General features: G+C 37.4%; 1 protein-coding gene and 1 long non-coding RNA gene across 2 annotated transcripts; one reads left to right on the forward strand and one right to left on the reverse strand.

Annotated features, from left to right (window-relative positions):
* Positions 1–24,129: 24,129 nt before the first annotated feature.
* LOC110775992 (uncharacterized) lies at positions 24,130–27,919 on the reverse strand. Its single transcript, XR_008933031.1, has 7 exons — positions 27,778–27,919; positions 27,583–27,679; positions 27,421–27,489; positions 26,793–26,878; positions 25,754–25,949; positions 25,557–25,637; positions 24,130–24,414 (listed from the first exon to the last, which is right to left on the reverse strand). It is a non-coding gene; the product is annotated as an uncharacterized lncRNA (long non-coding RNA).
* A 39,016-nt stretch (positions 27,920–66,935) lies between these two features.
* Positions 66,936–67,625, forward strand: LOC110787724 (uncharacterized). Its single transcript, XM_021992371.1, has one exon. The coding sequence runs from the start codon at positions 66,936–66,938 to the stop codon at positions 67,623–67,625; it is 690 nt and encodes a 229-aa protein (XP_021848063.1).
* The last annotated feature ends 4,464 nt before the right edge of the window (positions 67,626–72,089 follow it).

A 72,089-nucleotide genomic window follows, 5' to 3' on the forward strand; every position in this document is an offset into this window, starting at 1 on the left:
AGTTGGGGGGTACAATACGTATCCACGTATCCAAATAGGCTTACCGACCAAGAATATAGCCATACAAATTAGTCGAATTTCGAATTTCATATTTTACGCGACTTATGGCAAAAAAAAACGGCAGATGAAAATAATGATAATACTTCACTCATTTGACCGATTAAGTAATATGTTTCCACCTTAGGGCATATCTATCGAAATCCGGCATACTAGAACTTATTCTAAAGCTAGAATTACGCGCGACCTGATTCTGACAAGATACGTAGGCAATCCTTACCAAGGATTCAGTCCAATAAAAGAAACAAATATTCTTTGTGCAAAAAGTGTTGAACATATAAAATACATAAAAAAGAGGAGAAACAAAAATAAATGAAAATGAAAAATAAAAATACGCCTTTATTGAGAAATAATAAGAAGGAAAACAAAGTGCTAGGAATAAAAACAAACACAACTGAAATAAATAGAGGGCACCTACACCCTAGCAAGAACTACACTACTCTAGTTCTTCCGGATCATCAAATAAAGTCTTGTAGAGGGCAATATTCGCAGGATCCACCCCCACAGTCTTCTGCGCTGCCCCAATGTCAATCTCCATAAGAACCGGCTCCTGGACACTAACTTCCAAAGATGCCAAGGCTTCAGAAACATTCTCAGTTATAGCCCGCTCAGCCTCGAGAGCACAGGCAATGGTGGGAGAAGGATTATTATCATCAACTAGACTAGCCACTGTTTCTACAGGCGGCTGAGCCTTCCTAACCCATACATTATTCCGGCGACGATCTCCGCGAGAGCTTGCATTTCTTTTAACAACAGCAGGCCCCTTCATGTTAGGCATCTTTTTAGGCCTGAAACTGGAACGGGGAGGAACTTCCTTTCGCTTTCGATCAGGACGAGCTTTCACAGTCTTAATACTATAGGTACGAGGTTTGGCAGAATCGGGACCCTCATACTTAACACGAATACGAGGTATCAAAAGCTCAACCGACTCCCCATTTCGAGCCTCGGTCCTCACATCTTTATCATCGGAGCTCATCCACAACTTGTAGTTTTCAGAAAGACCCACAAAGCCATTTGTAGCCACGGCCCAACGCGGGAGACCATCATAATACTTAGCCCACGCTAGGACCCGTGTTTGTGTACCGTATCAGAAAAGGGGATAGTCTGCCTTAAACCATATTGACGCATGACTCGGTAAGGGAAAATATAAATGGGACGAGATAGCCCCAGCAAAGAAACATAAATCGATACATCAGAACCCCCTGTCATAGTAGTCAAACCCCACCATGGTACCACCCACTTAATAGAACAAATGCCATAAGTAAAAAAGGAGGTCCATTCGGCCTCGTCCTGGCCTTGGTGCAAGTATTTTCGGTTACCCAAGGCTATAGGGCGATAATGTTTAGGATCGGCAGGAGCTTCCAAAAGTCTAAGCCGTTCCGCAAGCCAAATCTGCGAAAACAAGTACAATCGAATCAAAAGAATGTAAAAAAAAAACGGTCCCTGGGGCGCAGTTTCAACGCCCAGGATCAGGCGCCGAAAACTCCAGCGCCCAGCCTTGGGCGCTGAAACTCAGCCCCAGGCAAAAAAATATATGCAAAAGTGGCGTATGCGTGCGCAAAGGAGAAAATTGCTTACCTGCAGTAATAGGGGGCTTCCCTTAAAATGTTCAGATTTGGCATCCTTCTTCAGCTCATCCGCACTCAGCAAAGTCTCGGCAACAACCAACGGCATGATAGAATAGCAACTTTCCATCTGGCTAATCAAGGGGATCAACCTTATGTCACCGAACTCACCATTTTTATTCGATAGCAAATAGTGATTCAACAAGCAAAATACAAGGGCTCGAATATTCAATTTCTGTTCGGTCATATTCTTACTAGGCCTAAAGTGATGTTTTACAAGTTTTGCCAAGTTAACCTTATCATCTACAACAATTTCAGCAAACATGTTATCATCTAGTCCTAGGAAAGCCCTTATGGTTGTTTTACCCTCTTCAATAGTGCCAGGGGTAACAGGAGTAGCATTAGTAAGATAACCAAGGATTGCAGCAAATTCATCGGGCAAAGGACATATTTCGTTGCCCCGAAAGGCAAAAACATGATGATCAAAGTCCCAAAAGCTTAGGGCAGCATGCAGAAAGTTATAATCAATATTAATTTGTTGTAAGCCTAAAAGTGCCTCTAAGTGGTATTCTTTTAACAAAGCTTTTTCTGTGGGAGTAAGGGCCCGTAGCCAACGCCTAACAGTCCGTTGGAGTGAGAAAGTAGGGATCGACATGGCAAAAGCAATGAGTAATTAAAACACAGCAATAGGAGAGAAAGAATTTGAGAGTGGTGGAAAATAGGGACGTATCTAGCCCCTATATATAGCTGAACGCACCCAATGAAATCCTGATCCCATTCGGAAACGTGTTAGGAAATCCGAAAGTCAAATATCACCAGGAAAAGACTTTCAGCGCCCACGGCTGGGCGTCGAAATGTTTAACGCCTGGCCTTGGGCGCTAAAAATGCAGCCCAAGGCCCAGATTTCACAAAACGCGGAACAGGAAAGGACTTAAGACCGTGTTGCTAAACACGAGGCCCTTTTGCAAGTAGGATCAAGCCCAAAGCACCTTTAGCTCCCAAATAAGCAAATATAAACATTAAAAGTTGGTCGAAACTTAGACTCGTCTCAGAAAATTCTTATGTACACTTTTCAAAAAAACAAGTTAAATATCATGGTCATTCTACGAAACACCAAAAATGTGTATCGTTAAGTCGTTCGTTTTCCAAATAAAAAATGTTTGTCTGTCAAAGGATTAATCCGGGCCAAGCTAAAACCGGATGTCGCCTGAAAACTAAAGTCGCACTCCACGGCTTCGCTAAAGTAGCACACTACTATAAAAGGTCGCTTGCACATACGAGCATGACCCCAAACATGATTACAAGATGCGAAAAACGACCGACGAGCCCCAGTGCTTGGGGGCTCGCGAAAAAATAGACTCCAACAAGGAGCGCACGATCAAAATCACATTCCCGGACTACGCCATACACCATATCATGTTTGGATATCTCAAAAAAAACAACAGGTTCGACCTCATCGAAAGGTCGTCATTGACACTTGTGCACGGTCCTCTGATCGAAGACCAAGTCGAGCCGTAAAGACTAGCTCAAAATCACGAAAGCAGACGGTCGCAAGACAAAGGTCCGTCTGAACACGTTGTCAGCCCACATTCAGGTTACAGCTAAATTCGAGCATCCCTCGAAAGAATTCGCTCTTGCAAGAATGAATAAAAAGAAATTCTCAAAAGAAATCACAAAGAACCAAAGAAATAGGAACTTGCCCATCTTCAGTCGGCAAGATCGCGTCACAAACCGCGCGAGTTCCCTAATCGAAAAAAACGAATTCAGGGACGTCCACCCTCAGCGGACAGGGCTCGCCCACCCTCAGCGGGCGGGGTCTGCGTCACTAGCCGCGCAGGTCCTCAGTTTTCGAAAAATAAAGTCTTCAAATTCAAAATAGGCTCGCCATCTTCAGCCGGCGGGGTCTACGTCACAAACCACGTAGGTCCTTATTTTCAAAAAAGCACAAACAAATTTCAAAATATATTCGTCCACTTCTATCGGACGGGGTGTCCACCCTTAGCGGACAGGTTCGCCATCTTTAGCCGGCGGGGTCTACGTCATAAGCCGCGTAGGTCCTTATTTTCAAAAAAAGCAAACAAACTTCAAAACAGATTCGTCCACTTCTATCGGACGGAGTGTCCACCCATAGAGGACAGGCTCGCCATCTTTGGCCGGCGGGGTCTGCATCACTAACCGTGCAGGTCCATAGTCGCTGCAGCGATAACCTTTTCTGGTTTTCCCTTTTCCAAAAATTAAAAGGATTGGTTTTCCGTTTTTTCCAAAAAAAAGAGCGATGTGCTGGATTTTCCTTCGTTTTACGTCCCATAAAAACAAGGGGGTTTTCTCGTTTAGCTAGCCCTGAAAATGAGAATCTTTAAAAACATTTTTACCTCGTGGTTGGGCTTGGCCAGGCTCAATTACACTTTATAGCTTTGATTTCGAAAACATCTGTAGCTACTCCCAATGACAAAGTGAGGGAGTTTCTACGCACCTTTAGATCCTTCCAATGACAAAGTGAGGAAGTTTCTATACTATCAGTTCACAAATCCCAATGACACGTGAGGGATATGTCGACACTTCAAGTGATGACCCTTAAGTCAAATGTTATCACTCGGGGGCTCGTGAGACCCTCGCAAAATAGGTCACATACACCATGGCTTGTGTGACGCACTCCGTCTAATACTTTGACCATCGTCTTATTCCAAGACTCTATCAAAGTGGGGGCTAACTGTAGACACCTACTTTTGTCCCCATTCCCGAAAGGGAAGGTTCGATGATGAAAGCATAAATCTCCACTTGACAACGCATCTCTAAAATAAATGAATCTCAATTCCCCTTTTCATTTCACCCGAAACCTGATATTTATAGAAAACTGCTATTTAGGGAAACCTGCTAAAAATAGTAACTGCCGTAAAGGGTAGCTTCTAAAAGTGGCAAGTCATAAAAGATAGAAACCTGTCAGAATTAGGTGTTGCACTCCAACATAAATCCTAAATGAGATAGAAAACTGCGAGAATCCTATTCCTAATATGATTCGGAAATAAGAGTTACGTATTAATTAAAATCCTAACGAGCCTAGAGTTCGTAACGGGCCCAGACGCATTCCGTCATGAAATTGATACGCACTAAAAGACTCAATTAAGTCTCAAACACTACGGATTTCAGGAGTCCGAGTCTGACAAAGAAAACAGCCCAAACATCAATTTCAACGCCCACCCCTGGGCGCTGAAATTGCTTGGATCATATTTTCAACGCCCAGATCTGGGCGCCGAAATCTTTGACGCCCAGCCCTGGGCGCTGAAAATACTTGGGACGTGTTTTTTCCTAATTCCTCGTGGATTAGAGCTCTACAATTCTATCTTTCCACGAACTCTTTCTATAAATACAGCCCCAAATTCGACGTGAAAAAACACACAACACACAATTATATTCTGAGTATTGACTCCAACCCTTAGCCTAAGCCTCACGCTTCGAAATTGTTCACGCGTTCTGTCGCAATCGATCCATAAATTGAACATAACGTATCCTGTCCCATAATTGAGATTCGTTAAATAAAAAGGAGAAATAGCAAAGTCAAAGTGGTTAGTTTTCTGAGAACCGTGACGCACCTCTCAAGGGTGCGTCGTAATGTGTCCCTTTTCGATGACTTAACTGCTTTCCTCACCCTTTTTATGAACTGTTAAACTAACTAAATCTGATTGTTCTATCACGCCTAACAAATATAATAATTTCGGGAAATTGGATTATCATGCTAGGTCCCTTAATACTATTTAAATCAGATAATCGCGATCGATCTAGTATTATATGTTGCATATTGCTAAAATCAACTCAGATTAGTTTAATAGTTAACGCATGTCCCTTCAATTATTTATGCTGAGCTAGTAAGGATATCCTGCCTCCGGAGTTATCGACGAGCGAAGTACTCCTCTCGGTAGTTACAGTCCCCCGAACCCTCAATCTCTGCCTTGCCGGTGTATGTCGAGAGATCCCCACACCAGGGATCACAAGGGAACCTACGGCCGTCGTGGTCAAACATAATTGCACTCCCTTTATGTCACGATAACAGGGTTTTGTCAGTTTTTCTCATTGTCGTTAAAAACTGAATGGCGACTCCTATATTACTAGTCAATTGGGTGTAAACTCACAGGAAATCCAATTACACTTGATTGAATAAAAAGAATCGTCACACCCACGAGGGACGAGGTCACGCATTAGCCTCGTGCTTTTTCGACCCCCTCACAGGTAAACCTATCAATTTTGTCACGACATAAAAGGACTCCTTACTTATATCGTTGAGTTTCACCAAAACTAACATGTACTCACAATTATTTGTGTATCTTACCCCTTTTGGATCAATAAGTAACACCTCGCTGAGCGTAAAACTATTACTAGATTGATGTAAAGGTTATCCAAGTAAGTGTTATTTTGGCATGGCACCCTTTAACTCAATTTTTAAAGTTTGGAACTTAAGGCTCTTACTATGTTGGTTAGATTTTAAGTGAACTAAAATCCTTAATCATGCAACATAATCAAGCCATAATCTCATGCATAATTAAGACATATTTAAAGCAATAAATAACTTAAAGCATGCATAAGATATAAATGTGATCTAGTATGGCCCGACTTCATCTTGAAGCTTCAACTTCAAAGTCCGTCTTGAAAATGGATTGGAAACTCCGTCTTGAATTTCACCATGGGAGGCGCCATTTTCTTCAAATAGGATAAGCTATAATTAAACTAATTACAACTATTTGATGGTACGTAGACCATATTTAAAAGCAATAAAATTTGGTACTTTAGACCAATATTACATTCAAATTAATGGTAGGCAGACCATATTTTCTATCCTATTTGGGCCATACTAGTCACTTCATAACCTGCAAAACAGTACATATAAAATATATACCATTCACCCATTCATTATCATCAATGGCCCACATAGCTGGTTAGTAAAACACATGTTATGCATCACATAAATATTTGCAGCAATTAATCAAGGGCACCAATAATCTACCAATTATTCAGTCCTTATTAATTCTAATCAAGTTGTTTTAACCTTAAAGGATTGTAGACCTAATCAAGGGTTTATGACTAAAGGCTCCCACTTAAACCAATAACTTTATATGCTTTACTAATTTTAAACATAAAAATGTATTTCTAGTCTAACCGGAAACATACAAGTTTAATTAAAATTTAAAGCTCATATAAAATTATATTTGAATCCCTTTTTAATTTATTTTCAGTTTTTTTTTTTTTTTGATAAACAAATTAATTCATTGATAAAAAGTCATACGACATCTACATAAAAATTTAAATCTAACAAATACATAACAATCGAATCAAATAAAAGCTTCCTTTCACCATAGCTACGATCGTAATATATCAAACATTCTGTATACCCTCTTTTATATCGCTGAGATTTACAGCCTTCATTGACGAGGGGGTCTATAGATCTGTTGTAGCCGTGACAAATATGATTTTCGTTTGATTCGTCTGATTGTAGTCGAAAGATTGGCATCCTCTTCGATCCCGCATAAATCTTTACCAAAGGAATAACCTGAACTAAACTAAACACACAAAACTTAACTAGAAACAAACCCATCATAGGGGTACTTACTAAACTGAAACAATCAAACCCACTATAGGGGTACACTACACTGAAACTATGTAGTTTTATTGAAATCTTACGGAAAAATACAACAGAACTGAAAGAGAAGGGGCGGAAATAACCAAATTTCCGAAGAAAATTGGTTATTTCCGCCCTAGAAAACCCTAATTTTTGTAAACCCTAAAAAGAGAGAGAAAACAGGGAGAGAGGGGAGAAGCACTTGAGCTAATAATTTATTTTTAGTTGAATTAAATGAATTTAAATTAATTCAAGGTTTTAATTTTAGTAAAATAATTAGTATAAATTAAAATTTATAATAATTATAATAATCAAAATTAAATTCCGAGAAAACAATTTAAATTATTAATTTTAAAGTTAATTAAAATTATTTCCGAACTGAAAATCTAAAATTAAACCAAAACGTATCAATCGTCGCAAGACGAGGCACTTGGGCTTGCGCCCAAGCCCCATCGAGCTACGAGGCTGCTGCGCCCCGTACGACTGATCGCTGCACAAGGCACGAGCAACAGCGCCACACGCACACGCAGCCATCGCTGGCCACGCTGCGCGTAGCCCTTGTGCATCGTCGCGTCTGCTTGCTTGCTTGGGCGAGCCAGGCGCGCTGTGGCGCAGCACCATCGCTGCCCACACGCGTCTCGCTCGTCGCTTGTGCCTTGCGCCATCGCCCTCCCCCATCACAAAGCACACACGCCCAGGCGCTGGGCCTTGCGCGCGCGCCTAGCTTGTTGCTCGCTGCAATCGTACCGCACGGGCGACGAGCTCCCTTGCTCGTCGTCGCGTGCCTGCACTATACAACACCCCTTAAGGGTAACACGTAGCGTCCATTGCTTTGTGCGTGCAACATCTATGAGCGTTTTTCATAAAAAATTAAAAAAATTTATTCAAAATTAACGACAAATTAATAAATCATATTAATTTCATAATTTTAGGGCGAAAAATCGAAAATTTATTAATCAATTAATTTCCGATTAACATGGATTCAAATCTAGGTCATAAAAATTTAAAATTTATCACAAATTAACAATTTTTATGGTGGTTTTTAATCATGGATACTTAATTAAATCGTCAATTAATTATGAATATCAAATCAAATTCTAAATTATTCGAATTTCAACAAATTAATTACAATTACAAATTAAGTTGTATAATTAAAAAGCCTAGGCATTCAAATTTGTTAAACATATACAGTAGGTCAATCAAAAATTCAAGATTTAACAACAAGAATCGCAAATATTCAATTTAATATCTTAAAATTACAAACTTTTGCGTTCGAAAAACTAAAAACCTCCGAAAAGTCATAGTTAGGCTTCGAATTTGGGAATTCTGGGTTCGGCCGAAAAATAGTCTTTTGTCAAAATTTTAGAATGCCTTTTACATACGAAATTGACACAAAAATCACTCGATTTGGATGAGTAACGAAGAAACTGCCGAAAAACTGCGTACATATAATTAAATAAACGCAATTTGCAATTAATTAACAATTACGAAAATTAATCACCCCTTTTTAATTCTTTGCAAATTTGTAAAATTTAACCATGTTAAGCAATTTATAGATTATGCAAATAATAATAGGCTCTTGATACCACTGTTAGGTTATGATACATATGAAAAACATAAATCATGCGGAAAAACCTAAATGCCAGGATACATATTAATTGCACATAATCATATAGCATAATTTAGATGCATACACTTTGTAGCGTGCCCTCCCCAGCTGCGCCCGAACCGAACAAGAACAAGTCTTTAGGACTCCAAGTGTCGTCCCTCCGTAAATAGCCCACAGCACGTCCGGATCCGCCTTAAGATTGACCAACTAGAATCGCCCTTAAGGTACTATTATTTTCGGCTAATAGGGCAAGTAATATGGCTGATTTTTCTGCTTAAAAATCCTAGTTTTAAATACTTGAAACTTCGTATATAAATTTGTGACCCTAGGCTCATATTTATAGGATTATGGAAAAGGACTTAACCTATTAGAATACCAATTTCAATTGCTAACTGCTGTACCCGGGTACAGCCAGCTCTGGCTGTACCCCAAAACGACGCGCTCATATTGTTTGTTCATTCTTGTCGACTGTTTGTTCTTTTTTATTGTATTGTTTGTTCATTCTTATTGTATTGTTTGTTCTTTCTTGTTGTACTGTTTGTTCTTTCTTGTTGTATTGTTTGTTCTTTCATGTTGTTTTTTAAATTCATCATCAAATTTTCATAATTGTTGTATTTTTTGTTCTTTCTTCTGGAATTTTATGTTCTTTTTATATTGTTTGTTCTTTCTTGTTTATTTGTTTGTTTATAATAATCATATGGTTAATGTTCATAATTAAACTCTTCATTAATCTTTTATTCTTTCTTTTTGTATTGTTTGTTCTTTCTTGTTGTACTATTTGTTCTTTCTTGTTGTTTTTTAAATTCATTCATCAAACTTATTGTTGTATTGTTTGTTCTTTCATGTTGGCTTTAAAATTCATCATAAAATTGTTCATAATTGTTATATTGTTGGTTCTTTTTTCTGGTATTTTATGTTCTTTTTTATATTGTTTGTTCTTTTTTGTTGAATTATTTGTTCTTTCTTGTTTATTTGTTTGTTCATGATAATTATCTGCTTTATTGTTTGTTCTTTCTTGTTGTATTGTTTGTTCTTTCATGTTGGATTTAAAATTCATCATAAAATTGTTCATAATTGTTGTATTGTTTGTTCTTTTTCTGGAATTTTATGTTCTTTTTTATATTGTTTGTTCTTTTTTGTTGAATTATTTGTTCTTTTTTGTTTATTTGTTTGTTCACAATAAATATATGATTAATGTTCATAATGAAATTGTTCACTTCATTGGTCTTTTATGTTTTTACAAGCGCCTATATTGTTTATTTCCAAATAAATAAATAAATGTACATTTTCAAAATAGTAAAAGTTCATTCCAAATAAATAAATAAATGTTCATTTCCGAAATAGTAAATGTTCATTTTTGTAGTTTATTTCCAAATAAATAAATAAATATTTATTTCTAAAATAGTAAATGTTCATTCCAATAAATGAATAAATGTTCATTTCCGAAATAGTAAATGTTCATTTTTGTACTAGTATTTGTTCTTTCTTGTTGTATTGTTTGTTCTTTCATGTTGGCTTTAAAATTCATCATAAAATTGTTCATAATTGTTGTATTGTTTGTTCTTTTTTCTGGAATTTTTTGTTCTTTTTTATATTGTTTGTTCTTTTTTGTTGAATTATTTGTTCTTTCTTGTTTATTTGTTTGTTCACAATAAATATATGGTTAATGTTCATAATGAAATTGTTCACTTCATTGGTCTTTTATGTTTTTACAAGTGCCTATATTGTTTATTTCCAAATAAATAAATAAATGTTCATTTCCAAAATAATAAATGTTCATTCCAAATAAATAAATAAATGTTCATTTCCGAAATAGTAAATGCTCATTTTTGTAGTTTATTTCCAAATAAATAAATAAATGTTCATTTCCAAAATAGTAAATGTTCATTCCAAATAAATAAATAAATGTTCATTTCTGAAATAGTAAATGTTCATTTTTGTACCAGTATATTAATGTTCATTTTAAACAACACAAAACGACATCGTTTTGGATGGGGGTACAACCAGCTTTGGCTGTACCCGGGTATAGCCAAAAATTTGCGGGTCTGGGCCGCACCCGTCATCAAGAGAGAGAGTTCACTTAACAAGTCCAAAGGAGGTTCCACCTTAAAACCATATGGCAATAAGGGGAGTAGCCCCTTGGCCTTATTAAGTATTTAACTCTCTTCTCTTTTATCAATGTGGGACTCTCACACGTGATGTTTCATGGGTCAAACCTTAACACTTCCCCTCACGTGTGAGGTCCCTTTTCAATATTGGTCACATGTGATGTTTCATGGGTCAGAGTGTCTTTTATCGCTCCCCCTCACATGGATCCCGTTCAGTTGGCCCATAATACAATATAGTAAGGTCTCAGTTGTGGGTCAGGCTCTGATACCATGTCAAATTAACACAATGTCTCAAGTATTCTCATTAATCTAAATTGTATATATATTACACAGGAAGGCTACTTCGGTAACTCCGTATATCCTACAATATATTATATTAGCATAATACACTCCTTATATATCGTAACAGGTCTCAAGGGCATGATTTCAATATGACGGAGGAAGGAAGGCATGAAATAGTAGGGTTGTGAGGGGGTCGAAAAAGCGCGAGGCTAATGCGTGACCTTGTCCCTCGTGGGTGTGACGATTCTTTTTATTCAATCAAGTGTAATTGGATTTCCTGTGAGTGTACACCCAATTGACTAGTAATATAGGAGTCGCCATTCAGTTTTTAACGACAATGAGAAAAACTGACAAAACCCGGTTATCGTGACATAAAGGGAGTGCAATTATGTTTGACCACGACGGCCGTAGGTTCCCTTGTGATCCATGGTGTGGGGATCTCTCAATATACACCCGCAAGGTAGAGATTGAGGGTTCGGGGGACTGTAACTACCGAGAGGAGTAATTCGCTCGTCGATAACTCCAGAGGCAGGATATCCTTACTAGCTCAGCATAATTAATTGAAGGGACATGCGTTAACTATTAAACTAATCTGAGTTGATTTTAGCAATATGCAACATATAATACTAATTCGATCGTGATTATCTGATTTAAATAGCATTAAGGGACCTAGCATGATAATCCGATTTCCCAAAAATATTATATTTGTTAGGCGTGATAGAACATTCAAATTAGGTTAGTTTAACAGTTCATAAACAGGGCGAGGAAAGCAGTTAAATCATCGAAAAGGGACACATTACGACGCACCCTTGAGAGGTGCGTCACGGTTCTCAGAAAACTAACCACTTTGACTTTGCTATTTCTCCTTTTTATTTAACGAATCTCAATTATGGGACAGGATACGTTCTGTTCGATTTATGGATCGATTGCGACAGAACATGTGAACAGTTTCGCAGCGAGAGGCTTAGGCTAAGGGTTGGAGTCAATACTCAGAATATAATTATGTGTTGTTGTGTGTCCTTTCACGTCGAAACTAGGGGCCTATTTATAGGGAAGAGTTCGTGGAAAGATAGAATTGCAGAGTTCTAATCCACAAAGAATTAGGAAAAGAGACGTACCCAGGTATTTTCAGCGCCCAGGCCTGGGCGCCGAAGATTTCGGCGCCCAGAGCCAGGCGTTGAAAATAGGGTCTGGGCAGTTTTGTTTAGTCAGATACGGATTCCTAAAATCCGTAGAGTTTGAGATTAATTCGAGTCTTTTAGCGCGTATCAATTTTATGACGGAATGCGTCTGGGCCCGTTACGAACTCTAGGTTCGTTAGGATTTTAATTAATACGTGACTCCTATTTCCGAATCATATTAGAAATAGGATTCTCGCGCTTTTCTATCTCACTTAGGATTTATGTTGGAGTGCAACACCTAATTCTGACAGGTTTCTATCTTTTATGATTTGCCACTTTTAGAAGCTACCTTTTATGGCAGTTACTATTTTTAGCATGTTTCCATAAATAGCAGGTTTCGGGTGAAATGAAATGGGGAATCGAGATTTGTTTATTTTATAGGAGATGCGTTGTCAAGTGGAGTTTTTATGCTTTCATCATCGAACCTTTCCCTTGCGGGAATGGGGACAAAAGTAGGTGTCTACAGTTAGCCCCCACTTTGACTGAGTCTTGGAGTAAGACGATGGTCAAAGTTTTAGACGGAGCGCGTCACACAAGCCATGGTGTATGTGACCTGTTTTGCGAGGGTCTCACGAGCCCCCGAGTGATAACATTTGACTTAAGGGTCATCACTTGAAGTGTCGACATATCCCTCACGTGTCATTGGGATTTGTCAACTGATAGTATAGAAACTTCCTCACTTTGTCATTGGAAGGATCTAAAGGTGCGTAGAAACTCCCTCACTTTGTCATTGGGAGTAGCTACAGATGTTTTTCGAAATTAAAGCTGTAAAGTGTAATTGGGCCTGGCCAAGCCCAATCACGAGGTAAAACGTTTTTAAAGATTCTCATTTTCAGGGCTAGCTAAACGAGAAAACCCCCTTGTTTTTATAGGACGTAAAACGAAGGAAAATCAAGTGCATCGTTCTTTTTTGGAAAAACGGAAAACCAATCCTTTAATTTTTGGAAAAAGGGAAAACCAATCCTTTAATTTTTGGAAAAAGGGAAAACCAATCCTTTAATTTTTGGAAAAAGGGAACACCAATCCTTTAATTTTTGGAAAAAGGGAACACCAATCCTTTAATTTTTGGAAAAAGGGAAAACCGAAAAAAGTTATCGCTGCAGCGACTAAGGACCTGCGCGGTTAGTGACGCAGACCCCGCCCGCTGAAGGTGGGCGAGCCTGTCCGCTGAGGGTGGACGCCCCGTCCGATAGAAGTGGACGAATCTGTTTTGATGTTTTGAAAATAAGGACCTACGCGGTTTGTGACGTAGACCCCGCCGGCTGAAGATGGTGAACCTGTCCGCTGAGGGTGGACGCCCCATCCGGTAGAAGTGGAGAATCTGTTTTGAAATTTATTTTGCTTTTTTTTTTAAAATAAGGACCTACGTGGTTTGCGCCGTAGACCCCACCGGCTGAAGATGGTGAGCCTATTTTAAATTTGAAGACTTTATTTTTTGTCGAAAACTGAGGTCCTGCGCGGCTTAGTGACGCAGACCCCGCCCGCTGGGGGTGGGCGAGCCCATTTTGAATTTCTTATTTTGCCTATGTAGAAGGGCTTTTGTGATTACAACCTGTTGGTGGGTCGTAATATTTCCTGATTAGATGTGTCCTATAAGTGGGTCCACACTGTGTATATTTTTGTTTAACAATATATATTTTTTGAGATATCCAAACATGATATGGTGTGTGGCGCAGTCTGGGAATGTGATTTTGATTGCGCGCTCCTTGTTGGAGTCCATTTTTTGCGAGCCCCCAAGCGTTGGGGCTCGTCGGTTGTTTTTTGTATCTTGTAATCATGTTTGGAGTCACGCTCGTATGTGCGAGCGACCTCCTATAGTAGTGTGCTATTTTAGCGAAGCCGTGGAGTGCGACTTTAGTTTTCAGGAGACATCCGGTTTTGGCTTGGCCCGGATTATCCCTTTGACAGACAGACATTTTCTATTTGGAAAACTAATGACTTGACGACACATATTTTTGGTGTTTCGAAGAATGACCATGATATTTAACTTGCTTTTTTTTTTTGAAAAGTGTACATGAGTGTTTTCTGAGACGAGTCTAAGTTTCGACCAAGTTTTAATGTTATTATTTTTTGCTTATTTGGGAGCTAAAGGTGCTTTGGGCTTGATCTTACTTGCAATAGGGCCTCGTGTTTTAGTAACACGGTCTTAAGTCCTTTCCTATTCCGTGTTTTGTGAAATCTGGGCCTTGGGCTGCATTTTCAGCGCCCAAGCTCAGGCGTTAAACATTTCGGCGCCCAGGGGTGGGCGCTGAAAGTTCTTTCCTGGTAATATTTGATTTTCGAATTTCTAAACACGTTTCCGAATGGGATCAGGATGTTTATTGGGTGCGTTCAGCTATATATAGGGGCTGGATACGTCCTTATTTTCCATCACTCTCAAATTCTTTCTCTCTTTTTGCTGTGCTCTAATTATTTACTGCTTTTGCCATGTCGATCCCTACTTTCTCACTCCAACGAACTGTTAGGCGTTGGCTACGGGCCCTTACTCCCACAGAAAAAGCTTTGTTAAAAGAATACCACTTAGAGGCACTTTTAGGCTTACAACAAATTAATATTGATTATAATTTTCTACATGCTGCCCTAGACTTTTGGGACTCCGATCATCATGTTTTTGCTTTTCGGGGCAATGAAATATGTCCTTTGCCTGATGAATTTGCTGCGATCCTTGGTTATCCTACTAATGCTACTCCTGTTACCCCTGGCACTGTTGAAGAGGGTAAAACAACCATAAGGGCTTTCCTAGGGCTAGATGATAACATGTTTGTTGAGATTGTTGTAGATGATAAGGTTAATTTGGCAAAACTTTTAAGACATCACTTTAGGCCTAGTAAGAATATGACCGAACAAAAAATGAACATTCGAGCCCTTGTATTTTGCTTGCTGAATCATTACTTGCTGTCGAATAATAATGGTGAGTTCGGTGACATAAGGTTGATCCCCTTGATTAGCCAGATGGAAAGTTGCTATTCTATTATGCCGTTGGTTGTTGCTGAGACTTTGCTGAGTGCGGATGAACTGAAGAAGGGCGCCAAATCTGAATATTTTAAGGGGAGCCCCCTATTGCTGCAGGTAATCGGTCTTTTCCTTGCGCACATGTATTTTTTTTGCACATATTTCTTTCTGCCTGGGGCTGAGTTTCAGCGCCCAGGGCTGGGCGCTGGAATATTCGGCGCCTGGTCCTGGGCGTTGAAACTGCGCCCCAGGAACCTTTTTTTCTTTCTTTTCATTCTTTTGATTCGATCGTACCTGTTTTTGCAGATTTGGCTTGCGGAACGGCTTAGACTTTTGGAAGCTCCTGCCGATCCTAAACATTATCGCCCTATAGCTTTGGGTAACCGAAAATACTTGCACCAAGGCCAGGACGAGGCCGAATGGACCTCCTTTTTTACTTATGGCATTTGTTCTATTAAGTGGGTGGTACCATGGTGGGGTTTGACTACTATGACAGGGGGGTCTGATGTATCGGTTTATGTTTCTTTGTTGGGGCTATCTCGTCCCATTTATATTTTTCCTTACCGAGTCATGCGTCAATATGGTTTAAGGAAGACTATCCCCTTTTCTGATACGGTACCACCTAAGGTAGCGACCTTTTCACAAACACGGGTCTTAGCGTGGGCTAGGTATTATGATGGTCTCTCGCGTTGGGCCGTAGCTACAAATGGGTTTGTGGGTCTTTCTGAAAACTATAAGTTGTGGATGAGTTCCGATGACAAAGATGTGAGGACCGAGGCTCGTAATGGGGAGCCGGCTGAGCTTTTGATACCTCGTATTCGCGTTAAGTATGAGGGTCCTGATTCTGCCAGACCTCGTACCTATAGTTTTAAGACTGTGAAAGCTCGTCCTGATCGAAAGCGAAAGGAAGTTCCTCCCCATTCCAGTGTCAGGCCTAAAAAGATGCCTAACATGAAGGGGCCTGCTGTTGTTAAAAGAAATGCAAGCTCTCGCGGAGATCGTCGTCGGAACAATGTATGGGTTAGGAAGGCTCAGCCGCCTGTAGAAACAGTGGCTAGTCCAGTTGATGATAGTAATCCTTCTCCCACCATTGTTTGTGCCCTTGAGGCTGAGCGGGCTATAACTGAGAATGTTTCTGAAGCTTTGGCATCTTTGGAAGTTAGTGTCCAGGAGCCGGTTCTTATGGAGATTGATATTGGGGCAGCGCAGAAGACTATGGGGGTGGATCCTGCGAACATTGCTCTCTACAAGACTTTATTTGATGACCCGGAAGAACTAGAGTAGTGTAGTTCTTTGCTAGGGTGTAGGTGCCCTTTATTTATTTCAGTTGTGTTTGTTTTTATTCCTAGCACTTTGTTTTCCTTCTTATTATATTTTAATAAAGGCGTATTTTTAGTTTCCATTCGATTTTGTTTCTCCTTTTTTATATGTCTAACACTTCTTTACACAAAGAATATAATTTTTATTATTATTTGGACCGAATCCTTGGTAAGGATTGCCTACGTATCTTGTCAGAATCAGGTCGCGCGTAGTTCTAGCTTTAGAATAAGTTCTAGTATGCCGGATTTCGGTAGATATGTCCTGAAGTGGAAACATATTACTTAATTGGTCAAATGAGTGAAGTATTTGCCATTATTTTCATCTGCTGTTTTTTTTTTTTCATAGGTGTAAAATTCGACCAATTTGTATAGCTATATTTTTCGTAAACCTATTTGGATATGTACTGTACCCCCCAAGTGTTCGTTATTTTTCCGTTGTGTGCGGATAAAATGACGAGCACTTTTCGAAAAAGAAAACTTTGGGCAGGCAGAGAGTTTCAACGCCCAGGCTGGGGCGTCAGAAATTTCGGCGCCCAGCCCTGGGCGCTGAAAATGACTTGGGCGGTCAGTTTTTGACGCTTTGCTTCACATGTTTCTTGCGTTTATTTCTATTTCCTTTTTTTTTGTGCCTTGATATTTTGCTTTGTAGCTAAAGTTAATTTTGAGGCTATTTTGGAGGCTTTTTTGACTGTTAGCGTGAAACGCATTTTTGTCCAGATTACTTTTTTCTATTGGTGACTTAGAACAGTTTTGAAAATGGAGTTAGGGTGCGGAATTTATGAGGATCTTTGTGTAGGCTTTGGAGGTAGGTTGGTAGTGAAGGGTATGATGGAATCTATGTTTTATGAATCTGTTTTTTTGGTAACATTTGCATTGTTTTAAATTTTTGATTTCCTTTGATTTTAGGTTGCATGGATTGGTTCTGACACTGGTTGGCTTTTTAGGTTTTGGGGATATGAATGGGATAGTGTGGTTTATTTTGTGGGTTTCGGGAATTGATTCTCATGGCACTATTTCAAAACCGAGTGGGCTTTGTTTGTTGGGCCTATAGTGGGCCGCTTCTTTATATTTTTTTATTTTGCAAGTACATTTGGTGTTTATTTAGTGTTAGAATAAAATTTTCAGGAGAAATGTTACGCCTTTATTGATTCGGAAAGTAAGGAAAACACACTGAAATAAAACTGACCCATATTCTAAAGGGCCTTAGGACCATCTAAAGTCTCTATTATTTTTTCTATCAATCTAAAGAACTACTAGGCGCTTTTACTAATGGTGCTCTACGTGGCTCAAGCCTGGGGTTTAGTCTCATAAAACTTCGGTCCTTCACCGGTACTCATCTTGAATTCCATTCCTTTTGCGTTGACCCACTGATATGTCTTCACCATCCGTTCTCGACCTCTTCTAGTGTTGATGCAGGAGAGATTAACCGGGTTGGATCGAAACCTTCGTCTTGTAAAGCTAGGGTAGTCATCACAGTCTCGTCCTCCATAGGCCTCGATTCGTTAAACAATGTCCACAGAGCCTGGTTGTCCAATATTTCAGCTGTTTTAGTCTTGGTGAGGTGGGGTGCCTCATCCAAGGTGTGGCAGTCATGGAAAATTTCAAATCCGGGTTTTAGCAAGCCATCCTGAACGAAGGGTTCAGGGAAATCACAGCATGGGTGTTCTTCTCCTTCCCGAATGAACATCCCGTTAAGGGTCCTTTGATATGGGGGAAGGAGGGTGGTTTGTTTTGCTTTGTTATGGCGTAGCCTGGATAGGCGGTCAGCAATATCTTCCTCCGTTGGTTCATAACCTAAGCCAAAGGGAGTAGATTTGTCGAGAAAAGGATGGAATGTGCATTCCTTCTTCCTTATGCCCAATGGGGTTCCTGGAAAATAGCCTTGAGCTAACAGCATTCTAGGGATGACTCGGGATGCATGCGGGTCTAGGAATGCTGGATCATAATCTTCGATGAACTGGATTGTTTCTTCCATTTGAAACCCATAAAGGTCGTCTGCAGTTTCGGCCGTTCCAACCATAGTACAACTGACGTCGAGAGGAGGGGCGCGGATTTTTAGTATTACCCCGTTATGGTTAAGTTTAACCATTTGGTGCAAGGTAGAAGCCACACCTCCTAAGTCATGGAGCCAAGGTCGCCCCAAGAGGAGGTTGAAAGTGGGCTTGATGTCGATAATTTGAAACTCCGTGGTGCGTGCCACAGGCCCGGTTTGTATGGTGAGGTTAATTTTTCCCAATACAGGCCTTCGGGAGTTATCATAAGCTCGTACCCCTTGCGTGGAGGTTTGGAAATCATCGTTTCCTAGCCCCAAGCAATGGGCGGTTCGCAATGGGCAGACATTGACCGCCAAACCATTATCTACGAGCGCTAGGGGGATGTTTTGTCCTTTGCATCCAACCACTAGGTAAAGGGCTTTATTGTGAGCACCCCCCTCTTTGGGTAAGTCCTTTCAGTGAAAACTATGGCCTTTTCTCCGGCATCTCTCGTGACATGGCTAACCAATGAGTCAGGTGTGATATCTGTAGGTACTGAGATGAGGTCAAGTGAGCGAATAAGCTTTTCGCGATGTTCCTTTGAAGTACACATAAGATCCCAGATGGTAATCTCAGCCTTGGTTCTTTTTAGTTGTTTCAGGAGAGGATTTTCAATGACTTCCGCGGCGGTGGCGTGCCGCCCGTTCTCAGGAGTTTGCCTGACCGGGATGTCGTCCATAGGAGGTGGGTGAATATCCGGTTGGTATATCCTTCCGGATCGGGTGAGGTTGTCGACCTCGGGCTCCTGAGGGGTGGTGTCAATGAGAGCATACCCGGGCCAAGTTTCAGTGAAGAGGTCCTGGCCCGAGACTTGAGATAGGTAAATATCTTCAGCATCATCATTCCACACACCGCACACTTCCCTCTCGATTCGATCCATAGGGACCACAGCGAGTGGTGCACCTTGAAGTGTAATATACACCGTGGGGTAGAAATTCTCTGGTTGGTCGAGAGAGATGTGACAAGAGCCGAGTGGGCTCTTGTTATTGTTGGGTTTGCCAACGTTAGGGAGAGGTATTACTTCATCCTCTATCATGTCCTGGATTTTATGTTTTAGAGTCCAGCAGTTTTCAGTGTCATGCCCATTTCCTTGATGGAATTTGCAGTAAGTACCTTCGACCCAATATTTGTTTTTGACAGGAGGGTCATGGGTGGGGCCTATAGGTCTCAACTTTCCTTGGTTGGTTAGTCTTTCAAAGGCTTGTACCAAAGTTGACCCGAGTGGGGCAAACTTTCGGTCTCGGACCCATCTTACAGGGTATCTTCGGGCGGGAGCCTCTTCTACAGCATGGACCTCTTGGGCTTGGGATGTGTTACCCCGATTATAGGTGTTGGTCTTATATGTGGGTTTGCTCTGTATGGTTTTGGCGAGGTCGTCCTCGTTTTTTATTCCCACATCATAAACTCTTTTGAAAGTGTCGAGTCCCAGGTACCTAAGGTGTTGTCTGTAAGCCGGGTCCAGGTTGTCAATGAATTTTTGGACCAATTCTGTTTCGGGAGGCCTGTTGATTAGCTGGGCCGCCTGGTCCCTCCATCTAGCAAAGTAGGTTGTGAAACCCTCATTTTTCTTTTGGAAGAGAACTTCCAGCTCGCGCATGGTGACTTGGAAATCCATGTTCGGCGAGTACTGCTTGATGAAGACATTGACAAAGTCTTCCCAAGTGGGGAAGAGCTTAGGGTCCTGGTGATAGTACCATTTGAGCGGCACAGGTTCCAAGGACAAAGGAAAGGCAGGTAAGTACATGGACTTGTCCACGCCTTTCAAGTTCATGGTATTCACAAAGCTCAGTAGATGATCACGGGGGTTGTCCGTGGCCTTGAACTTTGGTAAGTCAGATGAACTGAACTTTTCTGGTAATTTGCCAGGAAAAGGTTCAGGCTCGAGGGAGAAGTATTTGCTCCCCATGGTTTGCTGTAGGACCATTTTTTCAATCCTCTTCTCGTTTTCGAGGTCATTTTTGGCTTGCGCAGCCGCTAAGGCTTCGTTTTCCATTTTCAGTTGGCCCATAAGTTGGGTCATTTGGACCATCTGGTCTCGCAAATCTTCGATGGACATGTTTGGAGGTGCGAATCGAGGTTGGGGAAGCGGAGATCCTTGAAATGAGGGGCGACGGACGGAGCTTGGAGTTACTAAATCTGGTGTTGGCGATGTATCTTCGAGACGCACTAGCCGTTGATTCCCTGATCGGCACCAAGTGGCAGGACCAGTCCTAGGCATAAGATAAGCTAAAGTTTAGGTTCCCAAAGTTTCAAGCATTACTTAGTCTAGACTTCGACTCTCTAAATTGGTTTTTCACTCTTTCTTTTGTCGGTACACTTTTTGGTTTTTTTTTTGATTTTGGTCATTCTTTGAATTTTCAAAACACTTGCCCGTGTGACATTCATAGTTGTTAGCATGTTCGGTTTTGGTGCCGAGCATTGCCGTCGTAGGAGGCCTAACAACGACACAAAGAGTTATTAATTTTCCACGAGTCGCTTTTGAAATCGAGTGCTTTTCTTACGCCCTCGTAGCAATTCTTTTGATGAACATTCTTTTGCGCTACGTATTTTCCTTTCGCTCGGGCACCGAAGCTGCTGCGCCTGACCATAAGGCCAAGCAGCAACTTCAGCGCCCAGCTAGGGGCGTGAGAAATTCTGGCGCCCAGCCAGGGGCGTTGAAAATTCGTCCCTGGCTGGTTCTCGTTTTCTGTTTTCTGTTTATGCGACTTCGATTTGCGTGCTTGCCTAATAACGTCCTTTACGCGTAACAGCGTTGGTGGGATTCGTTACAGGCCATCCCGAGCGTCGCTTATTTTGTGGCGATCATTCGGGTTTGCGGAACACGTGCTTCGGTATAACTCTTTGGCAAATTAGTGTATGAATGTTTGGGCAGTTTTTAAGGTCGTTGGTTTTCTAGGATAGTTTGTCACACACAATCACATATTTCGTTACACATAACTACATTACAAACATGGATTTGAAAATCAAATATGTCACGTAGTTTATGATAGGTTTCTATGGGTAGTTTATCTGCGCCTGGCTTGGTACCGCTTCTATCGTAGATCCAACACATGCCCCGGTCGAGGTAGTGTCTTCAACAGACGAATTTCGCTCAAGAGGCCAACCCGCAAGTGCAAGCCAAGGGGGCATGCAGGCGAGAGGGACCTAATGGGCGAGCGATTGGGTTCGGGATAGGTGTACTACCTGCACAAGTACCGAGTGGGAAACATGCGCGGCGTATGCACCCCCTATTGGCGAAAAAAGGTATCCTTAGTCTCAACTCCCGAGGGAGCCGAGATTCGTTATGATGTTCTGCCCGTTTACATTAATATGCTGATTTTCAGGTCGTCCCAACTTGATGGGGAAATAAACGCGGGGTAGGATCGTTTCACCCTTCGGCTATTTTGATTACCTACAAGCACGAGTATTTCCTTCACTATCCCCAGTTGAGTCGCCACTGTGAGGGGGTCGAAAAAGCGCAAGGCTAATGCGTGACCTTGTCCCTCGTGGGTGTGACGATTCTTTTTATTCAATCAAGTGTAATTGGATTTCCTGTGAGTGTACACCCAATTGACTAGTAATATAGGAGTCGCCATTCAGATTTTAACGACAATGAGAAAAACTGACAAAACCCGGTTATCGTGACATAAAGGGAGTGCAATTATGTTTGACCACGACGGCCGTAGGTTCCCTTGTGATCCCTGGTGTGGGGATCTCTCAATATACACCCGCAAGGTAGAGATTGAGGGTTCGGGGGACTGTAACTACCGAGAGGAGTAATTCGCTCGTCGATAACTCCAGAGGCAGGATATCCTTACTAGCTCAGCATAAATAATTGAAGGGACATGCGTTAACTATTAAACTAATCTGAGTTGATTTTAGCAATATGCAACATATAATACTAATTCGATCGTGATTATCTGATTTAAATAGCATTAAGGGACCTAGCATGATAATCCGATTTCCCAAAAATATTATATTTGTTAGGCGTGATAGAACATTCAAATTAGGTTAGTTTAACAGTTCTTAAAAAGGGCGAGGAAAGCAGTTAAATCATCGAAAAGGGACACATTACGACGCACCCTTGAGAGGTGCGTCACGGTTCTCAGAAAACTAACCACTTTGACTTTGCTATTTCTCCTTTTTATTTAACGAATCTCAATTATGGGACAGGATGCGTTCTGTTCGATTTATGGATCGATTGCGACAGAACGTGTGAACAGTTTCGCAGCGAGAGGCTTAGGCTAAGGGTTGGAGTCAATACTCAGAATATAATTATGTGTTGTTGTGTGTCCTTTCACGTCGAAACTAGGGGCCTATTTATAGGGAAGAGTTCGTGGAAAGATAGAATTGCAGAGTTCTAATCCACAAAGAATTAGGAAAAGAGACGTACCCAGGTATTTTCAGCGCCCAGGCCTGGGCGCCGAAGATTTCGGCGCCCAGAGCCAGGCGTTGAAAATAGGGTCTGGGCAGTTTTGTTTAGTCAGATTCGGATTCCTAAAATCCGTAGAGTTTGAGATTAATTCGAGTCTTTTAGCGCGTATCAATTTTATGACGGAATGCGTCTGGGGCCGTTACGAACTCTAGGTTCGTTAGGATTTTAATTAATACGTGACTCCTATTTCTGAATCATATTAGGAATAGGATTCTCGCGGTTTTCTATCTCACGTAGGATTTATGTTGGAGTGCAACACCTAATTCTGACAGGTTTCTATCTTTTATGATTTGCCACTTTTAGAAGCTACCTTTTATGGCAGTTACTATTTTTAGCAGGTTTCCATAAATAGCAGGTTTCGGATGAAATGAAATGGGGAATCGAGATTCGTTTATTTTATAGGAGATGCGTTGTCAAGTGGAGTTTTTATGCTTTCATCATCGAACCTTTCCCTTGCGGGAATGGGGACAAAAGTAGTGTCTACAAGGGTGCGTTTGACATTATTTATGGTTCAGATCATTCGTTCGGCTTTTCCAGTTTGAGGGGATGTGTGGGGACAAGAAAACCTAAATACCATCCCATATTTGACACAAGATAATTTGAAGGGATCATTGTCAAATTCCCGACCAACATCACTTGCAAAATTCCTGTCTTTACAACTATTTACTACCACTACGACAGAAATGGCTTTTAATAGCGCTTAATAATGCTTTTAACAGCGCTTCTTGAAGCCCTGTTGATGGCTCCGCTATTAAAAGTAAAATGTACCTTTAATAGCGCTTTTGAAAAGCGCTGTCATATATAATAGTAGGATAATTCAAATGTTTATTTCATAGCACATTATAAGCGCTATTAAAAAAATGCTATTAAAGATTTGGCGCCATCTTTTAAATTATTTTCTAATATCGGATGTATATGAAGCGCTATCAAAAGATATATATATATATATATTTATATATATATATAAAACATACTTGAAAAATATTTCATTTTTTCCCACAAATAACACCATATATTGAAGAATAGTAAATAGTTAAAAATTAATTTTCAAACCTCAATTAAAAGAATTTTTGCAATTGTCACCATAATAAAACCTATTACATAGATCTAAATTAAAATTCTAAACTCTAAACTACATAAAATACATTAATTAATAGTCTTATGTTTGTTGGTTCCTTGAACATAACCTAGCAATTATACAATTGTTGAACAACATGGCGCACCCATTCGGTTCTTACTTCGTCAATCTGCTCTTCATAACTTGGAAACTGACAATCTGAAATGTACTGCGAACCAATGGGGTATAAGAATTCATACATAATATAGAAGGGAAAAAATCCGAAAGAATTAATATTACCATAAACATTAAATATCATACATATGAAGAAGAAAATGAATTGTATTCCTCTAAAAGCTCATGGTCTGCAGATATCGGTCTGGAGTAGCATAAGCTAACCATAACAACTCAAAATACAGCTGCAAATTGCGACAGAACTCACCTGCTCTAATTGAAAAGAAAAGAGTCTACAAGAACACAACTCCCCCTTAGAAAATCTACTCTAATTGAAAAGATAGAGTTTATGAGAACACAACTGTTCTATTCTACTCTAACTTATTTTAATGGTTTGTTAGCTGAGAGGAAAAAAAAATCTACAGTTTACAATAATAATAATCTTTGGTTTTTATGGGAACCTGCAGATTAAACAACCTCAAGAGGGTATGACAGCAAGCAGATACTAAAATTCTGCAGTTTACACAACCTCAAGAGGCATGGAAGCAAACAGAAACAAAGCAGCACTATAGATTAGATGATGATGCTCATTAAAATTCAACACAAACGCCTCACATTAGACTCTAAAGCTATTATGGCTTAGTTCTCCTAATCTTTGTAAGTCTCTGAAAATATAGAGGATAGAAGGCTAGAAGCCCACAATCATGTCTAGCGACAAAACTTCTTCAAGAACAATAATAAAGTAGCACACTTGCATATGCTAAACTAAGCATATCGTAAGTATCAGGAAATGTAACTCAGTTCAGCTCATGGAGAAGCGTATAGTACACAAAGAAAGTCACAATTTTCATACAAGAACCTTGGACGCACATCTGTTTGTTCAATATCCAAAAAAGATACATAAAGATCTATCCCATGTACCATTTCATTGTAGGTATTGATGGCTGCCAAGTATTCCGGCAGACTCTAGTTCTAAATTCTGAAAAGTTCCAGAGAGGTAATTAAGACACTAGTTAATGAAAGGAGGGAGCAGAATTTTGATTTGTGTTAACCTTCCCTCACATCTTTCTTTTGGTTTGCAACAGTTAGTTACTAACTTAAACATCAGTTGTGTAGTGTAACTATAGTACTATTAGTTACTAACTCAACTTCCTATGCCATGAATTTAGCCCTTTTAAAGTAGTTTAGTTAGCTTACCAGGTTGCGCCTCTTAAAGGTCTTTATGCTCAGCTCGTCATCCTATTTGATTTTCCAGAAGGCCTCAATAGTATCCAGTGCCTGCACCATTTATAGGTAACTTTGCTGATTATCAACAATTCATCTTCATATTTGATTATGCATTCCTCACATATAATATTACAGACAACAGTTACAAAAGATCTCGTGCACTATACCTTAAGCCAAGCTGCAAGTTTGGGCCTCCCTTTTGTGATATTATACTTGTGCAAATCTTTAAATAAAGGATAGTATCTCCGTACAAATGGAGCATACACAACAGCAAAATAGCAGCAAATATATGTATATATATGTAAATAGCAGCAAGTTTGGGCCTCCCTTTTGTGATATTATACTTGTACAAAAAGTGACAATCTGAAAAGTAATGTGAAACATGTATAAGATATCCATGTATATATATGTATAGATATACAGTGTATATATATATATAAGGAAAAAATTAAAAACGAAAGAATTAGCGTTACCATAAGAACTAATCTTAAAAAATAAAATTAACGAAATTATAAGGAGCTATTGTCTTTTCCTGCTCTTTTACCAACTTAAATACGCTAAAGAAAAAAATAGGACATGGAACAGTTGACAGAAAAGGGAACTGAATGGATGCCTCATATACTAACCTGCCCGATGATCCACTAGGAAAAAAACTTCAACTAACTACCCTATTTCACCAGCAATGAATTCGTACAACTTTTCATATCGGTTTGATAGCCAATACAGTAAACCCATAAGATGTAAAATACTAGTCCTTCTGCAGCTCTTCTACTCCCACAAAGGAACCCAAGATCTTGGTTCATTGTACATTTATGTGTACTACTAGAAGTTCCATTAAATCAAAATGTCATTTTCTACCAGTTACAGATCAACCATAAAAACCGGTTAAGAGCAAGTTAAATATAACAATCCTGTCATGCAATGGTGTCAACTTGAGTGAAACTTCAGTTCAATTCTACACTAAAATGTAGACAAATTAAGGAAAAGTATGCTTCTCAGAACTTAGTAACTTACATTATAATTGTGTGTGGTCGGTATATTATCTTATTTTACTAATTAAATATCACAACTTTACCCAGAGGAATGGAAGTGACCAAATTTCTTGTTGTCGTGCCACATTAATCACACTTGAAAATGCAACTAGGCACAGCTGCACGATCTTAAGATATAACATCCAAATGATAGATTGTAATAAAGCTATCATACCTGTGCTTGTCTCTTAAATTTCTAGTGCAGAATCCTCCTTTTGCAGGTAATGCATGACCCATCGTTATGATATCAATTTTCTCAACCTGCAATCCATGTCAAAATAGGTGTTATATAGAGTTGAAAGAAACTATTAACATCTCAAAATCGGAGTACAACAAGAACTCAACAGTGTTCCAATATACCTCTTCCAAACTCTTATAGCACACAATGAGTTTCTCTCATCCATCAAAAGGAGAAACATGTATTTTTCCGTCAATTTAATAATTTTAGTTGACCAGAATTGTGCAAGCAAAAAAAAAAAGCAATATGAACTTTTTCTTTGAGACTGTATGAGCAAGAATGAAACTGCATTCTGTACGCTGTACATTCCATTCATTTTTATTTAATAAAAATAAGCAATAGAAATACTTTTACAAAAGTTCTTTGCTGGAGGTTTTTCTTCAACAGAGAAGTCCCCAAAACCTGGACTAATAGGGATTAACTATATCTATTTCTCCTAGTAACCCAGTAAACATGCTCTCACAATTCAAATCAGACATAAATTTTAAATTCAAATTAAACCCTCAATTAAGCCAGACTACAAAATTAGGCATAATCAATCAATATTGAACAAAGAAAAACAAACCTTGACAACTGCAGAGCTCAATGGACGCTTTGTAGGAGGCTAGTCCTTTAGATTCGTCCTATTATCAACCTAATTTCCATCAATTAGTTCAGAAAATGAATAGATTTGAAATGTTTGTGAGACAAAAGAAGAGACAGATATAGTATAAAGATCGAACAAAACCTTGTTAAAGTGGAGGATTAGGGCCGAAATTTCTTGGAGCGTTGCCTGTAAATCCTCCCCGACGAATACCTCTTGGATCTCTAATATGCTTTGTGATCTGCAGAAGCCACAATTCATAGCCCGAAACCACGCGTTGAGAGGAGAACATACGAAATTGAAGAAGAACATACGAAATTGAGAAGAGGAGAGAGAAACCACGCGTTGTCGGCATTGCAGAGGGTTGAAATCGTTGCTCGATCCGATTGTCAGTCTTGACTCTTGAGAAGTTAGAGTAGAGCAAAGGGTTTCGGGGAGAGCATAAAAAACGGAAGAATGAGAACCCAATTTTTTTAAAAGATAAATTCTAAGTTTTATTTATTTATTTTAATAGATTTTAATAGGGGTTTATTAGAAAACGCTATAATAAGTATCAGGTATGACAGCGCTTATTTTATAAGCGTTATAATATGTTGTATTTAATATCTTTAACAGCAAAAGAGATAAAAGCGCTATTAAAATAACGCTATAAAATGTCATTTCTGTAGTAGTGTACGGCCGACCAAGTCGATTAATGTACATTTCAATTCATTCGAGTAGATGATTGCCTATACCTTCAAATCTTCGATTAGTATAGCTTACCAAATAGGCCGTTAAAGTACATTTTATGTGGATAGACGATTATTTCCCTAGGGATTTAAGTATTTAACGTTGCTTTCGTGGGGAATAGTTGTAGGCTAAGCTGGTGGGTGCAACCGAATCTCTGTAGTAAACTTTAAATATTTTTTTTTTTTTTTTTTTGGCAAGCAAGTAATAATTTTATTGATCAACCAACTCAACCATTACAAACAGTCCCCTGAATGGTCCCAACAGACCAAACAGGCAACAGGACAACAAAAGGCTAGGAACACCAAGCCAAACAAGACCCTAGCTCCTCAAAGGCTAAAAAACCAATCCTTATCTCTATTACAAGTTTTCTGACTAAGCAAGTTTGTCACTCTACTCTTAACTTCAGTTTGGATGATTTTGACAGTGCTCTTAATCACTGGTACTTGAGCTCTCCAAACAGCTGAGTTCCTAGCTTTCCAGATGTGATAAACTAGGCCAGCTACAGCTGTGTACATAACTGTCTTCTGTACCTTGCTCTTGGCATATCTTTGAATATGTTTGAGGAGGATAGCAACAGAATTCCTGCTGTGTTGGAAACCCAGCCAACTCATAATCTGGTTCTTACAGTTGACACTGAAATGGCAATCAAAGAAGAGATGGTTTGCTGTTTCTGAATGTGTACCACAAAGGGGGCAAAGGTCATCAGACCCTACCATTAACTTATACAACCTGTCTTTTGTTTTCAGTCTATCAAGCATAGTAAGCCAAAGAATGAATCTGTGTTTTGGCACAGAAAGTCTGTTCCACACATATTGCTGCCAATGAACCTTATCAGTTTGATGACATAGAGTAGTGTAGGTTTCTTTGATAGAGTACTTAGATGTTCTCAGCCACTGGTGAGAATGCAAAAGAGTGTTGCAACTGTTCTTCACCAAGCAAACATACTTCACCACCCAGCTTGCTGCAGTAGGGGCAATGAAGTCATCCCAATTCTTATTTTTCACATAAACAGAATGAATCCATTTCACCCATAAATTGTCTTGTTTTCTAGAAATAGCCCATGCTAGTTTTCCCACTGCAGCTTGGTTCCACAGGAGCAGATTTCTGAATCCCAAACCACCCTGATTTTTTGGAAGACAAAGTTTATCCCATGCCACAGGGCCGGGTCTGGAATCATCATAGTTCCCATACCAAAGGAAGGATCTGCAAATGGAGTTGATTCTTTTCAGGACAGTTTTGGGGAAAATAAACATTTGTGACCAATAGACAGTCACACTCATAAGCACAGTATTAACCAATAGAGCTCTCCCAGCAAAGGAAAGATGTCTTGAACTCCAAGTTTTTATTTTGGAGGTCATTTTAACAATGAGAGAATCACAGTCACTAGCTTTCAACTTCAGAGGGGAGACAGGAACACCCAGATATTTGAATGGGAGAGAACCCATGCCAAAACCAGTCAACTCAGTAAAAGAGGGGAGTTGATGATCTGGAATTCCACAGCAGTACAGGGAAGACTTGTGAGGGTTAACCATGAGTCCAGTGGTGTTAGAAAACACACCAAACCCATCCATCATGAGTTGAACTGTTTCCTTTTCTCCTTTACAGAACATGAGGAGGTCATCAGCAAAGCATAAATGATTAAGTTTCATAGGTCTACACCTGGAATGAAACTTGAAAGAGGGGTGTTCACCTACTGTTTGCATAGCCCTTGAAAAGTACTCCATGCATAGGGTGAAGAGCAAGGGAGACAAGGGGTCCCCTTGTCTTAACCCTCTTCTAGGATGAATCAATGCAGAAGGGGTACCATTAATCAAGATGGAATACTGAGTGGTGGTGAGGCAAATCATAATGAGTTTAACAAAATGGCTAGGGAAACCAAGATCAAGCATAATCTCCTCAATGAAATCCCACTCAACAGTATCATAAGCCTTTTTAAGATCCAGCTTCATAAGACAGTTAGCCTGCTGTTGCCCTTTCCTATAGATCTTGACAATGTCTTGACACACAAGAACATTGTGAAGAATGGATCTGCCAGAAACAAATGCTCCTTGGTTATGGGAGATAATGTCAGGGAGAACTCCACCTAGCTTCCCACAAAGAAGCTTAGAAATGCATTTGTAAAGCACTGAACAACATGCTATGGGTCTAAAATCACCAACTGAAGAAGGGACACTGACTTTGGGGATCAAAGTGATGGAAGTCACATTAATCTCCTTCAACATTTTTCCAGTTCTGAAGAAATCATTAATGGCAGCATGCATATCATTCTTAATGAGATCCCAAGTGCATTTAAAAAAGTGACTATTGAACCCATCCAATCCTGGTGCCTTAGTGCTTGGGATATCATCTAACACTCTTTTAATATCCTCCATGGAGAAATTGCAATTCAACATATTAACATGATCCTCAGTCAGTCTTGGCCCTCTATCCATGATTGCCTTCTTGATAGGAGATCTAGTATCCATTCTTGCCTCAAATAAGTTTCTGTAAAAATCCATAAAGGCTTCCTGAACTTTTTCCACTGAATTCACCCATTCACCAGTGGAATTCTGAATAGAGTGGATGTTGTTGTGTTTTCTTCTCTGTCTGATACTCTGGTGGAAAGCTCTGCTATTCTCATCACCTTGTTGAAGCCAGTGAGCTTTAGAAATTTGGTGAAGGAAAGAAAGATGGTTCTCATTTGCAGTTCTGTATGCAGCAGCAATTGTTTTTTCTTCTGTTGCTAGAGTGAAATTGGTAGGGTCATTATGGAGCTTGTTTTGAATAGCAGCAAGTTGGTGTTGCAGTTGAGTTTTGGTTGCTTCAAGATTACTATAACCAGATTTATTCAGGACCCTTAGATCCTGTTTGATCCATTTGAGTTTCTGAGTGATTCTAAACATGTGGCATCCATAGACAAACCTGTGCCAGTGTCTTTCCACCAGTGGAAGAAAGTCAGGAGATGAAGTCCACATGTTATAAAACCTGAAGGGTTTCTTTGACTGATTGGTAGTGAAGGTATTCAATATCATAGGGCAATGATCATAGGTCCCTTCAGGCAGATACATTGCTTCAGCAGTAGCAAACATGTCATCCCAAACAGTATTGGACAACACTCTATCTATTCTGGAGAAAACCCTAGCCTCCCCTTCCTGCTTGTTATTCCAAGTGAAATGCACCACCATTTAATATTTCAATATCTAACTATTCCTATGTCTGTTTGCAACAACAACTCATTTTTTTATTTTTATTTTCTGTATTATTTTCTAAAAAAATCAAAGATGGTCGACGGATTCAATGTGATTAATTGATTAATTTCATAATATATGTCTATATTGGGAGTTCAAATAATTGTTATTTAAAAAAACAAAAGACAATGTCGAAAATTTCAAGCTAGATTTACAATTTTTATTTATTGGTTTCTCTTTTTTCCTCTGCATTAGAGATAGCGAATGAGGTGGGTTGGGTGGATCGTGGCTGGGTTTAGTGGGTCGTGGGTTGGGGATAGTTGACACTCGACTGTCTCAGTGAGAATCAAGGTAGGTTGGCCTAGGTCGTGAGTTATGTCTGGAAAAATGGACACATTATGTAATGGGTCGTGGGTTATGTGAGCGTGGTGGATTGTGCGGGTCGAGTAGGTCCAATAGATTTGATGGGTTAAGTCAGTGTGGGATGGGTTATAGGTCAGACCCAACCCACTGAACATCCACTGGCCATCTTTACTCCTAATCAGGGCCGACCCTAAGGGTAGGCCTGGGGTGCGGTGGCCTAGGGCCCGTGTCAAAAAGGGGCCCTAAAAAATTATTCAGCAGAATTTAATTAATGGGAGATTTACATCATTAATGTCGTATCATTTTCCGTAGCATTATTATTAATTAGGTTCATCTTCTCAGCTTTTCAAGAATCTTCCTACAAGCATTAACTGCTGGTATAATAATTACGGCAATGACAAATCCCAACACAACACGGTCAATAAAATGTCCCAAATTCCTTTTTTACCATTAAAAATCACATATTGTTCTCCTCTTTTAGGTGCTCTGTTTTGGGTTGTTGCTCTAATTGACCACCAGAAGTTGCCACCAATTAATCTATTATAACTCTCCAATCGTTGTCTGCGTTTTAAGTTCTTGTATTTTTTGAAATTTTACTGCTTCAAAACATTACTACAGAAGCCCGGTAGTATCGAAAAGAACCATTTTTTAAAAAAAAGTTTTGGTAAAAGTCTTAAGTTATAACAACTTTTTTTCCTGTAAAAATAAATACTTATACTTATTAGATGTAATTTAGTCTCTCATGTCTTACTTCAAAGATATATATTTATATGAATTTGTAGTTTTGTAATACTCCGTAGTCTTAGGGGGCCCTAATATAAAGTTTCGCCCAGGGCCCCGAAAATATCAGGACCGGGGCTGCTCCTAATCAACTCGATTTGATCTATTAATAAGCTCTGATAAGTAAGATGACACTAGACCGTGCATGTAAGCATCAACAAGGTACGTAAGTACTCCGTATGTTTTTTTTTTGGTGCAGTCGTCAGTGGCGGACCTAGTGCAGGGCCAGGGGGTGCACGTGTCCCCCGCTCCTCTAGGAAAAAAAAACTGTTTCAGTTTTAAAAAAAGAAAACCCGCGGGTTCAAAGTATAAATATTACAGTTCATAAAACATTATAAACATTCCTTTGCTCCAGTGGTTATTGGTATATGCATGTGATCTATCCTTAGAGTCTAAATTTGATCAGGGGTTCGACTCATCACAACAGAAATTTTTGCTTTTTCTTTTTGGGTCCCTTTCTGTGAGAATTTTAAAAAATTAATATAGGCTAATCAATAGCATACTGGTTTTGGAATTATTTTGTATATTTTTCAGTTTAGTATCAAATTTTGGTTGCTTTGGTTTTATTTTATTTCCATTTATTTTTTTCATTGATGTTTTTTTGTGCTTTTTTGAACTAAATCAAAGATATTATTAATATGTTGCTCTGAACTACAAAATAGTCAATTATTGATTTTTTAATTTGTTGCACCAAATTTAGGTTAAGTCTTGCTCCATAACTTTTTTATTTTTTAATTTTTTTTGGCAATTACCACATACGAAGTACATAAGTGGTTCTACTTTCTAGGTATCTAGATGAGGAACATTAATTATTCCTTTATAATATTGTATTTAATTTTTTTTACGTACCTTTGATGATATTATAACCTTTAAAGAAATAAGAGGATTATGTCAAAAATAAAATAAAATACAATGACGTGCTAATGTGTTATTAAAAAAAAAATCTCCACAAAGTATCGTTTGCTTTAACATTGTTTACCCTCTGAGAGTGAGGGATAGCTCAGTTGGTTACAGATTCCTTCCTGGTGATCATGAGATCGATTCTCACCCCCGCCATTGCGGCTCATTTGCACAATTTTTCTTTTTTTGATTTTTACTGTCTAGTTAGTTGATTGATGCCCTCTAATTGAAAATCCTGGATCCGCCACTGGCAGTCGTAAGTACTCCGTATGTAGGTAGCTTGTGAAAAGAAGCACAATTACGTAGGCGGTTGGATATGATGTTGTTTGTTTGATTCATTACCTCTTTAATTAAATACTAAAAACATGATTTAAAGATTAGGATAAAACTTTACTACCTGGAAACCACATTTGAATGAAATAAATACACAACAATAAATATGTAATGGGGTCCAAAAGTTTGCATGTATGACATTTTTATGTAAAATAAAAAATATCATATGCGCAAAGATAGCTTTTATCATAGATCTTTTACTACGTATCTGTTACTTTATATTAAAACAGACACCAGGAATGACACATGTCACTTCCTGGTGCAATTTTTTCTCGTCAAAAATCTATTTCCTAAAATATATCTACTTTGTTTATTTATTTTATTTTTCTATTTTGTTTTGGAAATGGTTAATGTATGGAAAAAATATTGGATTACAAAATATATGCCAATAATAGTACCTTTAGAAATATTTTAGTCAAATCGGTATGTCAATAATGTAGAACATTTTACTCAATATTTTAATTAAACTAGATTTGAAGCCCGTGCATTGCACGGGTTAATTTAATTATTTTTTTATGTTTTATTATTGCAGTCTAACTTTTTTTTATTGGCTTATTTGAAAGCCAATATTATAAGGTTTATATTTAGAAAATAACAAATTCAAATAATACGAATTCAAATAATACTGGATAATGCTTCTTTTTATATATTTAACAACAATAAGTACTCCTCATAACAGGATATAGATGACTTAAGTTAGACTACTAATTAAATAGTACAACTAAATTCTATCTTTATATTTTTTTTTTTTTTATGTTAATCTTTGAATTTATTTATTTATTTTTTTAGAGGGGAAGACCGGCATGGGTGATATTTATCTTTTGATGATAAAATTTTAACCACAAATACGTTTCGTGAAAATTTTATCCTATAATTTTGTAATTGGATGATATAAATTTTTTGATGTAAAAGATAAATATAAAATTTAGCATACCTTGCAAAATATTGTTTTAGAAAAGTAACATTTAATAATTTTATAGGATCCCATTAAAAAAAAAAGAATAGAATATTTTTTTTGAGTTCAAGGTTGAAACTCGGAAAATTTAAGTTAAGCCTTGATGTTAAACAACACTAAAAATTGTTTAATAATTAAAAGATTTACGCATATATACTAAATACTACGTAGTAAACACAAAGTATGATAATTTCATACGAATTTAAACCCTGCTTGTATGGAGAATTATCATACTAAATACTACGTAGTAAACCTAGAGTATGATAATTTCATATGAATTTAAACCCGGCTTGTATGAAGAATTATCATGTACATAATTAATTAATAAGGAGTGAGAAAAATTCTTAGTACTAAAATTTAAACTTGTTAAAAAAAGAGCTTAATTGGTGGCAGTAGGGCACGCATTCTTCTGGATGCACAACAAATATCACCTCCCGCTTTGAGTCTCTAGCCACGATTCCCAATCAACAACGAACACAATACCCTACACAATGAACAATGATCATTAACTATGTACAAAATGAACTTATATACTATGAACAAACAAATACATTCAAGTATTCAACAAAACATAAAATATAAAGAAAAAAAATAAAAAATAAATGGAGAAACCAAACAAAACATAGAGTTGGGGAAGTAGGATTGATACGTAACAAATTAACAATCAATAATTAATCTTCAATGATTTTATATATAGATCATAAAAATGTAAAACAATAAAAAATAAAAAATAAAATGTTTTATTGAAAGTTTATCAGTTATTTATTTGCAAATTTCTATCTTTTTGTTTTTTGTTTTTATCTTTTTGTTTATTTGCATATTTTAATCTTGTTTGTTGGATAATCAGATTTGTAAACCTATTATAAATTATCTAAAAGTTTTATGTTTATCTTTATTTAATATTTATTTTAAATTACACTTAATGACATGGCTATCTTATGTGGTTCTCTAAAATTTCTTCAAAAAACTTCTCTTTATATATGTGGTTCTCTAAAATTAGCTAAATGTGCGTTGCAAATGACTTTTCAGCACCATGCCTGAAAAGTTATTTGCGTCGCACATTAACTAAATGTGCGTTGCAAATGACTTTTCAGCACCATGCCTGAAAAGTTATTTGCGTCGCACATTAGCTAAATGTGCGACGCAAATGACTTTTAGGCGCAAAAGAAAAAGTCATTTGCCACGCACAATAGCTTAATGTGCGACGCAAATGACAATTTTAGCGCCAAAAAATTAAGTCATTTGCCTCGCACATTGAGCTAACGTGCGTTGCAAATGACTTGTTTTTTTAAAAAAAAATATTCGTTTTTTAATATTTTAGTTGGAAATTCCGACATGATCGTCTTTGAAATTAGACGCTTCATTCCCAATACCGGGAATACATTTATAATTAATACCTGTCACTAAAGTTTACAACGTAATTAACGTTCCCAATAAAAGGCAATTAAATTCGTCATAGATCGATCAACCAACATGTTACAACAAACATAAAATTATTACAACAAAGGTACGTAGCTAGCTAGAGATCAAGTTCATATTACAAATTAAGCTAAAAATTCGACATTGTTCATGAAGTAATCTGCCCAAAAATCTTTCACCTCATTAATCTCCTCCGGTGAATAAGGCAATGTTCTTGAAAAATCCTAAAAAAGTGTAAATAATTCAATTTATCAACGATTGATCAATATAATAGTTTTGTGTACTTCAATTTATTATATAAAGTACGTAGTTTATGAGAACATACCTTAGTAAAATCTTGACTATTACCATGATTCATTATTATGTCGTACATAAAACGCATGACGTAGTAGCCACAATCTAGTGATCCCGGTTGTTGAGCACACTAAATGCATTAAAATAAATAACACAAGTAAAATTTCTATCACATTGTATGTTATAATTTTGAAAAACTTATTTCTTAGGTAAATAATAAACTAATTATATATATATATACCTGTGCTGGAATCCATGTTAATTTAGTTCCCTTAGATTGTCCACCTAGTCTCTTGTAACTCCGAAAAGCACTACACATTCGATAAAATATGCAATTATATATACTTTGTTTACACATGTAAATGCAAAGAATATTTTACATGTAAGTGCAATTATATACTTTGTTTACACATGTAAATGCAATTATATACGTAGTAGTCACATTTAAGGCTAATTGGGTCGTTCAAGGTCATTTTTAGGCAAAAATGATGTTTTCGAACCCAACTTTGAACCAAAGAACCTAAGGAATGTTTTCAAACTTATTACACGTCTCATATGCATAGTTATAACTTTCTAATTCTCTTTACAATCTATTATTTCACATTTAAGGCTAATTGGGTCGTCCTAGGTCATTTTTAGGCAAAAATGATGTTTTCGAACCCAACTTTGAACCAAAGAACCTAAGGAATGTTTTCAAACTTATTACACGTCTCATATGCATAGTTATAACTTTCTAAGGCCCTTTACAATCTATTATTTCACATTTAAGGCTAATTGGGTCTTCTAGGTCATTTTTAGGCAAAAATGATGTTTTCGAACCCAACTTTGAACCAAAGAACCTAAGGAATGTTTTCAAACTTATTAAACGTCTCATATGCATAGTTATAACTTTCTAAGGCCCTTTACAATCTATTATTTCACATTTAAGGCTATTTGGGTTGTCCTAGGTCATTTTTAGGCAAAAATGATATTTTCGAACCCAACTTTGAACCAAAGAACCTAAGGAATGTTTTCAAACTTATTACACGTCTCATATGCATAGTTATAACTTTCTAAGGCCCTTTACAATCTATTATTTCACATTTAAGGCTATTTGGGTCGTCCTAGGTCATTTTTAGGCAAAAATGATGTTTTCGAACCCAACTTTGAACCAAAGAACCTAAGGAATGTTTTCAAACTTATTACACGTCTCATATGAATAGTTATAACTTTATAAGGCCCTTTACAATCTATTATTTCACATTTAAGGCTATTTGGGTCGTCCTAGGTCATTTTTAGGCAAAAATGATGTTTTCGAACCCAACTTTGAACCAAAGAACCTAAGGAATGTTTTCAAACTTATTACACGTCTCATATGCATAGTTATAACTTTATAAGGCCCTTTACAATCTATTATTTCACATTTAAGGCTATTTGGGTCGTCCTAGGTCATTTTTAGGCAAAAATGATGTTTTCGAACCCAACTTTGAACCAAAGAACCTAAGGAATGTTTTCAAACTTATTACACGTCTCATATGCATAGTTATAACTTTCTAAGGCCCTTTACAATCTATTATTTCACATTTAAGGCTATTTGGGTCGTCCTAGGTCATTTTTAGGCAAAAATGATGTTTTCGAACCCAACTTTGAACCAAAGAACCTAAGGAATGTTTTCAAACTTATTACACGGCTCATATGCATAGTTATAACTTTATAAGGCCCTTTACAATCTATTATTTCACATTTAAGGCTATTTGGGTCGTCCTAGGTCATTTTTAGGCAAAAATGATGTTTTCGAACCCAACTTTGAACCAAAGAACCTAAGGAATGTTTTCAAACTTATTACACGTCTCATATGCATAGTTATAACTTTCTAAGGCCCTTTACAATCTATTATTTCACATTTAAGGCTATTTGGGTCGTCCTAGGTCATTTTTAGGCAAAAATGATGTTTTCGATCCCAACTTTGAACCAAAGAACCTAAGGAATGTTTTCAAACTTATTACACGTCTCATATGCATAGTTATAACTTTCTAAGGCCCTTTACAATCTATTATTTCACATTTAAGGCTATTTGGGTCGTCCTAGGTCATTTTTAGGCAAAAATGATGTTTTCGAACCCAACTTTGAACCAAAGAACCTAAGGAATGTTTTCAAACTTATTACACGTCTCATATGCATAGTTATAACTTTCTAAGTCTCTTTACAATCTGTTATTTCACATTTAAGGCTAATTGGGTTGTTCTAGGTCATTTTTAGGCAAAAATGATGTTTTCGAACCCAACTTTGAACTAAAGAACCTTAGGCAAAAATTGAGGCAAAAATGGCATTTTCATATGCATACTTTACTTACTTGTTTAGTGGCTCCTTAATCATCAAATTTCTCTTCTTCTGTTGAGAATCAAATATGTAGACCTCACGTTTAGACAAGCAAAGAACTAAAAGCATCCAGTGACTCCTACATACAAACAATAAACGTATGTAGTTAGAAAAAAAAAAGTTAAATTTATAACAATCAATTAAAAACGAAGTTCAAAGTAATTTTCATACTTTTCGTAGTATGGACATAAGATGAATGTCCTAGAACTAAGTGCACTCATGGACCTCGTCATGTACAATAGAATTCGATCTGCATCGGACTTTAACATGGTGGCCGAGATCATATCCGGGCACATGAATCCAATACTATTGGGGTGACAATCATCGTGAAAACACAACTCACTCAAAGCCCTATAATATAGAGTGTAAGAACGTTAAGACAATCATAAAAATCAAATTTAGGGGCAAAATATGAATTTAGGTAACTCACGTAACAAAAACTTGTATTATTGATATATTGAGCCATGCTCCCGAGAGAAGTTGATCGGTGTCTTCAACAGTGACACTAATTTCAAAGTCCTTTTCCATATTGAATGTCCTTTTAGTGCAATGTACCTTAACGTGCTCCCCTTCTTTTAATCCCAACATCATAGTTTTCATCACATTGCACTTACCACTCAAATTTTGCACTTTATAATTTTCAAGGAAATAGGTTTTTGATTTAGTGTTGGACGCTTTTGTTCCACTTCCCCCAACCACTATCTCTTTCCCTTTGTTCCCTTTCCCTTTAGGCTCTTTACTTGTAGGCTTTTTACCTGAGGTATGATTTTCAAATAACGATATACATATTAGTGAGCATACATGGTATAATAGTTCTACTTCAAATTATCATGCATATGTTAGTTACCTCCTCATTCGTAAGCGACACCAAATGCTTTGGCCACTGAGTGAAGGTACCATGAGCTTGAGCAAGTTTCTTAATATATTGAGAAGGCACGGGGACGGGAGCTTCTTTGTACGCGGGCTCAAAATCATCAACGCTCACTTTCACGTTATCGGACGTGACGTCGTTGTGGTGATCAAGGAGCAACTCTGGACATATGGTACCATAGGCAACAAAGACTTTCTCCGAGCCTATGTTCAGGTATAGATGGCACGGGACAGGTTCCTTATTATTTATTTTGAACAATAACGCAAATACAATGTAACATGTTAGAAAAGTTCAATAGAATTAACTAGAAACAAATTACTTGAAAAACACAAATTATCATACCGTAATGTCGGCAAATGGATCTAAACCCCCGGAACGACAACTACTATGAACATTTGCGTCTATCCTCATATGGCTTGGTATTTGGACACCAAGTTCTTTAGCAAATGTGATAAATTTCTCCATGACCATGGCATCCATCTTGGAGTTCATCTCTTGTATTGTCTCATCTTTGACCCTTTTGGTCACTCTTGCTTCCATTTCCTCCATCTCCGCATCTCCATACCGTCGAAAGCTACACCGCTCTCCGGTCCCCCACACAGCTTTGATGCCTACTCCACCACCAAATGTTAGTGGTCTCCCTTCTTTAGTCTTACCAAGTGCACGAGATAAAACATCATCTCGTGCACTTTTGGGAACAAATTCCCCTTCATCTTGTTTCCTTTTCCATTCATCCTACATGAAATCAAATGGTTTTGAGAAAAGTTCAACACTTGGTTTCATATTTAAGAACATATATGAAATTAGAGGAATCACAACATTACGCAAAATTGTTAAATGAACTTACAATATTTTCTTTGACCTTTTGTGTGCCCTGATCCGGCAAGTAAGGATTTCCTTTCTCATCTGGTACCGATCTTGCAAGAAGCCATAAACATGTCCTACTCGGCAAACTTGAAGAAATTGTAGACGCAGGGGAACCTTCAGATGACGAAGAAACTGAGGGAATGTACCCTTTTCTCTGCCATTCACTTGTCATTTCAGCATATGATTTCTGTCCCATATGATGAGGATATATGTTGAAAGATTGACTTTGTCTTGCTTTCTCACTTATTTCCTAATTTTAGGGGGGTAAAAGAAATTATTACAACAAAATAAAACTTAGATTATAACAAGACTTTAAATAAGAATAATTTTTATACCTCAGCTTCTTCGGAGGTACGTATCTTCACAAATTCCTTCCATATATCCTTAGTTATATAACTATACAAATCATATGGCATCTTTTCATCTTTTGGCCTTTTTCTTGTACCCCGGATCCAACCAGTCGTCAATCTTGATTTGAATTCCCTCCAACGCTTATCACAACTCTTTAAGACAACTTCTTTCTTAGTTTCATCTGTGATATGAAATTCTCTCTAAATGAAAGAAAAAGAAAAGGAACAAGAAAGTCTTTTAGCACATGAAAAAGACACGTAGATATGTACAACTGAATTTCCAAAATAAAACCGGTTACCTTGACGTCTTCCCACAAAGTGTCTTTTATTCCTTGTGAAACATCTTCCCAGGTTCTGATCAATATTGAAACCTTTGCGCGACTTATCTCGCCAATGTGATTCTTGTAATCCGTTGCCCATTTCCCTGTGGGTCGGTCCAAGTGATCCCATTCAATTATTCTTGGAACCCCGGGCATGGATTTTATTCCTTTTGTAGGGCCTCTTGGCTTCTTTTTTTGCTTTTGGGGCACTTGATTTGGTGATTTGTTAGAAGGACCTGAATTTGCGTGTTGATCTTCATCCATGCCTGACGCTACTGCATTGGAAAATCATCAAAATTACATACCTTCAGAAGCAGGATTTTAAAATAAAAATAAAGAACTAACCAGTGCTATGCACTGATCTGCACAGCTCAGATCAGAACTGTGCAGATCAGTGCACAGAACTGATCAGAGCTGACCAGTTCTGTGCACTGATCTGCACAGCTCAGATCAGAACTGTGCAGATCAGTGCACAGAACTGATCAGAGCTGACCAGTTCTGTGCACTGATCTGCACAGCTCAGATCAGAACTGTGCAGATCAGTGCACAGAACTGATCAGAGCTGACCAGTTCTGTGCACTGATCTGCACAGCTCAGATCAGAACTGTGCAGATCAGTGCACAGAACTGGTCAGTTCTGATCAGTTCTGTGCACTGATCTGCACAGTTCTGATCTGAGCTTTGCAACATTTTGGAACAGATCGAAACCCATAAAAGACACCATCAATCATGCATGCTGTCATTATTTCGATTCTAACCCATAAAATGACGTTTTCCTAGGTCATTTTTAGGCAAAAATGACGTTTTCGAACCCAACTTTTAACCAAACAACCTAAGGAATGTTTTCAAACTTATTACATGTCTCATATGCATAGTTATAACTTTCTAAGCCTCGTACTAATCTATTATTCCACATTTAAGGGTAATTGGGTCGTTATAGTACATATTTAGGCAAAAATGACATTTTCGAACCCAACTTTTAACCAAACAACCTAAGGAATGTTTTCAAACTTATTACATGTCTCATATGCATAGTTATAACTTTCTAAGCCTCGTACTAATCTATTATTCCACATTTAAGGGTAATTGGGTCGTTATAGTACATATTTAGGCAAAAATGACGTTTTCGAACCCAACTTTTAACCAAACAACCTAAGGAATGTTTTCAAACTTATTACATGTCTCATATGCATAGTTATAACTTTCTAAGCCTCGTACTAATCTATTATTCCACATTTAAGGGTAATTGGGTCGTTATAGTACATATTTAGGCAAAAATGACATTTTCGAACCCAACTTTTAACCAAACAACCTAAGGAATGTTTTCAAACTTATTACATGTCTCATATGCATAGTTATAACTTTCTAAGCCTCGTACTAATCTATTATTCCACATTTAAGGGTAATTGGGTCGTTATAGTACATATTTAGGCAAAAATGACGTTTTCGAACCCAACTTTTAACCAAACAACCTAAGGAATGTTTTCAAACTTATTACATGTCTCATATGCATAGTTATAACTTTCTAAGCCTCGTACTAATCCATTATTCCACATTTAAGGGTAATTGGGTCGTTATAGTACATATTTAGGCAAAAATGACGTTTTCGAACCCAACTTTTAACCAAACAACCTAAGGAGTGTTTTCAAACTTATTACATGTCTCATATGCATAGTTATAACTTTCTAAGCCTCGTACTAATCTATTATTCCACATTTAAGGGTAATTGGGTCGTTATAGTACATATTTAGGCAAAAATGACGTTTTCGAACCCAACTTTTAACCAAACAACCTAAGGAATGTTTTCAAACTTATTACATGTCTCATATGCATAGTTATAACTTTCTAAGCCTCGTACTAATCTATTATTCCACATTTAAGGGTAATTGGGTCGTTATAGTACATATTTAGGCAAAAATGACATTTTCGAACCCAACTTTTAACCAAACAACCTAAGGAATGTTTTCAAACTTATTACATGTCTCATATGCATAGTTATAACTTTCTAAGCCTCATACTAATCTATTATTCCACATTTAAGGGTAATTGGGTCGTTATAGTACATATTTAGGCAAAAATGACGTTTTCGAACCCAACTTTTAACCAAACAACCTAAGGAATGTTTTCAAACTTATTACATGTCTCATATGCATAGTTATAACTTTCTAAGCCTCGTACTAATCTATTATTCCACATTTAAGGGTAATTGGGTCGTTATAGTACATATTTAGGCAAAAATGACGTTTTCGAACCCAACTTTTAACCAAACAACCTAAGGTATGTTTTCAAACTTATTACATGTCTCATATGCATAGTTATAACTTTCTAAGCCTCGTACTAATCTATTATTCCACATTTAAGGGTAATTGGGTCGTTATAGTACATATTTAGGCAAAAATGACGTTTTCGAACCCAACTTTTAACCAAACAACCTAAGGAATGTTTTCAAACTTATTACATGTCTCATATGCATAGTTATAACTTTCTAAGCCTCGTACTAATCTATTATTCCACATTTAAGGGTAATTGGGTCGTTATAGTACATATTTAGGCAAAAATGACGTTTTCGAACCCAACTTTTAACCAAACAACCTAAGGAATGTTTTCAAACTTATTACATGTCTCATATGCATAGTTATAACTTTCTAAGCCTCGTACTAATCTATTATTCCACATTTAAGGGTAATTGGGTCGTTATAGTACATATTTAGGCAAAAATGACGTTTTCGAACCCAACTTTTAACCAAACAACCTAAGGAATGTTTTCAAACTTATTACATGTCTCATATGCATAGTTATAACTTTCTAAGCCTCGTACTAATCTATTATTCCACATTTAAGGGTAATTGGGTCGTTATAGTACATATTTAGGCAAAAATGACGTTTTCGAACCCAACTTTTAACCAAACAACCTAAGGAATGTTTTCAAACTTATTTCATGTCTCATATGCATAGTTATAACTTTCAACGCCTCGTACTAATCTATTATTCCACATTTAAGGGTAATTGGGTCGTTATAGTACATATTTAGGCAAAAATGACATTTTCGAACCCAACTTTTAACCAAACAACCTAAGGAATGTTTTCAAACTTATTACATGTCTCATATGCATAGTTATAACTTTCTAAGCCTCGTACTAATCTATTATTCCACATTTAAGGTTAATTGGGTCGTTATAGTACATATTTAGGCAAAAATGACGTTTTCGAACCCAACTTTTAACCAAACAACCTAAGGAATGTTTTCAAACTTATTACATGTCTCATATGCATAGTTATAACTTTCTAAGCCTCGTACTAATCTATTATTCCACATTTAAGGTTAATTGGGTCGTTATAGTACATATTTAGGCAAAAATGACGTTTTCGAACCCAACTTTTAACCAAACAACATAAGGAATGTTTTCAAACTTATTACATGTCTCATATGCATAGTTATAACTTTCTAAGCCTCGTACTAATCTATTATTCCACATTTAAGGGTAATTGGGTCGTTATAGTACATATTTAGGCAAAAATGACATTTTCGAACCCAACTTTTAACCAAACAACCTAAGGAATGTTCTCAAACTTATTACATGTCTCATATGCATAGTTATAACTTTCTAAGCCTCGTACTAATCTATTATTCCACATTTAAGGGTAATTGGGTCGTTATAGTACATATTTAGGCAAAAATGACGTTTTCGAACCCAACTTTTAACCAAACAACCTAAGGAATGTTTTCAAACTTATTACATGTCTCATATGCATAGTTATAACTTTCTAAGCCTCGTACTAATCTATTATTCCACATTTAAGGGTAATTGGGTCGTTATAGTACATATTTAGGCAAAAATGACGTTTTCGAACCCAACTTTTAACCAAACAACCTAAGGAATGTTTTCAAACTTATTACATGTCTCATATGCATAGTTATAACTTTCTAAGCCTCGTACTAATCTATTATTCCACATTTAAGGGTAATTGGGTCGTTATAGTACATATTTAGGCAAAAATGACATTTTCGAACCCAACTTTTAACCAAACAACCTAAGGAATGTTTTCAAACTTATTACATGTCTCATATGCATAGTTATAACTTTCTAAGCCTCGTACTAATCTATTATTCCACATTTAAGGGTAATTGGGTCGTTATAGTACATACTTAGGCAAAAATGACGTTTTCGAACCCAACTTTTAACCAAACAACCTAAGGAATGTTTTCAAACTTATTACATGTCTCATATGCATAGTTATAACTTTCTAAGCCTCGTACTAATCTATTATTCCACATTTAAGGGTAATTGGGTCGTTATAGTACATATTTAGGCAAAAATAACGTTTTCGAACCCAACTTTTAACCAAACAACCTAAGGAATGTTTTCAAACTTATTACATGTCTCATATGCATAGTTATAACTTTCTAAGCCTCGTACTAATCTATTATTCCACATTTAAGGGTAATTGGGTCGTTATAGTACATATTTAGGCAAAAATGACGTTTTCGAACCCAACTTTTAACCAAACAACCTAAGGAATGTTTTCAAACTTATTACATGTCTCATATGCATAGTTATAACTTTCTAAGCCTCGTACTAATCTATTATTCCACATTTAAGGGTAATTGGGTCGTTATAGTACATATTTAGGCAAAAATGACGTTTTCGAACCCAACTTTTAACCAAACAACCTAAGGAATGTTTTCAAACTTATTACATGTCTCATATGCATAGTTATAACTTTCTAAGCCTCGTACTAATCTATTATTCCACATTTAAGGGTAATTGGGTCGTTATAGTACATATTTAGGCAAAAATGACATTTTCGAACCCAACTTTTAACCAAACAACCTAAGGAATGTTTTCAAACTTATTACATGTCTCATATGCATAGTTATAACTTTCTAAGCCTCGTACTAATCTATTATTCCACATTTAAGGTTAATTGGGTCGTTATAGTACATATTTAGGCAAAAATGACGTTTTCGAACCCAACTTTTAACCAAACAACCTAAGGAATGGTTTCAAACTTATTACATGTCTCATATGCATAGTTATAACTTTCTAAGCCTCGTACTAATCTATTATTTCACATTTAAGGTTAATTGGGTCGTTATAGTACATATTTAGGCAAAAATGACGTTTTCGAACCCAACTTTTAACCAAACAACCTAAGGAATGTTTTCAAACTTATTACATGTCTCATATGCATAGTTATAACTTTCTAAGCCTCGTACTAATCTATTATTCCACATTTAAGGGTATTTGGGTCGTTATAGTACATATTTAGGCAAAAATGACATTTTCGAACCCAACTTTTAACCAAACAACCTAAGGAATGTTCTCAAACTTATTACATGTCTCATATGCATAGTTATAACTTTCTAAGCCTCGTACTAATCTATTATTCCACATTTAAGGGTAATTGGGTCGTTATAGTACATATTTAGGCAAAAATGACGTTTTCGAACCCAACTTTTAACTAATCTACAAATTAACTTGTTAAAAAAATAGTTGCCAAAATAGTACCTATCTCACTATTTCTCTTTTTCAACATAAAATCCTTCATCATGATCTCGGCGTGTATAACTCATGTCAACATCGTCAATCATTTGAGGGATATGCCAGGAGGAAGGTGGAATCTCATTAAACTGCTCATCATACTCTTCTTCATCATCTACATCCTCAACGCCAAGTATTCTTCTTTTGCCTTCCAGAACAACTGACCAACTACGATCGGCAGGGTCAACCATGTAAAAGATTTATTTTGCCTGTGATGCTAATATGAAAGGATCTGCAAGATGCCCAACTCGACTAAAGTTTACAAGTGTCAGGTACCCATGTTCATCCTTTTTGACACCGCGACTAATATCAACCCACTTGCACCGAAATAGAGGAATCTTAAAATACTTATATTCCAACTCTAATATTTCTTCAATGACTCCATAGTAAGAGTTCGTCTTATCTACAAGTGTTCTATCTTTTACACTAGCATACTCTGAAGACAAACATATTGCCGTAACACCACTATTTTGCATCGTCGTTTTGTCATCTTGTCGCTTCGTGTAAAAAGAATAGCCATTGATGTCGTACCCCTCATAAGATATGACTTGACATTTAGGACCATATGCCAACCATCTCACCATGTCAGATACCTCATTAGGCGTGTCGGAAAATTGATCCATCACTCGACGCTTGAACCATGTGAGGAATGAACGATTATGCTCTTTTATCAGTTGAGGACCATTTTTTGAAGGATATTGCTCTCTAAGAAAGTTCATGTGCTCAGCCACGTATGGATGGACTTCACTAAGACTTTGCACCACAAACATCTCAACCTTACACATCATTTCAGAACTGATTGATATCCTTTTCTTGCCAATTGTACCTTGACCCCCAAGTCTCCCATCATGTCTAGACTTTGGTACTCCGACTTCTTTCAAACGTGCCATATATTGAGAAACCCATGCAGCAACTTCCTCCGCGACGGTTCGTTGGACAATACTAGCTTCAGGTTTGGCCGGATTCTTCACTCTATCTTTCAAGGTACCCATTTCCCGTTCAAAGGGATGCATGTACCTCATACAAACTGGCCCACAAAGCTTAATTTCACGAACAAGATGAATAATCAAATGAGGCATCATGTCAAAGAATGATGGCGGAAAATACTTTTCAAACCGACACATGGTCTCAAGTACATCAGCCTGCAAATCATCCAGTATTGTTGGATTGATCACCTTGCTACAAATTGTGTTGAAAAAGAAACACAATCTTGTAATGGTATACCTCACTTGTGGCGGCAATATCCCTCGAATTGCAACCGGCAGCAATTGTTGCATCAACACGTGACAATCATGAGATTTCATTCCAACTAATTTCAAGTCAGACATGGACACAAGTCTACGAAAATTTGAAGAGTAACCGGCAGGGACCTTTAAGCCATGCAAAGACTCACAAAAGCTAACTTTCTCCTTTTTAGACAAGGTGAAACAAGCTGGGGGAAGGTACCAGCGTTTTCCCCTTTCTTGAGGTGCCAACTCGGAGCGACCCATAGCAGCCATATCTTGTCTAACTTTAGGCCCATCCTTCGTTTTCCCTTGCATATTCAACAATGTCCCAACAATGGCATCACAAACATTTTTCTCAATATGCATTACATCCAAACAATGCCTAACTTCCAAATCTCTCCAATATGGGAGATCCCAAAAGATAGACCTCTTCTTGTAACCACCACTTGGCTGACCTTTATAAGGCTTACCAAACTCTGTCTCAATGTCTTTAACCCGTTCATAAACCTCACACGCACATAAGGGGGCAGGAGCTTCTCTCATCTCCAATTCTCCATTAAAAGCTTCCTTCTCTTTTCGAAATGGGTGATCTTCAGGAAGATACATCCGGTAATCCATGTACACATCTTTCCCACAAAATTTTAGGCGCCTCGAGACCAAATCATCATGACAAACTGGACATGCCTTCTTTCCCTTTACAGAATACCCTGACAAATTTCCATAAGCCGGGAAATCATTTATCGTACAAAAAATCATGGCACGTAAAGTGAAATTGGTTTTGGTGTATGCATCAAACATCAACACCCCTTCATCCCACAACAATTTCAAATCTTCAATGAGTGGCTCTAGATACACATCTATGTCATTTCCGGGTTGTTTAGGCCCAGAGATTAAGAGCGACAACATGATGTATCTACGCTTCATGCATAACCAAGGAGGCAAATTGTATATGGTGAGAAGAACCGGCCAAGTGCTATATTGGGTACTAAGTGTCCCAAATGGGTTCATTCCATCCGTGCAAAGACCAAGCCTGAGATTCCGAACTTCTTCCCTAAAGACCTTGTACTTTCGATCAATGTTCCTCCATTGTGGAGAATCAGCAGGATGCCTCATTAACCCATCTTTCTTCCTCCCTTCGGCATGCCACCTCAAGAGTTTTGCAGTTTTCTCTTCTGAGAAAAGGCGCTTAAATCTTGGTATAATTGGAAGATACCAAAGCACCTTAGCCGGAGAAGGTTTCTTCTTAGTAGATGTTGCATCATTCTCCACGATCTTGTAACGGGACAATCCGCATCTTGGACACTCATGCAGATTTGCATACTGCTTTCGATACAACACGCAATCATTTGGACACGCGTGTATCTTCTCATAATCCATACCCAAAGGACACATAAGCTTCTGGGCCTCATAGTTAGACCTTGGAAGTTTGTTTCCTTCAGGAAGATTACCAGACGTGGCCTCCAAAAACTGTGAAAAACTCTTGTTGGTCCAACCGTTTTCCACCTTTAAGTTGAAATATTCGATGACGGCACCAAGTACAGTTTGTGTAGAACCAGGATATAATGGTGTTGCAGAAGCTTTGATTATACTATCATACATATGGGGACGCTCAACGAAATGATGGTCTTCCACATCATGCATCATATCATCTATCCTATCTTTCTCCTCTTCTTCCTCACTTTCAACACCAATATCATCCTCAATTTCATTATCATCACCATTATCACAATGATTATGCTGACTCGAGCTCGGCATACTAGAACTTGCCCCATGATCTATGCTCTCACCATGCCATGTCCACGTCGTGTAGTTACCCTTAAAACCGCGACGAACTATGTGATCAACAATATCATTAATATCCCGATACCCCCTTGAATTATTGCAATCACAACAAGGACACAGAATTAAACTTGATTCATGTTCTGATTGATGTTTCAAGGCAACCTTAATGAACTCTTGAATCCCTTGTAAGAACCTTGTAGAAAATCGTTTACTACCATACATCCAACTCCGATCCATTTTCAACCACTAAAGATAAAACAATATGACCAAATTTTGTCAAAGGTTAGAATATAAACTAGGCTATTCATATCATTATAAATCCATGGCTTCCAACAAAACCTACCATAACTAATAACAAGTTCCCATAGTACAATTCATTTCACATCACAAATTCACAAACCCGAATTTCATTTCATAACCTTAATTCAATAAAACCTAAATGTAATAAACAAATAAATTCAACAAAACCAACTATTATAATAACCTATTACAATTCATCAAAAACTACAATTAAAATTCAACAAAACCTAAATCTTAAATGTGCACAATTAAAATTCAATTAAATAATAGGGTTTTTTGCCAAAAAGGACCTTTTATAAACGTTTTTTTGCGAGAAAGGACCTTTTATGACGAAATTGGTCAAATGGGACCTAAAACATAAATTTTTTTGTTGATTGGGACCTTTTACCGGTTTCTTAGAGTTGACCCAAGATTCCGGCAACGACTTTGACACGTGGCAACCGGAGAAGGCCACGTGTCCATTTAATGATTAAAAAAAAAAATTCCCCCCCCAAAAAAAAATTATCGATTTTTTTTTTTGCCCCAAATCGATTTTTTTTTTTGGCCCCAAATCGAAATTGATTTTTTTGCCCCAAATCGATATTTTTTTTTTGCCCCAAATCGATTTTTTTTTTTCCCCAAATCGATTTTTTTTTTTTTTTTTGCCCCAAATCGATTTTTTTTTGCCCCAAATCGATTTTTTTTTTTTTTGCCCCAAATCGATTTTTTTTTGCTCCAATTCTCCCTCCAAAATCCCAATTGCATTAAAGTTCGTCACTGAAATTGTCTGCCACGAATTGTTATTCATAGCCACACGAATGAGGTTTGTTATTTTTCCCCCTCAAATTCCTCCTCAATTGTTCTATTTTTGCGTCGAAAAAATTAGGGTTCTTCGCAAAATTGGGGCATAAAAAAAGAAAATCGATTTGGGGCAATATTTTTTTTTAGGCAAATTTTTTTTTTTTTGGGCAATTTTTTTTTTAATCATTAAATGGACACGTGGCACTCTCCGGTTGCCACGTGTCAAAGTCGTTGCCAGAATCTTGGGTCAACTCCAAAAAACCGGTAAAAGGTCCCAATCAACAAAAAATTTATGTTTTAGGTCCCATTTCACCAATTTCGTCATAAAAGGTCCTTTCTCGCAAAAAACCGTTTATAAAAGGTCCTTTTTGGCAAAAAATCCTAAATAATATCCACAATCATAATATATTCAATCTTAAAATTCAACTAAAATGTACAATTAAAATTCCAATCAAAATATCCAGAATTATAATTAAAATGCACAATTAAAATTCAATTAAAATTCAATTAAAATTCAATTAAAATTCAATCTTAAATGTAAATAATACCTAATTAATTATTGAAGAGAGGAGAGATGTGAGAGCAACGGGACGTGCAGGGGGCGGTGGTGCAGGGGGCGGTGGTAGTATGGGAAGTGTGCAGGGGCGGCTGTGCCGCGGCAACACTGTGCAGGGGGCGACGGAAACAGCAGCCGCGGCGGCAGTTTGTGACAGCGACAGAGAAGAGGGAGCAGGAGGACTTCCTTGGCCGTGAGCGGCAGTGAAGCAACGACGACGGCAGTGAAGCACCGACGACGGCAGTGAACAGGGTGAAGCCGCCGGTGAAGCCGCCGGTGAGAACAACGCAGCTAGTGTTGGTGTTGGTTTGGTTTGGGAGGGAAGCAGTGTCGAGCAATATTAACCTAAGTCAGAATGTTCCTAAGCAATTAAGCTGAGCGCGAATTCGAAAAAAAAAAAAATCAAAACACATTTGCGTCGCAGCTTTGTTAAACTGCGACGCAAATGACTCTAGGATGCCCCCCAGAGTCATTTGCGTCGCAGATTAGTAAATCTGCGACGCACTTGATTGAGTTAATTGCGTCGCAGCTTTGTTAATCTGCGACGCAAATGACTCTGGGGGGCATCCTAGAGTCATTTGCGTCACAGTTTAACAAAGCTGCGACGCAAATGACTAAATTTTATGCTAAAATTTGTCATTTGCGTCACATGTTCAGAATGGCGTGGCAAATGCGGGGATGCAAATAAGCCTTTTTCCACTAGTGCGGTGCGAGTATCAAGGGACGGAGGGAGTAGTAAAATCTCATCCTAAATACCTTCTTTGTATACAACAATGACATGCATGAACCTTAGAAATTTTATAAGAAAACCATTAACAATAGATCATGTTAGCCCTATGTTATGCACTTTGCAACATAATAATTCAATACTATATAGCTTCATATTTTTTTATTTCTAACTACAAATTATGATCAAACCATTTAACTGGTCTATGTTATGGCCTGACTTTCAAGTTTCAACATAAGGCCGGTCAAATGACATCCGCTTGGAGCTATCAATTTCACTTCGGATGAGAGTCCTAACAAATATAAGTCTATTAAGTTCCATCCTGAATAGATTAATTGGTAACAGGTGAAGTAACAAAATGGGACATTAGAACATGTATGGTATATTGGTATTCTCTAAATCTTGTGTCGATTTGAGATAGGTGATCACTTTTTTTTTTTTGGTAATAAAGAGTAGCTAGATTAACTTAATTAATAAACCATCCATACAGCATAATGTTTGTTATGTTTCTCCACTTGTAGTGGGTACCAGAATACAGCCACAAATGGCCCAAAAACTTCTAATTAAACAAGCATCCAAAAAATTAGTTTCATTGTTTTTTGAGATATCATCAAAGAGACAAGGAAGGGGGGGCAATGCTAATGCAATGATCCAACAGACTCAGCTGGTTCTTGGCTTTTCTTGCGATGTAATCCACCTCCACGAGTTGTTGCCTTCTTCTGAACTTCAACCATAGGTGCCTTTGGTTTTTTAGCAATTCCCTGCATTTGCCATACAGATTTATGAGAAAAGAGATTGGTGCTTGATCATTGTTGATGTTATCAACTGCTTCCTTGCAGTCAGAGATGATTGTGGTATCCTGCCACCCTTTAGCTATGGTCCATGAGGTGGCCATTAATATTGTTTGAGCTTCTGCTGCAGTAGGTGTGACATTAGTGAAAGTTCCAGCTATTCCAGCAAGGAATTTGTGGTCTTCGTTTCTGCATACAATTGCATAGGAGGCAAGAAGAGTAGAGGTACAGAAAGAAGCATCACATTTAACAATGAACTTAGTTAGGGTTGGGTTTTCTATTTGCACTGGTTTCCCCTGTGTGATGAGGAGATTGTCTCTAGTTTCAAACTCATTTGCCAGCCATATGGTTTGCTTACACCAAGTAACAATGTGTTTGTTTTCTTTTTGAAAAACCCAGAGATTTCTTCTGTTCCACAACCTCCAAAGACAAAAAGCAAAAACAGTTTGGTTGGGGATATCCTGATTAGATGTTTCTTTGCAATTCAGGTTTTCCAAAATTCATTTTTCAACATCATTATAGAGGTGTTTAAACTTATCAGTAAACTCAATGTTATTCCAGAATTCAATGGCTCTAGGGCAGTGGATGAACATATGAGCAATATCTTCCTGAATGTGAGGGCAGAATTGGCAGTTACCATTTGGGATTATATGTCTATTGGCTAGGTGGGAGGCAGTTGGGAGTCTGCCCCAAATGGTGAGCCAAAGAAAGAACTGGATCTTTGGAGGGCATCTGGCTTTCCATACACAACTCCATTTATCATTTGGGTTCACTACTGGGAATTCGCTGTTCCAGACTTCATTGTATGCACTTTTTAAGTTAAATTTGGGGCCTTTGGACAGTCCACAGTAGGGGGAATCTTCACCATAGAGGGGAATGGGAATAGCATGGATCCAAGTGATGATGTTAGTTGGAAGGATAAAGGGCAAGATATTGAGGTTCCAATGCCCATTTCTCATTACAGATTCTACCCTTCTATTTTCCTCTTCTCTATTCAAGGGGCCATGAATAAGGTCTCTAAGTCTACCCTTACCAGTCCAGTTGTCATACCAAAAATTGATGTGTGTTCCATCCCCAATACACCAGGAGGTGAGTCTATTGAACAGATCCCACCCTTTCCCCACATTCTGCCAGATATTGGATCCTTTTGAGAACCTAGTTGGGTTAACTCTATTGGTAATGTACTTGTCTTTAACCAATCTAGTTCCCAAATTGTTTCCAGTGTGTAGTTTCCAACATAGTTTGATCATTTGGGCTTGGTTTAGAAGAATGGCTGATCTCACACTAAGTCCACCTAATTCTGGATCTCTACAAGCTTTTAGCCAAGCTACAAGGTGGGTTTTCTTACTTTGGCTACTTGAGTCCCACAGAAAGTTTGCACAAGTTTGGTCTATCTCCTGAAGAGTTTTTTGGGGGAGATACAGAGCTTGCATTGAGTAGCTAGCAATGGAACTGAGGGTGGACTTGATGAGGACTAACCTACCAGCTTTGCTAAGGCATTTAGCTTTCCATGATGCAAGTTTGCTCTTTATTTTCTTACAGATCTCAGAAGTTTGACTTTTAGTTGGTCTTTTGTCTGTAAGTGGGAAGCCTAAATATGTTCCTAAGTCCTCACTATGGTCTACATGAAGGGAGGTACAGAACAAGTCCTTCTGGTGTTGGCTAGTGTACTTAGAGAAATATATTCTGCTTTTGGAATTATTCATTTTCTGACCTGAGCATTCCCAAAAATTTCCTAAAACTTCTTTCAAACTATTCAAGGTAGAAGGTGAGGTGTCCCCAAAGAGTAACAAATCATCAGCAAACATTAAGTGAGTGATAGGAATTCCATTTTTCCTTAGACAAAAGGGTTTCCACTTTCCCTCAGAGGCAGCTTCTGTGATTAGATCAGATAGGTACTCCATGCATATTATGAAAATGTAGGGGGATATTGGATCCCCTTGCCTAATTCCCCTAGAAGTCTTGAAAGTAGGGGATGGTTTACCATTTATAATCACTGAGGTGAAAGGGGATGCAACACAGTTTAGGATTAGATCAGTTGAGTTTTTATCAAAGCCTTTCCTAGCTAAACAGAATCTAATGAAGTTCCACTCTAGTCTATCATAGGCCTTTTCTAAGTCAATTTTGAAAGCAAACCACCCATTTTTTCCTTTTCTTGACTTCATTGAATGGAGGATCTCAGAAGCTGCAATGTAGTTCACCTCACATCCTCTTCCAGGTAGGAAGCTGTTTTGGTTTGGGGAGATTATGTCCTTGAGGTGAGGTCTGATTCTATTGACTAAGATTTTGGATACAATCTTATAACTAACATTACACAGACTAATAGGTCTAAACTGCTTAATGGTTTCTGGGTGGTCAGTTTTGGGAATGATGCATATTGTGGTGTCATTTATGGTTTGGGGAAAGGATTTGGTCTGAAGCACATTGTCCACAAACTTATAAAGGTCCTGCCACAGGTTTCCCCAATGCTGTTGGTAAAAATAGGCATGTAATCCATCTATCCCAGGGGCTTTCAAGGGTCCTAGGTCAAACACTGCTTTCCCTATTTCTTCTACATTTGTGGCATGGTCAATGCAGATGTCACTTCTATAGTGGTGGTCTTGACAGGAGGGGATGTTGACTTCTGAAGAGAACAGGTTATAGAAGTAGGTCACAATATGGTTAACTAACTCATTCCCTTCTATGTCCCCACCAACTTCATTCTTAAGTCTTGAGATTTTATTCCTTCTCCTTCTAATTATGACAGAGGTATGGAAAAAGGTGGTGTTCTTATCTCCACTATTAATCCAGTTCTTTCTTGACCTAGCCATCCAAAAGGCTTCCTCTTGGTCATATATGAGGTTCAATTCTTTGGAGAGTTCCTCATATAATTCCAGAAGATGCTTACTGGTTGGCCTAGTCTCTAAAGCCTTTTGAGTGCCACTTATTCTGGAAGACAACTTTTTTCTTTTGTGGAAGATATTTCCTATGTTATTTTTAGCCCATGATTCCATTGTATCTGAAATGTTACTGAGTTTACTGACAAGTTCAGACCCATCCATACTAAGTTCAACATTAATCATGTTAGCAAACCCTGGTTCTGCATACCAGAGTGGTTCCAATTTGAAAGGCTTTTTACTGAAAACATTTTGATTTTTTTCTTGCTCAGTGATCAATTTAATGGGGTTGTGGTCAGAACTTTCTCTGGGGAGAGTGTGGACAGTAGTGTTTGGAAACAGATTTAACCAGTGCATATTAACCCAAGCCCTATCCAGTCTTTGATAAATAGGATTATCTTTCTGCTTATTAAACCAAGTAAACCTACTTCCTACACAACCAGCATCCACTAGCCCACATTTATTCATGGCATCAACAAACCGGTCAGCTCGATATTGTTTTATGGCATTTCCCCCCAATTTCTCAGAATGGCAAGTTATTTCATTGAAGTCCCCCATTACCACCCAAGGAAGATTTATATGATTGGACATATCTATTAGCTCACTCCATGATTCTAGCCTACTCTTATATTTAGTACTAGCATAGATTGCAGAAAGAAAAAATTTAAAGGGGTGGTTAGTGTTTACCTCAACCACACCATGGATAGCATGAAGGTCCTTTCCGATCAACTGAAAGTTGATGAAGGTTGGGTCCCACATGACTACGATCCCACCGGAGATTCCGTACGGCTCAGCAAGCACATAGTTCTCGAAAGGCGTATTCCTCATTATTCTTTCAGTGTGTTTGGGGCTGGTTTTGGTTTCAGTTAAGATGAGGATTTGGGGAAGGTGTTCTTTGTAGAGGTGGTTGATGTTTGCCTGGAATCCACGACGGGCAATTCCTCTGCAATTCCATGCGACAATTATCATTGGATCAGGGATTTTGTGAGTTCGTGAGAACTCCTTGTATTTCTTCTGGGTGAGAGGATCGGTTTTGTCTATGAACTCCTGACTCCTCTTTCTCCACAGGATTTGCTTCCTCACCACAAACTCCAACTCCATTTCGCAGTCTCCCTCCTCTATCTCCTTCACTGGGAGCACCTTGATTTCCACTTGTGGTAAGTCCTCTGTTGTTGAGATCACCATCAGCGCATTCGTTCCTTCTCCAAATGTTCCCCTGAGAATGTTCCTCTTGGTTAATTGCCAAGTCTTCCTGACTCTGGGGAGAATTGGGATTGGGTCGCTCAGAAATTCCAGTTCCGGTGGGAATACATCCCATCCCTCTCTTGCTTCCTTGCTGGTCATCCACCATCTCACAAACTTTTCCAAAACAGGGGAGAGTGCCTTCAGTGTTTTGAGATCCGGAAGATGGAAGGGTATTATCATACCGCCTTTTTTTGGCGACATTTCCATGTTGTTGTAGGGGGAGTCGAGCCATTGTGGCTCCATCATGAAGTGGCGTATCGCCGGTGGGTTGACATCGTGCCACTAGGAAGGGGTTCTGATGGTGAACCTCATGTTGTTGACATGGAACTCTGGTTAGGTCGGAATTGGTGCATCCTTGCACACATAATGGTTGAGAGAGTGATCTGCGGTGGGTTCTATGATCGGGAATGGAAACTCGAGTGGGAGAGGTTGGAAGGGAAGAGTGAACTTGGGGTTTGGTGTGTAGCGGCTGTAGAAGTATCGCTGGATGTATGGTGGTGGTTTTGTTAGATCCGTTTCCTCCGAGTCGCTTCCAAGATCGACCATTTGTTCATCGAGTGAGTTCGACATTTTTTGTTGGCGGTAGCTTCCTTGGTGGTTTAGGATTTGAAAGTGAAGAGTGGGGTGATGAGAGAGAAGGGGAGGGAAGAGTTGTATTGTTTTGATCTGGGTTAGAATTAGGTTTTAATGTGGATGAGAAGGTAAAAGGTTGGTCATGAGTAATTGTGATTGGTTGTATCTGCGGTGAAGAATGGATGGGTGAGATTGAATCTGGTTGGGTGGTGTCGATTGGGTTGATTATGGGTGAGAATAAATGGGATTGTTGACTTTCCATGTTTGTTTCAGCACAAACCGTTTTCACTTTTTGTGGGTTTCCTTGGCATTGTTTTTCAGCAATGGGCTGATTGGTTTGGGCCTTTTCTTTGCCTTTTTTCTCCAGTTGGGCTGAAAGCCTTGTGACCACCTTTTGGACTAGGACCGTGTGATTCTTTAGGAACCCAATAGGTTTTTTTGATTGTCCTTTTCGCGGCTTCCCTTTATCACCTTTCTCTGTTTTCTTCCTGTCAGTTTCCTTCTTCCTTTCTGGCACTACTTTTTTTGCGTTTCTTTTTGTTTTTTCTGCTGTTCCCTTCCTTGAAACATGGATCCAGGGGTTTTCAATGTCTTCTTGTTGTGTGATTTCTTGTGGTTCATCCACGTTTTGCGCCGTTTTTTCAACGGTACAGATTGTTTCTTTTTCTTTCTCCGAACTTCTCTTCTTTGTTTCCACAATTCTCATAGGGCATCTTTCACTCCCATGGCCAATTGTATTGCAAATTCAACAGAAATTTGGGAGTTCATCATACTGGATACTCTGCTTGAATGCACCTAACCATATACTTTCTTTCCTCTGTTTTGCCAGGTCTATCAAGATTTGGATTCTAGCAAACCTGACTCTGTTTTGTTCCAATGCATTCATGTCTGTCTTGATAAAATCTCCCATTTCGTTCGCAATTCTCTGCAAAATTGGTAGAGTGTGGAATTCAATAGGTAGCTCTGGTAATGATACCCAGACAGGGGCTTAGGAGATTATTGCTTGTGATGGTTTGAAACCCGGGGTCCATGGTTGTACTATTAGCATGTATCCCGCAATAAACCACGGTCCATTAGATAGAACTATCTCTCTTGCTTCTTCTGTCGCCATAGTGATGTTGTAGAAGCCTTTGCCTAGGGCAATTAGTTGAGGTTGTTGATGAAGCTTCCATATTCTTTGAACAGAGGACTTGAGGAACTCAACTGAAAATGATTTCCCAACAACTTTGATAGTAAGGGATCGAACCCATATTTCATACAGTGATGTAACTTCTTCTCTCCCCAAACTTATAAATGCTTCCACAGAGGGGTCATAGGTGGGGAGTGGGACAGTTGCGATGATGGAGGAGACCGTAGACACATTTCCGATTAAGGAGGTGGTGATAGAGCAGTAGAGTTTGGATTGGTGGGGTTGATGTTGGAGTATGGCTGCATATGATTTGTATGGTTTTTGGAGGGTGGATGTTAAGGGTTTCAGTTGTGGTTGGTTACCGTGGTTGCTGGTGACGTTCGAGAACTGTGCTGCTTGAGCGGCGGCTTCTTCGGTGGGATCTGGTGGTTGAGGGGGGGGTCTCTCTCTCTCGCTCTCTCTCCCTCTCTATAACATTTCTACACTTAAGTCTCTAGATTTAGTAAGTGTGATCACTTTATTTAGAGGACTACCTTATTCAGTGGTATTTTTCACTTTTTTTTGTAATTAAGAACAAAGGGGATCGCAACTTGTTAAGGTTAAAATTAGATCTCATGACCTCCTACATTCCTACAATCGAAAAGGATGATCTAACCACCTAAACTTATCCCTAATCGTCAATATTACTTCGTATTACTTTATATAATAGGTAAACTAAAATTATATATATATATATATATATATATATATATATATATATATATATATATATATATATATATATATATATATATATATATATATATACTCAAATGAGAAGAAACCTTATAATGGGAAAAATGAGAAGGAATTTCGATCACTTGATCTACTAAATCTAAGGGAGCAAAATCTTTTCGTGTTTTGGTACAGAGTCCACTATAGTAGTAATTTTGGAAACTAAATTTCAAATCCATCTTTTTAGTAAACCACCACGTGTTATGAAATTATTTCTATGCTCTTTCTCTGAGTAAATAGATCTGCAGGTCCCTAAACTTTGCCAAAAGGAGCAATTAGGTCCCTCAAGTTTCAAAATGAGCATTTAGGTCCCTGCGTTTGGATGGAATCCGCTGCTTTTTGTTTTCCGTCACTAACGTCCGTTAAAATGCATTTAAATTAAAAGGAAACTAAATAAAAGGCACTAAACGACAAAAAAACAGTTACATTTACCATTTACCAATAATTAAATAAAGGGAAATTCATTTCAGTTAGCTTTTTACAAAAATATAGCCGTTGAGGCTCTCAAAAAACAGAGTATTTAACATTCCATGGCAAATAAAACACTTAAAAATTTTGTAGAACGTGAATTATGAATTTTGTTACAATTTACAATTAGACGTTGCACTTACCGATATGTCCAATATTTCATGCTCCTGAATCTAATTTATTTATCAAGTTTAGATGTGTGTTCAAGCCCGTCTAATTAATTAAATAAATGAACATAAACGAGCTTGTTCACGAGCTTGTAACATGAACGAGCATGTTTGTGTTCAGATCATGTCCAAACTGATTTGTTTAATGAGCCTCATTTTGTATTCTATCTCGTCTCAAAGCTAAGCTCGCTCATCAGAGTATTATTTAACGAAATTCAATTAATGGTCATACTCGTTAGATAAGAGGACGTAAAAGAGCTTCGTCCGAGTAAGGTAATGAACCTTAATACGGAGTATGTGTTCAAACTAGGCACATATACGGAGTATGTATCCACTGTTCTGGAAATTTAAACATTTGTATTAGATACAAGTTGCATTTCAGACGCACTATATTTAATTTGGTCTTCCTTGGTCTACTAACTACTCCTAAGTATTTAATGAGGAGCATTGAGATGTGAGAAACAGCTTATCTTCCATTGGTCTTCCTTGACTATATAAACACAAGGAGGTTGGCTTAAAGCATTACAACAAGACTATATTTAATTTGGTCTTCCTTGGTCTACTAACTACTCCTAAGTATTTAATGAGAAGCATTGAGATGTGAGAAACAGCTTATCTTCCATTGGTCTTCCTTGACTATATAAACACAAGGGGGTTGGCTTAAAGCATTACAACAATATTCATCTCTTATATCTTGGTTTGTATTCAATACTCCATATATATTTATTCTTCTACTCAACAACCCAGTTTTTTTTCCTTTCAATTCATCACAACACAATGAATATCTTCTTAACCATAGAAGATTTCGTATACAAATATCACCCCCCATATCAGAAAATAAAAATTAGTCATAAAAAAAACACGACCGTAGTTTCTCTGTCTAAGTAGCCTTCCAATGTCATGCTTCCATGACCCCTTGTTGAGTCATTCTCAAAGGGGTTGTGAATGTTGGAGAATCCTGAAAAGCAGATCATCGAATGGTGAGGAAATCATTTTTCGATGAAGTGAAGCTTGGGTTCGACAAAGGCGTGTTGTGAAGGGATCCACCTCGTGGGGCCTCACCTCGAGAGTTCTAGATCATGGCCATCAAACCAAGGCTTCAAGCAGTACATGAAACGAATGGATGGCATGTGAACAGAAGGTACGCGAGGCAGTTGGTCTGTATCCCAGCATGTCTGTATCCCGGGCCGAACAAACGTGAGTCGGATCAAATTGTGCATAAATGGTATCCGTTACTCGGTTGGTCTTATGTTATGGTTCAAGTGTATTACCCTTTTGAGGATTGGGTTGGCAACGGGTATTTACTAGCCTTGTACAGTGGGGAAGGACCATTGTCATGTAACTAGATTATCCTTTATTAATATATGTTGTGATTTTGTGTTTAATAAGTTAAGTGTAAGAACTATTTGTAATCACATCGACACTTGATTTTTAACTACTTAGATATCTCATAGGATTTTGCCTTGGGATATTTGATGTATATTAGACTTCTAGTCATATTAATGAATTAGGACTCGATCATATTGTAATCCCTATATCATTGTTCAATGGAATACACTGCCATCTTCCACCAAATGATCAATCTATTTGTTTAGGGGGATTAGATCTCAGTTTTTTCTTTCTCGGAATTAATCAAGATCAAATATTTTAGCATCTCTTTTAATATATTTTGTTAATTTTTATTGTAGATGTATAGGGTTAAATTGCTCTGTTATGATGAAATGTGTAGGGTGAAAAAGCAAATGAAAAGGCTAAAGAACTTGAAAAAGCTAAGTCAAAATCAAAAGAAGCTATTTTAAATCATTTATACACATGTAAATTGATTTCCCTTTATTTAAAATCAGTTTTATTATTATTTAATTGAACTCAACGGAAAATGTAACGGTTTTAATAAAAATAGCTTATTCCATCCATTTTGAGGGACCTAAATGCTCCTTTTGAAACTTGAGGGACTTAACTGCTCCTTTTGGCAAAGTTAAGGGACCTCCAGACCTATTTACTCCTCTTTCTCTCCCCCTCTCTTGTTCCCCTGTCCCATGATACTAAATCTGCCATAGATGTTAAAAGCTTGCATAATTATTTTTCTCTCTCCTCTCCTCCTGACCAGTCACCGGACCTCCGCAACCACCCACGATAATTCTGCCAAATCCAAAATCAAAACTTCCATTTATTTCATTTGTAGTGAAGGAGAGAAATTATCCATGGAAGTGAAAGATGGAGGAGAGAGAAAGATCGAGGTGGATCATGAATCGTGATTATATGATAATTTGGGCATTTGATAAATTTCTTTTGCTCATTTGTATTGCTCATTTGAACAAAATGAGCAAATTGTTTTGCACATTTGAACAAAATGAGCAAATTGTTTTGCACATTTGAACAAAATGAGCAAATTGTTTTGCACATTTGAACAAAATGAGCAAATTGTTTTGCACATTTGAACAAAATGAGCAAATTGTTTTGCTCATTACACAAAATAAGCTATTTTTCGAAATCTCTCTTTACTATATCTGCTCTCAATCGTCCCAGACAACAAATCAATAAGGTTAGGTTAGATCTTTAGATCCCAGACAACATATCAATTAGGTCCCAAACAACATATCTGCTCTTAGTCATCCTAGAAAATCACATGAAAAATCAACAAATTAGCTCACACCATCATAATTCATCAAGAAGGAAAAAATCACACGAACAATTGAAAATAAAATGATGGAAACTACACAGTATTGAACGAATCGAGATTGATAAAAAAATAAGCAACAAAGAAAGAGGAGGGAGAACAGATTGAATATGGAGGAGACAATGAAAGTGGGTTTAGTTTATGTTGGGTTTTTTTTTTACATTGATTCAATAATTGATTCATGATTCAATTGGTTGGTCATCTCCAAATCAACGGGATAGAGAATTTGTACTTCTCATTAACACAAATTATTTTGATAATTAACTACATTAGGGGAAGCTAAGGTTGTAGATCGGCTAGGAGAGATAAAGGGTAATTGATGTTGGTGATGTTGGTTTTTTGTGCGAGATGAGCTGAGATCTTTGAGGTTGATTTTTTGTGGGAGATGAACTGGACATACAAATAGGGAGGAGAGAGAAAAAGGGAGGGGCTCTAGGTGGGATTTTGTTTTGTCCGATCTTCAGCATTGGTTCAATTGTTTTGTTTATTCTAGTTTTTAATTATAATGTCTTCGATCATAAACCGTTGGATTAATTTGTTTGAACGGTCAATATCCCTTCTCATTCTTCCTATTATAAGGATCTTCTCATTGGAGGAGAACCATATATATATATATATATATATATATATATATATATATATATATATATATATATATATATATATATATATATAACAAGTATATATTTATCAAGCTCAATACTTGTAACGGCCTGTTAATTTCTTCCATGACCTCAATATTGATGAACTTAAATTATTTTTGCTAAAGATAAGTTAGTTATTTACACTGAATTTAAATTATTTAATCTATTGCCTTTAATTTACAACGAGTTCTACTTCCGGTCGTTTATTTGTAGTTGCAACTTTTATATTATTGGCAACTTTATCCATTTAAGTTTACCAAACTAGTATTATTCATATTCAACAACTGATAGAAATTTGAGGACGCACGCGAAAGTTTTGATGGACCCGAATAATATAACAAAATTGTATTTTCATCATTGATTATATTAATAGGAATTGTACAACAATATTTGCGATAGCTCATGTCTCTCACTTATCTCTTTGGTAGAACCTTTGTTTCTACCCCTCATATTTTGTGGAGCTCTCTTGATTAGCCCTCTTGATTAGCTCTCTTGATTAGTGAACCCTAAACTTATGCACATACAACCTATTTATAGTTGGTGTATCCTACTTTCTAGATTTTTCTACATTTATCTAATATTACATAATTCCACATCACATGTCCTAGATGCTTCTAGATACACCATCACTTGATTTTTCAATACTCATGTAGATTTTTCTAGAGTAACCTCTAACAACCCACCATTTCCCCTCATAATATCTAAAAACGGAAACATGAATGTAGTTTATTATCTATCCGACCATCCACTTGAGTTGCAAAAATTTGGGTAAACAATAAAGATTACAACTAAAACAAAACAGATGAATAAGTACATATCTTGTTACAAGAGGAAAATTATCATTATACTGCCTCGTCTTCAAAATGTTCTTTAACATTGTTATTTTGAGTTGGCACTATATACAATTCTAATTTGACCGTCAATTATCCTTTTATATGTAAAGAAAAATATAGTTATATTCGATGTTGTGAAAAATGCTCTAATATGTATGTATTTTTGAAATATCGATTTTTTTATATTTCTGCGAATATACCATTAGAGATATATATGCTCAAAGTTATAGGTAAACAAACATAAAACTAGTTGATGTCGTAGTTAGTGCAAGATGATTTGCATGATTGGACAATTGGATAGTGTAAGATTTTTTTTTTTTCGTTATAGTTATTGGTCCACAATGAGTACATCAAATTGTTTTCACATTGAACTACCAAAATAATTGAGTATTGTCTTGTAAAAATGCGATTAGGCCTTGTTCTCTTTAATTTATAAGGGTCTTATTTTCGGGTATTAAAAGTTCAGATAAGTTTAAATAAGTTAAATAGGTCCTATAAATTCCTATAAGTTCTTATAAAGTTTTAATAAAATATGTAATATTATGATTAGTTGCGTTGTTATATTAAATAAATTATATTTATATTATTATATTAAAACATATGGTTATTAATATTGACGATAATAATTATCAATGATATGTAAGTATTAATTAATATGTTATTATTAATTGCTAACAAATATAATTATAAGGGAAAAAACTTAATAAACCCTTTTAAAATTACGTGTACATCACAAATAAATTAACAATCTTTTCGGTGAGAAGCAAATAATGATAATATTACTTCTTTAAATCATTTCATTAATTGAAAGTAATAACTTCCATTAATGATAATATTATTTCTTTACATCAATGCGTTAATTGAAAATAATAATTTCCAATAAACTTATTACTTCTTTACATCAATGCATTAAGTAAAATACTCGTAGGAAATATCAAAGAGTTGTTTTTCGTCCGTGATAAAGTTCAATTATGTAGTATAATTAAAGAGGTTTATTAAAGAGTTAATCACAAATATTTTTTTTACAAATCGGTCGAATTCGTACTTGGATTTTATAAATTTTGTATAATTATTATAGTGCTATAATTTGTATTATTAATAACAACCTAAAAACACAATTCTTAATCGGAAAAATTATTTTTTACCACCTAAAAAATTGAAAAATAAAAAACTAAAACTTGTATTTTACTCCCTCCATTTCTAAATGTTGTATCCATTTGGAATCTTGGGGGGTTTTTAAGAAAAATAGAATCTTGGTTTGTATGGGTATAAGTGTAATGATTGGGTGTAAGAGAAATGATTGTGTGTAAGAATGTGTAAGAGATTCTTTTTTAAAGAATAAAGTAAGGAGAGAGAAAATATTAAAGAATTATGGGAAATGGAATATTTTCAATTAATTAATCAAAAATCAGAAAAAATCTGATTGAAGTGGGGACCAAAGTACATGAGTTGGATTTATTTCATCCAATGAGAGTTAAGCAACAAAATAAAAAACGGAGGGAAGACTTCCCAAATTGGGAAAGTCCACTTCCCTTTTTACACTTCCCTCCAAAAACAGAATTTCAGCCAAAAGTTTTCCCTCCAAACTTTTTCCCTCCAAACTTTCTACATTTACCACACACCCTTTATAAATAGGGGTCAATTTCTACCAAAAACCCCTCATAAATTCCAACTGTTTTAATATCAACAACAACAAAAAACCAAAGGCAATAAATGCACTATAATTAATCAGCAAGGGGACATTAATGGCTTCAGATCAAGAGGAGGACGAGTTCCTCGGTTTTTCCGATGATGAAGGAGACGGCACGAACTCTGATTCAGATTATGATGATGATGAGGCAACCCAAAATGCTGAAAGTGAAGTAAATGCTCATCAAATTGGGGACTTTGAGCATAATCAACAATTGCCAGATCTTAATGAAGTGGGACAAGAATATGCACAAGAATGTGAAGTGGGATCACAGCATACATCAGGTATATCAGATAACCACTCAGTTCCATTTTTGTTTGATTTGAACATGCCAACACAACAAGAGTTCCCACCATCTCCAATTCATCAAACAGAAACAGAGCAAAATCATCATAAGCCTAGAACCCCAAGGATTAACAACGAATTAAGGTTGGAAATCTTGTTGTTCCTTCTCTTAAGAAAAGAAAAGCATTCAGATGAACTCATTCATGGGACAAATAGGCAGGCTGTTATAAAGTTTGGTTACACAAGGAAGACAATTAGACTAATATGGCAGAGAGCATTGGCACATAAGGCAGCCATGGATTCGTATTTCTATGATAGCAAATATCACAACTGTGGGAGGAAGAGAATTCAAGTAACATATGAGTCTATAGCCTCCATACGCATGGGGGATAGAACAACCATTATTGATCTTGCAAGGATGATCAATTTGAGTCCCACAACAGTTTGGAGAATGGTGAAAAGAAAACAGATAAAACCACATTCAAGTCCCTTGAATCCAGGCATTTCAGAAGAATGCAAGATGGCAAGGATGAAGTGGGTACTTGGTCTCTTAATGGACTACTCAATACCAAATGATCCCACATATTACAGCATGTATGATTTCATTCACATCGATGAGAAATGGTTCTATCTTACACAAAAAGTCAAAGAGTTTATTTAGCAAACAATGAACCATTTCCACACAGGAAGGGAAAATCAAGAACTAAGATTCCAAAGTTCATGTTCATGGTAGCAGTAGCAAGGCCAAGGTGGGGACAAGATGGGCAGTGTGAGTGGGATGGGAAACTTGGTATATTTCCATTCACAGATGCAGTGGCAGCAAAGAGAACATCCAAAAACAGAGTGAAGGGGACAATTGAGACTAAACCAATCAAGTCAGTGAATCAGATTGCAACTAGGGCCATGCTAATCAACTACCTAATCCCAGCAATTAAAGAGAAATGGCCACCACATGAGGGGGAAAAGGTGATATACATCATTCAAGACAATGCAAAGGCACACATTTTGCAAAATGATCAAGAATGGCAGCAACATTACAAGCAAGATGGCTTTACATTGATATTGACTCAGCAGCCAGCAAACAGTCCAGATTGTAACATATTAGACTTGGGGTTCTTTAGGTCAATTCAATCACTAATGCACAAAAAGATGCCTAAAACAGTTGAAGATTTAAGTGGTGCTGTGACTGAGGCATATAATGAACTGCATGCAAAGACTCTATCTAATGTGTGGATGTCACTTCAATATGTTGGAAATGAAATTTTGAAACACAAGGGGGACAAAAACTACCAACTCCCACACAACAAGAAAAATATTTTAGAAGATGAGGGGAATCTGCCAGAACAAGTTAAGGCCCCAAGGTGGGTTGTGAATGAATGCAAACAACTTGTTGATGAATGGAGAGCAAATCAGTGAAGTATAAAGCAAGAACGAGAGATTACTTTTTGTGTTTTGGGAACATGTTTTAAAAGTTACAAGAACAAACAGAATGTCACTTTTGTAAGCTTGAATGAAAGCATCACATGTATTTAAAACATTTTGGAAGCAACATATCAACTGGAAGAATGAATGAATCAATTTATTGTTGTTAATCTTTAGTTTTTGTTCATCATACTCACATATTTGTACTTATTCATGTACATGGCATAATCACGTATGATTTCAGGATAAGTCAAAATCATAAGGGAACATGTACATGGAAGCAATAACATGGCAGCAATGCACAAGGCAACATGAACAAGACAGCATGAACAAGGCAACAATAACTAGGCAGCAATGAACAAGGCAACAATAACTAGGTAATCACAATCATAGTTTAGTTTTTGTTCATCATAATCACAATCATGTTTATTATTTCTAGTTGTAATTGAAACACAAAACATCAATTGAATCAGTCAGCCATTCCTTAAACCATGAAGGGGACATCTTTATGTTTTCAAGGCAACACATGAAATCATTTTCAAGCCAAGGCAAAGCATGGGGACATGTTGTTCTCAGTTTGTATTTGTTCATCATCATTGAATCCTATACTTTAATATCCTCCTCCCAAATGGAGTGAATGACTAACACAAACAGAAATGGGAAAGGAAAGTCACTCCATTTGACAGAAGATACTAAAAGTTTATGAAACTCAGGACAAGCAAAATCACAACTTCGAACACATCAGCTTCAAAATGAAAGAATGCATATCACATCATTTTCAGATGGAAAATCTTCCCACTTTGAAACCGATGCGTCAAAAGATGTAATATTCGAGTTAATAAACCATTTCATCATTGAACAACTCAAAAAAAACAAGGCATGAGCAAGGCAACAAAGGCAAGGTAGTTACTTACAGCATACTTAGAAAGTCATATGCAAAATCACTTCTCTAAACACATCGGCATCTAAGTGGAAAGAATGCATATCACATCATTTTCAGATGGAAAATCTTCCCACCTAGATACCGATGCGTCAACAAAAGTAAATTTCGATATGCTTAAACTAATTCATCATTGAACAAAGCATCAAGAACAAGGCATCAAGTACATAGAAGCAAGTACACACAACCATCTCAGAATGTCCCCAAGCATCCCTCACACAAACCCCATCCACCAACACTTAGCTCCTGAGAAGCATTATTCATGCTAATGGCGCATGAGTGTTAATGGAATATAGGGTTTGAGTGTCAGCAAATGAAGACTCATCATAGATGACTCAAAACAAATAACAAGGCAGCAATGGACAAGGCACAACAATCTCAGTTAGGTTGATTTACAGCATATATGTAGTATGTTTCTAAATTTTAACAACCTCATCACCCTTTCACAAAAGGGATTACATGATCACTTCTTCGTTTGTGAAATGAAATTTATCCCCTTTTGTAAAAGGGGACGAGGGAATATGTTAGAAACCAAAATCTAAGATAATCAACAATTACATCACAGATCACAATGATCAAACTCACACATGGGACATTAGCAAACATTAGGGTTTCAATCTCAGAGTTGTTGAATAGCATCATTGATCTATTGTATCAATATTTTCTCAACTTTAACATCCTTTTGCCTAACGGAATGATTGATATTCACTACTGATCATGTGAAATGACAATCACTCCATTAGACAAAAGGAGTTAAAGGACAAGTATTGAAACATAAATCTCAGGATATCAACCTTTAACATCATTGATTATCATTAACACCACAATCAAACATGTTGTTTAAGTGTCATGGTGGTCCTTCCAAAGGGAATTGACAAATTGTGAACTATCGCATTGGATATTTAACAATAAGTCAATCCCCTTTGAAGGACCACCTAACTAACAAAAGTGAAACATGCATGACATCAAAATTCATCTCAGATGTCCCCAAGCATCATTGAAACAAATTCAACCTACACACACTTAGCGCCTGAGAAGCATCATCACCGATACTAATGGCAGCACGAGTAAGTGTAGGTAACTTGAATTGTTTCTCAACATATGAAAGACTCATTATCGATGTAACATAACAAAGATACTTAAGGGGACAACTAACCTCTAAGTAAACAAGACATGAATTGCCTTTCCGGTCTAATGCCAGTTTATATGTGACGGAATCAATTGAATTGTTTCCAAAGACATTTAAACTGGCAAAAGATCAAAAAGCCAAAACAAACCATGCTCATTTTGGTCTCAGATGTCCCCAAGCTTCATTGAAGCACACCATGTTCACAAACCATTAGCACACAAAAGCCTCAAACAGCCAAAGGCTGGATGCTAATGGCGCACTGTGGTTTATGAAACATGGATAGTTTCTCAGCACTGAAAGACTCATCACAGACCTCATTCAAACCCTAACATCACAAATCAAGCATTCAGGAAAGGCAAACAATAAGAGGGGACTTTAATGAAACTGTTTTTTTTCAATCACATGTTAAAATTTTATTCATAAACCCATCCCATATGCTTTCACCCCTCTCAAGGCAACAATAATCAACCAGCAAACATATCACAGTTTCAACAGGCAACATTTTTAAACCAGCAAGCACACAAGGCAACATTCATCAATCAACAAGGCAACATGTTTCAAGCAACAAGGCAATAATAGAGGACATGAATACACTCCAAACCCTATAACATCATCAACAAAACAACAACACCCCTTGCCAACAACAGATCACAGTTGTTGGCTACTCCACCTTATGTCTCTACAGTTAACCAGCAATCCAAATATAATTAAAAGAGGGTTTATAGAAGACACACTTATCTCTAAGCATCATCAACACCCTTAGGTGACTTCTTTTTTTATTTCATCTTCCTTCACGTTTGGGGACGAAACCGAACATTGCCCATCAGAAACCTTTGGACCAGCAGTTGTGTTCTCACACTCACCCACATAGTATAGGTCGAATGAATCAGACTGATTGGGTTCCTTGCAATCAAGAGGGGACATAAAATATGTTTAATATATTTCAGATCATCACAAACATTCATGGGATTTATTATTTAAACTGAACAAGATCATCATAAAAAGATCAAGTCACAAGATCATCATATGAAGACCATCATACATGTCTGAACAGAACAACATCACCAAAGAACAACCACGGGATTCAACATGCAATTTAAAGAACATGCAACATGCAACTGAACTAGATCAACTTAACAAGATCAAAGAACAACATCATCAAAATAATCATGGAATTGAACATCCAAATCAACCAAAGCAGACCAACATTCATGGTATTGAACATGCAATTTAAAAAAGTCATAAAATTCGAGAAAAATCAAGGGATCTCTGACATGCAATTCGAAAACTTCATCATTTAACCAAAAAAATCAAGGGATCTCTGACATGCAATTCGAAAAATTATCATTTAACAAAATAAATCAAGGGATCTCTAACATGCAATTAGAAAACTTCATCATTTAACAAAAAATATCAAGCTAGGGATCTCTGACATGTAATTCGAAAACTTCATCATTTAACACAAAAAATCAAACATTTTTTGGGCATGCATGATGAAATCAAACTACTTCATGACAATACAATAAGATCAACATTTTTCGGACATGCATGTTGAAATAAACTGAAAACAAATGAACCAATGTTAAATCAAAAAAAATAACCAAAAATCATCAACAAATGGAAAAAAATCATAAAAATTCACAAAAAATCACAATAAATCAGAACATGCAGAGTAACCCTATTTTTATTATAAACCCTACGTTTCAACCAAAAATCACAGATTTTCTCCAAGAAACACAAAAAATCTCAAAAACAGAGTAAACCCTAAGTAACTCGAAAAATCAGGAAATCAACCCAAAAATAAGTAAATATACCTCATCAGAATCGTCTCCTCCAAAGAATCTCAGATCTGCTGGTGTGGGGACTCGATCGTCGTATTTGGACTCCACCTCTCCACTTCCATTTTCTCAAACCAAGCTTTGAGATAATTTCGGGTACTCGTGTTCTCCTTCTGGGCCAACCTCAAATTATTCATATACTCGCCAGAATACGAGTGGTCGTTGTTGGGACAATTGCATTTCGAGCCCCAATCACAGTTTGGGTCAGGAATTCGTTGCCCAGAAGTACCCACCGAATAACTCGGAAGATATTTGGAGGAAGAGGATCCCATTCAGAAATTAATAAAACCCTAATAAAACTCCGATTTTATCCCCCAAAAAAATTACACCAGAGAATCGATTACCAACCGTGATTTGGGACGACAAAGGGGACAAAACTAGAGGGGATCTCACCGGAATGTGGTTCCGGTTAAAGTTTGAGAACAAATTTGAGCGAAAAACCCAAAGATCTGAGAGATCTCACCAAAATAATCGAAGAACAGGGGCGGAGAAGGTTAGGGTTTTTAGAGAAACAGAGAGGTTTCTTGAGGAGAGAGGGATACAGGAGGAGA

Source organism: Spinacia oleracea, chromosome 4 (genome assembly GCF_020520425.1).
Source record: "Spinacia oleracea cultivar Varoflay chromosome 4, BTI_SOV_V1, whole genome shotgun sequence".
Classification (NCBI taxonomy): domain Eukaryota; kingdom Viridiplantae; phylum Streptophyta; class Magnoliopsida; order Caryophyllales; family Amaranthaceae; genus Spinacia; species Spinacia oleracea.

Coding starts and splice junctions, on each gene's coding strand:
- LOC110787724 (XM_021992371.1), top strand. CDS start 66,936: ATGGTAGCAGTAGCAAGGCCAAGGTGGGGACAAGATGGGCAGTGTGAG.